This window comes from Thermobia domestica, chromosome 2 (assembly GCF_964235325.1).
Source record: "Thermobia domestica chromosome 2, izTheDome1.hap1.1, whole genome shotgun sequence".
Taxonomy (NCBI): Eukaryota; Metazoa; Arthropoda; class Insecta; order Zygentoma; family Lepismatidae; genus Thermobia; species Thermobia domestica.
Window position 1 is genome coordinate 357,919,915 of NC_137455.1, and position 60,948 is coordinate 357,980,862.

A 60,948-nucleotide genomic window follows, 5' to 3' on the forward strand; every position below is an offset into this window, starting at 1 on the left:
GTTCAAGGAACATGACTCTTTTTAGTCAAATTATACACAGTTGCCCAGCAACATGCATCTAAAGGATCTAAAATGTTGCTTTTACCTAGGTAGTTTCTTTATATTTTGTATGCTGGTCTTCGATATAATCTAACATTAAGTTATTTTACATAAACACAATATAACTATGAAATCAGTCGTTCGTATGTATTCCGAATAATTACACAGTACAACGTTTGATAGTTTTTTTTTTATTTTTATATACCTAGGTAATGGAACTTCCTTAAAACATTCTAATGGGTGAACAAAATAAAATTTGCACATGCAATAGATTGATGAATAGTTATCTATTAGGTTATTGCTTTTGTTATAACTTAATTCCTAAATATAAGAATGAATTACTAGTTGAGATATGTGATAAATCACTACACTCACAAATGTCTTCAATATCTTTCACGAGTGTTTTACTTCCTAAATTTTTAATGAAGGAAATGTGCAGCTTTCAATGTTTGACTTTGAGAACCCGAATTTGAAATTTTTCATTTTTAAAAAGTACAAAATTAAACTGTTAATACAAATGTAGTTACTTTTACGAAAACTTGTAAATCATTTCAAATACGTAGGCTAATTGGTTAAATGACCTTAGTGCCCCTACATGCGAAACAAACAATTTAGGCATTCCTGGTAGTAAGGGTTAAGTCAAGAAAAGGTTATAAGTGCAATCTGAACTCTCGAAAATAGTGGACAAATCAAGCATATTATTTCCGGTAGTACTGCTGGAATAGTTTGTTTTTGATGTGTTCCAAAGACGCAAGCTGCATATGGAACTTAAAATAGTAATTTTTTGCAGACTTTAAATATTATAATGAAAGAGAATTGTAGTTTGTTTGTTAGAGGGAACTTTAAACAGCAAATACATTAAAGATAAGAAAGGAAGGGAAACTTTTATTTACATGAAAATATACCTTCGCTTGCTTTACCTAGCAGACGAATTGTTTGGAACCGAAAATGTGAGTTTAAGATCCTTACACTGTGAAAGTTGAACTGGCGAAATAACTTTTCATCCATTGTAATTATCCATTTAATGTTCCGAGTAGTGATATCGGATCTTCACGTTCCTACAAGGTAAGATTGTAGTTGGGTTTTCCCCTTAAAACTAGTTTCAAAGTTTATTTCGAGCGTCCAGAGTGCACTATTAAGAGGGATTTTCAGGAAACAAGATTTTTAGTCTGCCCCTATAATTTGAGACGTTTCGAGTAGTAACGCTTAATTCCGAATTGCAATATTTGTTGATCCTTGATGGGCCTCCTGTTTGTAGAAACACATCTTACTGCCAATATTTGTTACTCTGACGAAGCAGTACGAAGCGAAAGTACATTCTTACTGAAATTTTAGAGCTAGCATAATTTAAGTTGAACTTAACCTAACATCTAGGTACTGACATTTTACCAAGATATACATACTTAACTTTTAATAATTTGTAGGTTTTCCTTGGTGGTGTACCTTGGGACATAACAGAATCAGCTTTGGTAAATGCATTCAAACAATTTGGAACCATTCGCGTCGAATGGCCAGGAAAGGAACATGCTGCTAGTCAACCAAAGGGTTACGTGTATATAATTTTCGAATCAGAAAAACAGGTAAGAATAAGTGTGTAATATAAATATATTATACAAATATTTATTTTTGAAGCTAGTGGAAATAATACTGAGATTGAAAACTTAAACAATATAGATGTTAAGTTTCTACTAGCAGTAAGCTTCTAAACAATAAAATTTCCTGCTTGGAAATGAATTGAAATAATTAAGTATATGTTATGCTTGAAAGTACTATTACTGTTGTAATGCATGGGGTGTTCAGAGTACAAGGGAATAACGTCCAACTATCCAAACTAAGACTGTTTGTAAGGTGCGCTGAAGTACATGGAAAAAGCTAACATTGGTTTTTAACTTAGGAGTTACAATATCTGATTGTGAATCTCTTAAGCTCTAAAAACACTTTTGAAGTGATCTTAGACAAATTATATTCACTTAGCAAAAAGATAGATTTGATTCCCTTATGCACTGAACGCATATTTGGCGCAGACTGACATGATAAAGCTGTCAAAGGCGATTGCAAGATTTCACTGCCTTGGATTCGAATCTCTTAGAGCATTAAGTGTTCTAATTTTTATCATCGTGACTTTTAGCCTAAATCATAGAATCATAAGTAAAAATGTTTAAATCAATTTTCATAGCACGTAACACTAAATAACTTGCAACAGCAAGATGAAGAAATATATAACTTGTCCATTATGAGGCTTTCAATAATCATTATTAGTTTTTTCTTTAATATATATTTTTGGTATTTTATTACTTTTTTTTAGCATTTTATTACATTTTTAGTGTTACTTTTTATATTGTGGATTTTAATGTTTGTTTTAAAAAAATTAAATAAAAAGCTGACCAAAGCAAATACTGTTAATTTTGGCAGTTTCATTCTTAAACACAGTATCTTCAATTGTTTAAAAAATGTCCATAATATAATCAATTTTTAGATTCGAAACTGTAACAAGTGTTTACTCTGACTTCACTTATTCTTGGTTCTAAAGCTAGAACCATTATCATAATCATTTATATAAACATGTGTATTTGAGGGAACACTTTGACATAAATTCATAATTCCTCAGTTTTTTTTTTTTTTTTTTTTTTTTAATCTGGAAACTTACTCCTATACTAAATATAATTTTAATATAAATAATTACATAGCAAGCTACCAAATATTTGGTATAAAATCATTGAATACTAAACGGATACACGATGGAATTGAGCAGTCATTTCTTCAAATCATAATGTATAATTTAGTCGTAAATGACCAACACATCGTTAAAATAGTTCATGTGCAACACTGCAATTAAAATCTTAAACTCGAAAAGAAACTTCTGTTCTAGTATTGTCTATTTTTATATAGAAACCTACAAAAATAAATTTACAGTAATGTATAACAATTCTCTTATTTCCAACAGGTGAAAGCACTACTTCAGTCATGCACACATGACTTCAGTAATGGTGGTAACTGGTATTTTAAAATTTCTTCTAGAAGGATGAAATCAAAGGAAGTAAGTTTCTTGAAATTTTGTACTTTTTAATGTATATTCATTCGAAGTAGGACTTTCAGAATGTTAAATTACCATATTTAATTTTTCTCATGCTCAAGTCGTACCGAATGGTGTTCCACGTGATCTCTTGGCCTTGATGCATTGTGTAACGAATCTTTTGTGCTGATAGTAATATTTTGATCTTTTGAGAAAGTCAGTAAGGTGGTTGAAAAGTCTTTCTCACAACTAAACTTGAACTACATATTCAGGACCTGCCATTTTTTTCCTTTTAAATCACATGTTCCCGTATGCACTCGCATTTGCGAAACATTCCTATACATTGAACATTTTGCATATGCAATGTTCTTACCTTGTATCTTCCAGTTAGGTAATTTAATTGAACTATCTTACAAAAATTGGAGAAATTATTCGAAAATTTTTTGAGGACAAAATTCTAGAAGACTGATCACTTGATGAATTTCAGCCGTACTTTATCTTAATGATTTACTGCTTGAATATTAAAACTTGAGTTCGGAAATTTCCTATGAGTGAAGGAAGTACCAAAAATCAGCAAATCTTCCAATACTTTCACACTGCATCACAACGTCCTCTTCACAAAATAACCTTTAAGTATTAACTAACTTCTAAATTTCGTCAGTCTGTGATTAGCAAAATATTGAACCCTTGAGCTTCTTTAGATTCAATTTTATGTATAGGATATAGACATATTTTTATTCCATACATATGAAGAAAAACAATTCTGCAATCTACAATAATTCATTACAATTTCCACGCAGAAATTGTTCCGAAATTTAGTACTATTTAAGTTAAAATTTACTTTTTAAGGAGGATGTTGTAGTGCAATGTTGGAAGTAAGTTCCCTAATTTTCGGTACTTTCTTCACTTACAGGAAGTTTTATGAACTCTGTTAAAAGCAGTGATGTATCACGGGAATGTTAAGAGAAAATACGGCTGGAGTTTATAAAGTATTTAGTTTTCTGGAATTTGTCTGTCTTAATAAAAACTAAATTATCTAAAGTTTCATCAATTTTTCTAAATCCACAGCGGATGCAGTGCAGCAATTTTGGGAAGTTACTAATTAAAATGGTAGACCACTCAAATTATTTAATTTATCTTAATTGGAAATAGAGGTTAAAACATGTATCTTGTAGCAAGCATCTTTAAGTACGAGCATCAATCATACATTTCCAGATTTTAGTAACATTTTGAGTCGGTAAAACGACGTAATTAAAATTTTTGCAAAGAAAAAAAAAGTTATGATGAACTATTCCATGAAAATAGTTGTCACTTCATGTTGAAATCACGCAATTCTCACATTGACATGTCAGAAATGTACTGTCAAATTTCCGTTCGTCAAATCTCCTGATGCCAGTGGCGGCTTTAGCGGGTAGGTACGGGCTTACCCAAAAATTTTGAGCAATATATGAATGCTAAAAGATACAATAAAGAGTAAATATATTTTCTATTTATACTAACTAGCAAACCCGCACGTCCTGCGCAAGCGCAGGACACTATTGTTTGAGTGATTGAATATGATAAAAAAATTAAATATTTATAGCTAGCAAAGTAATTTTAATAACACGTTAATATCTTTAATAAAGAATTTCTCTATAATTATTCGAATCTAACTCACCCCGATTTTGCTGGGTTAAATTAAGGAAAAATAGTAATATTTTCCGTTTTTACTAGTACTAAAGCGCTCTTTGATATTGGTCATTTTCGGTGATTTCTCTTTTTCTCTCTCTCTCTCTCTCTCTCTCTCTCTCTCTCTCTCTCTCTCTCTCTCTCTCTCTCTGCTCTTCTCCCCTTCCCCCGTTGCGGGGCACGGCATGATAAAAATTATCCCAGGCCCGAATGTCATGTATATTGAAAATTTCAGAGATCGGTTGGGTGGTTCAAGAGTTGAGTTCTATTTATTTTTATATATTAATTTTCCCTTCTCTCCTAGGTTCTACTGTCAAAGTGAAAATATTAGAAAAAAACTTTCCAGGCTCGAACGTAATCTACGTTGAAAATTTGAGATTGGTAGTTTGTTTCAAGAGTTTTTTTTTTTTTTTTTAAACTCTTCCCCTAAGTTCTACCATCAAAGTGAGTAGCTAAAAACACTTCCAGACCAGAACTGCATCTACGTCAATGTAACCTTGCCTCAAAAGCATATAATTATAAATTAAATAATAATAATAATAATAATAATAATAATAATAATAATCGTGTCGGTCTTCGGAGACTGATTCATTGCTCAGGCAGAAAGGTATTCCATCTATCAATCTATTTTGTTTTTGAAGTGTGGTATACCTCGGCATGCATTTATACCAATTCTCATAAATTTTCACCATTTTAAGAATAGCTATACATACGTTCGCAGAATTAGCAAGTATTGTACACCATAGTCATTCAGGGTATACGTGTCAAGAAACTCTCTTCACACATTGGAACATTTTTTCCCCACTTATTCCATAAATTTGACCGAAATTGCAATTGATGTACACAAATATATGCTATATTACTCCACAAAATCGTCCCAACAGACCACAATTTCGGAAAATATTATCCTTTGTCAGTCTTCCTCGAACAGTTGAACATGATAGACTTCGAAATCGAAAATATAGGTCATTGGCAGAATAGTGTGAAGTGAAAATATATTTTCTAAAACAGCTGTCTTGCCAATTCAGTGGGATTTTGAAGCATGGTTCATACAATATTCACATTGTTTGATGTGGATGTCCAAAAATTTTCCAGATAATTTTAATTTGCTACGCTATCTTTCTTTCTTTCTACATTAATAATTCCATGGGCAGTGGGAAAAATTATACGGTTGAGTATTTTTCATTAGTGGAATGGTAATTGCACTCGAACAATATTTTCGTTTTGACTTTGTTCTGTGAGAATCAATCTAAGTGCTGGTTGATCACGATTTTCCAACTTTTTCTAATTTGAAACTTTTTTTGCATTTCTTCTTCCAGTACTGCCTCAAATACTTCATATTGACATTGAACAAAACACGAATGTAGAATATAGAAGAAACAACCATAATTACATTGGTTTTATGGACCATTTAATTCTATTGTGCATTCTGAAATAATTTTAGGTGAATTGACAAGTGATACACGATTAGACTTGCATTACTAAGTGAATTTAACCCTCACTGGTCCCAGCAATGCAGCTGTTTACAGTGAAATTGTTATAGTAAACCATGGGCACAAATTTCAGAATAACTTTCGGGCTGAGTTTTGTTGTCGAATATCCAAACAAAACTATCCGGATCTTGGAAGGGGCAAGCAAACTTTGGGGTGGACTCCCTCGGCCCTCAGAAACTGCGCCCATACTATAAACTAACTTTAAATCCAATAACCTAGACTACCCATAAACGTAAACTAGAAACAGCATCGTCCTACCCTTCACATTTTTAGAAAAAGTGGCCCACGAAAGGGTGATGCGTTCCATTCCTAACTAGTTGTAATCTTGAGCTTGCATTCCAAACTTCATTCCAGGTGGCAATTTTCAACTAGTTCACAGCGGTAGTCAGTACCAGTCTTACTCTGTTTTCACCGAACTTTTTTTCTCTAAGTTGTATCATTCACATCAGGCTTGCTTCCTTTGTTAATTAACGTATGAAGACACAACCCTTAAATCATGAATTCTTAAATTAAATAACTTTGGCTTAGAGAGCAAACATCTAATTTCAAATATTAGAAATATTAAATGTAAACTTTTTTTCTCATGGGTAATGGCTAACACTTATTTTGTAACGCAATTTACTTCACTTAATCTTTAGACAGTTTCGGTACCAGTTCTTGAAGATTTGCTTGAGTTCTGAAGATTGAAAGATTTCTGTAAAGGAATTGTTGATATAAATTAGTTTCCTCAATTCATAAAATATAAATTCCTGATTAGCAGGCTAAGTTTGCATATATTATCATTGGATAAATATGACTTCTTAGAAAAGATATTAAAGATAAATATACGCAATTATACTCATTTTGACAAATTCTAAGCACTCATTATTTGTGTTCAATTTTTAAGTAATAAGTCTCTACGCAACAGGGCATTAATAGTTGACTGCTTTCTGATTCATTAAATAATTCTTGTTAGACAAGATATATAATTTTAGTTAGGTAACACATCAAGTTAAGTAGGGTACTTAGTTTCTTTAAATAAATTTAACGAGTGTGTCGTTCGCAATTGGTATGCTTATAAATACAAAATATAAATTAATATACAGTTTCACACTGTCGAAAACCTGAACGAAGGTTCATCTAGTTTCTGCAGATGAATTTTAATGTAACATTTTGTTTTTCTTAGGTCCAGGTGATTCCTTGGATGATTAGTGATAGCAACTACGTACGATCAAGTTCCCAGAAGCTTGATCCTCAGAAGACTGTGTTTGTTGGTGCCCTCCATGGAATGCTAAACGCAGAGGGACTCGCTCACATTATGAACGACTTATTTGGCGGAGTTGTGTACGCTGGTAAGAATTGGGATATACACTCCCTCTCGTTGCTATTCAAATTAATTGCAGATTTTACTTAATTTTGAAGTCATAAGAGTATTCACGTACGGAACCTTAATTGGTTCAGAAACTGGGCTTGAAATATTCACAATCTTTTCACAGAAGTCATGATTCGCATTTTAAATATCTAGAAATTTCAGAATAAACTGCACCACACATTTGTTAAAAACTAAATTTAAGTAATTCAATCACGCAAGTTGGTCTATACCATGAAATTTGTTTCCGAATTAATTCGTTAATATAAACGTTCTTGAAAATGGGCTTCAATGAAAGTATCTTGCATATCAGGGATTGCTTTTCTATAAGTGAAAAAGTTTGTAAACAGAACGCTGCAGCCTAGTTGTTGCGCACCTAATCCTACATTTCCCCACTCCCTTCTCCGCGACGATGATGTTTTGCAGTGTTGCAATCTGGAGGGAGCGGAATGGTCTGAGGATTTTCTACGACATTTGAGTGTAAATGCTGTATATTGATTGCACTAAATTTTTAATGCATTTTAATATTTTCTCTTTGAATATTAAATGAATTAAGTATGATTAGGGGTATTCCTTACCAACGTAATATATGAATTAAAAGGTGGAAAAGTTCGCAATGAATCTTAATGAAAAATAAATAAATAAATAACAGAAATCACTTAAATGTTTTCCATTTCACCTTCAGTTTCACTCTCCCACTCATCTGAGTCTGTATCGGCCGATGAATCTCAGTTCATCTACACGCTCACCCATAAGCCCGTCTCTTTCAAAGTAAGAATCTTCAATTTTTTTCACGTGTTCACAACATTTTACCCATTTCTGTGGTGAATATTCATTAAATAACTTTCTTTTCATCCAGTGAATCGGAAATGCATTGCCTTGCTTTGCTCTTGATCCCCACCACCACCACAAGTTCAATAGGATTTAAGTCTGCGTGGTAAGGTGGAAGTCTTATTATAGTGTGCCTCGTGTTTATAAATTTCTTGTCAATCGCGTATTGTTTCACATAAGGTACATTTTGAATTCTTAAGAAAAATTGTCTTTTGTTCATTCTCCACAATGTATTTACTCTATTCTCCGCTTCAATTTCAGTTTCGTTTATAGGTTTGTCTGTCGCTGATAGCCACTGTATCATGTCGCTTTTAAGTGAAGACAGATAGTCTTTTATTGATTTGAACATTGTGATAACTGGCATTATCAACAACAACGCTGTTTTCGGGAAGATTAGGAAGTAGTTTTTCACCGATCCATTTTGAAAAATTTCTACTGTTCATGTCATCATGATAATCTCCACTTTTTTGCTTAGATTTGAAGAATAATAGAGCATTATCAACAAACCCAAATTCCCCTCCTGCATGGACAATAATAAGACGTGGCCCTTTTCCAACAGTGTCTGTTGCACCTATTTCACTCTTACTTTGCCAACACGCCGGTACTGAATGTGATGCGTGAATGTAGGTTTCATCTCAGGCCGGGCCCGTGAATTAATAATGTGAGGCCCGACTCGAGTTAGCATTTAGGCCCGACCCAAGGGCGCCGATTTCTCTGTAAAGTTGGGGGGGGGGTGGCATTCAGATGCAGAAGGTATATACACATGAGGATTTTAAGACAAATTGCATTCAAATTATGCCAAATAATGTATATTCATAAATACAATAGGGGGCCCACATGACCTTTGGGACCTCGAACGTATAACTAGGGTGATAATTAAATCAAATATTTTAATTGCAACTATGCCAAATATTTTGATCCGCACTTCTGGAAGAGGAACTAGCTGAAATAAAAGAAATCGTTGAACAAAGTTTTCTCTACTAGTTATCAGTTGTTATAGTTTTTTTTTTTTTTTTTTTTTTTAACACAAGATGTATCTTCGGCCTTGGAAGTTGAATAATTATTCATTCTTACTCAGAAGGATGGGGGGCGCAAAATGTTAAACATTATAACACTTGAGACATAGTTTGTACTAACAATAGACTGAAAGCAGCTTATTTGTTGTCTTATATTGACAAAAATACTTTTGTCAACTCGTCTCATTGAAGTAAGACAGAAATATTTCCCTTTCAGAAAGATGCGCCCCCCGTTCTGTATTTGCCCCTGGTTCAGTATCGTAATGTTCTAGTAGGCTCGGCTGTCAGTTCAGTCTTTACTGTGGAATCCAGAAAATTAAGTCATTCGCCTTTTGGTTTCTCTTCGTTATAAAGCTTAATAACGAACATACGCAGAATATACTACCGTAGAATACGAAGAGCTACCACCGCAACGCATTTTCAAAAGCGGGATTAAATGAAATGGACCACTGATATGAGAATTACGAGTCGATACTGTAGGTATAAGGCTACACGGTAATATTTGTCATTTATTTTAGCAGGTGATATTTGTTGAAGCATAAGTTTGCTGAGTTAGTATCATTGGTACTTTCAAGGCCAGATCAGTGGATGGAAGAGTAGTGGGGAGGGTGGTGGAATACGAAGTGCTCCGCAGCGATCTGCGCATCTTGGTTTGAAAATTGTCGAGTTATAATAGCTACACACTTTTTAAATCTGTAATATTACTTTTTAAAACCTCCCAAAAGGTATGTGGCATAATCTCAGTAATATATGGAATAAGCAGAACGTCGCTTATTTTGTTTTAAACCAGTGATGAATCATTTTTATAAGCAGTTTCGTGCAGGAACAGGATTCCCAATAAGGATATATTTTCCTGTACTTTATACGCATTGCTCACGGGAGGAACTGTTGTTCAATGTGGGCGCGGCGGAGCAACTAGAATGCACTTTTTTTTAAAAAAAAAAAAAAAAAAAAAAAAATTTATCAATAGGAGGCTGCAGTGGCTGTGGTAGAGCCTCATTTCAGGCGTGTGGGCTCCCACCAAGTGAGTTTTTGGTGGACAATGTGTGGGGTTCTTGAGGTTCTTTAGTTTCCTCTAATCTCCTTCATTCTACCATTATCCATATCACCAGCCTCCCTTAGCCTCGGTGCATAATCGTAGGATTTAAACTAAATTTCTTACGGAAAATATTTTAATATCTTAAGTTCTTCTGCGCCTACTAGGAGCTGCTTCTGGTACATTTTATTTAGCAATGCGTTCAACTCGCAGTATCTCAAAACGAGTTAAAATTTTTCTGAAATCAGACTAGACCTATGGTTTCCTAACTTTGAAAGTGCTGTAGTTGTAACGCATAGGCCGAGTAGTGTTCTCTTCGTATTCAGTCTCGAGTTCGAGTCCTGCGGTGGTTGACAAATGTTTCGTCTAACGAGACCAATAGTGAGACGTGAATAGTTTAAATATGGTCTCTGGCAGACTACCTTTCTTTCAGTGCCAAATTGTCTATATACGAGGTTGGACAATATAGTAGACTGGTTACAAAGAAAACCTTTATTTAAATTTTTAATGACAGTGGTATCACCTTCAAAGTAATTCCCTTGTGTCTACACACACGCTTACTTCATCGGAGTTTCCATTGTTGGTAACACCTCTGGAGCTCATCTTCTGGTATACCAGAGCCCCCGCCAAGTGAACTTTGTGGTGGACAAACACAGTGTGCGTGGGTTTTCTCGGGTTTCTCCCGTTTCCTCCCACTGTCTTCATTCCACCATTTCATTCATTACTCATCATCAGTCTCCTTTAGCCTAACCGGCATAATTGTGGGACGTAAAACTCACATTTCATTTCATTTTTTCGGGTATACCAGCAAAAGCCCTTGTTACAGCTGTTTAAATGTACTGTGCTGTTACAAAATGGTGTCCTTTAACGAAAGTTTAATTTTGATAATAATAATAATAATAATAATAATAATAATAATAATAATAATAATAATAATAATAATAATAATAATAATAATAATAATAATAATAATAATAATAATAATATAATAATAATAATAATAATATAATAATAATAATAATATAATAATAATAATAATATAATAATAATAATAATAATAATATAATAATAATAATAATAAAATAATATAATAATAATAATAATAATAATAATAATAATAATAAAATAATAATAATAAAATAATAATAATAAAATAATAATAATAATAATAATAAAATAATAATGATAATAAAATAATAATAATAATAATGATAATAATAATAATGATAATAATAATAAAAATAAAAATAATAAAAATAAAAATAATAAAAATAAAAATAAATAAATAAATAAATAAAATACACGGGTCATGTCGAATGAGTGAGGTTCTGGTAGCACTGCAATGGACTTTGCGTCAAAAACTGATCAACAGACAATGTGGTATGGGATGATGCGTTATCGTGATGCAGGATCCAATTGTCAGCAATGTTCGAACGAACATGACATTCGGTTTTAAGTCTCTTTCGATTTTGATGCTGATTTACTGTACGGCCTGGAGGTAACCACTCTTTGTACACAGTGTCTATGGAGTCAAAGCAGCACATACATGCATTTCACCTTTTCGACTTGCGCTCGTTCTTTGGTCCTGGCGATTCAACATTATTACGAACTTTGTTTCGTCTCTGAATCTTACTGAAAAAGCGAACATTCATTACCAGTGGTAACTCTGTTCAGTAGTTGTTCAGTTCCACTTGTTCCAACAGATCAGCAGCCAATCTGTTATTGATCCTTTTGTTACTGAGAGATTTTTTGGCAACCATGTTGACACAAATTTTCAGTCTATATCAGGTGAACAATTTCCTGATTAAATTCGTAATTCGTTCGTAATAGTTTTCACTGTTAATCTTGGATCAGCTCACAAAAGTTAACTCACCCTGGCTGTGTTGATGTTCGTCCACTGCGGTGTTCATCTTCGAAATCAGTTCTACCTTTAGAAAACATTTGGTGCCAACGTAATACTTGTGCCCTTGATAAAACCTAGTTTCCAAAAGGCTGCTGAAGCTTCCCGTACATTATCGCGGAATTTTCATAGTTTCACGCAAAAAGATAGCATACCGCTGCGCAATATTTCGTGATTCTATCCTCGTGATTTTTGTAACTAGGGGCAAACACACTACTTCCTCTTAAAGCTGCTTCTCCTGATTGAAACATTGCAGGTGCGCGCCCGTTGCGGTTGTGGTGCGGAAAGACAAGATCACACATTACCTGCGGTAGCATGATTGCAATCATAAGCAAGAAAACACCTCTAATTACTTTATCGATCCTAGCAATGCAACTACTGGTGCGAGTGTTTCCACAAGGTTAATTACTAGCATGCGCTTCAGAATCTGTGATGGACTGATACTAGTAGTCAGTTAAAACAAAAAAGTATGATTTCACTGCTTTTCTAGCTACTAAGCTTTCGCATTTGACCAGACTTGGCTTTAATAGACAAAATTAACCTTCAGGGTGTGACAATACAAATATAGAGCTAGTTTCCAGTACCTTTTTATTTTCTTTTTTTCTTTTCTTTTCTTTTTTTTTTTTTTTTTTGTTTTTTTCTTTCTTCAAACTTGATAAATCTCGCGACGAAAGTAGTGTACAAATTCAGGAGGTGCAAGTATACACTCGAGACTTACAAAAACTAGATATAGCCATTTCGTTCCTGATTTTGTGAGTGGCGTAGTGATGTTGAAAGAATGAAATGTACAAAATGAAATGTTGTATGCAGTACTAACCATAAACTAAATTCTTCCAGGTATCGACACAGATAAATACAAGTATCCAATAGGCTCTGGTCGTGTCACTTTTAATAACCATAGATCTTACATGAAGGCTGTAGCTGCAGCTTTCATCGAAATTAAGACTCCAAAGTTTACCAAAAAGGTAAGTTCAATTGTTTAATTGCGATTTTGCTATAAACTTATTATACGGCGTCTAAAATCATTAGTTTTTAAATATTTTTTAGATCTTCTGATTTTGAGATACATGGATTGTTTATAAATTTTTCCTAATTTCGCCTTTCGAAAATTCTGCACTCTTAAATGATAGCGTATTATCTGCTCAGTTATTTAATTGGGATAGTGCTTAGTTACAAACTAAATATCTTCGCTATGTAATACAGAACATTAATTCTTTTAAGACTGTACTAAATGCTACTGTGGCCCCGCGTAGCGTAGTCGCTAACATTCACCTTTAGTGCGAGGAGTCACAGGTTTGATTTCCGATGAGGACACGCATTCGAAAACTTAATAAAAATAAATGTCAGCCATCCTGCGTAAGGTTTTTCCTGAAGTTTCTTCACACCAGGCAAATGTATCGAGCCTTTCTATTTGAACTGTGCTCCTTCTGACGCTGCTGTCGATGGTTTTTTTTTTTTTTTCCTGTACCGTCCTCGCAAGAGAATGGACAAGTTGCTGTGATCGAGATCTTTCAATTGTTGGATGCGAAAGCGGTGCCACAATGAATTATTTCACAGACTTTACTGTACTATCTTGTTACTCATTCTAAGTAGCCTACGATCTTCACACGTCAACACTGAATGACAAATTGGTAACACATTCACTTCTTAAGCAAAGCGAGAGTTTCCTCCGTCAGAGAATGGCGGAGATGGAGCCGAAGTATGTTTCGCGTATTTTCCGAGGGCACACCTGAAATAGACATGCTCTAATTCGGAGGCGTATGATCCTCATTCTTATGTGTTTCTACATGGTTCCTTCTTTCATACTTCACGATGACTAGGACGTGTCTAAGGGCTGTGAAGAGAATCAAAATGAATTAACTGTCGTAAGAACAGAAAAGTCGATAGATTGGTGAAGTTCATCTTTAAAAGAGGCGAATAGAATTAGTCAAATATTCTTAGGAAATATTTTTGAAAATTTAAATTTGTAGGAGATAAAAAGCCAGAAAAATTGCAAGAAAAGCACGGTACTAATTCCAGACAGGTGTAGATTGCTTATGGTGACTCCCAATCATTTAATATGGGATATACATCAGGGTTTACACACTACTGGAGATTCACATGTCATAGTCTAAGCTAGAAACACTCAACTTATTCGAATTTTGTATTTAAGTAACACTGAATAGTTCACGATTTTCACTGGAATGTCCTAAGGATCTGTGTTTCTTAAATCTGTGTGTTTCCATGGGTTTCATAAATATGTTAAAACTGAAAATGTAAGCAAAGGATGGATGAGAATACGCTAAACCCGAAGCTAATCACAATGAATAAAGACTACGTTCTGCTTTCTTTTGTCATTTTTCTCCAGTTATTAAATATATGAATTTAAATGTTAATTACCAGTTTAAATTATTTCAGATAATTTGGGGGATGCAAAACTAGCTAACAGAATAGCTTTATTGGTATTGGCCAATCCTTGATCTCCTCTCATACCAACTTCCGTCTCTTTCGCTTATTTTTCTTCTAACAATCTTTTCCCTGATTCAGTGGCGAATCCAGCCCGGGGCTTAGTACCTCCCAGTTTTTGTGATGAAAATAATTTAAGCTATTATTTATATAGATATTTGAAAGTTTATAGTAAACTCGTGATAGGCCTATCATAATCTGAGTTCTGGCTGTCCTCCCCCTCTCCATATTTTACCTTCTAGATCCCGCACTAATAATATTAGTTATGTGAAGTTCGACTGTTTTTCATTATAGTGTAAAACTAAATGCAAATAGTGTATTTCTAATAATCTATCCAGAACATCAATATTTTCATTCATCAGGCTCAGTGGAGAACTAAGTGGTACTGTAGAAGTTCATTTTAGAAGTATACGTTGTGTGCTTATTTCTGTTTCCATGCATACAAATATATTTGTACAACTACACACTGTAACGAATTAATTAATAAAGCAAAATAATTTTGGCATTAAACTGAAATGTTACTTCTTTTAGGTTCAAGTGGACCCATACTTGGAAGACTCGCTCTGTTCCGCTTGTGGAGTTCAGCAGGCACCGTACTTCTGCAGGGACTTGATATGCTTTCGATACTTCTGTCGCACTTGCTGGCAATGGCAACACGCTCTGGATGCCATGAAAAGTCACAAACCCTTAATGAGGAATTCCAAATCTGCGAACCAGGGCGCTAGCAGAGTCAACTAAGAAGACTGAGTTCCGTCTCAAGTAGTTTAACCGAAATGTGATATAAACCAGTGAGGAAGTCCGATTAAATATAAGAAATAAATATATATATATCTAATTATATAAAATGAAATTAATATTAATGGACATTGCACAGAGGACTTTAGTGCATTTTGTTTTTAAACAAGTGAAACAGAATATATTTAACCATTGTTATATTTACAATGATTCTTAAGTGTAAGAGTTATAACATGTTGGAAGATTTAAGAATTGTTAGAGAAAAGTTCCTTGAATTTATTGAGCCGAATAACGGTTCAGTCGTTATTTTTTCGTAGTGGTTTTAATATGTTTTTCCTTTATAATTTTGTTAGCGAGCAAACAAGCTAGCTTAGCCATTAAATCTTTTTTATAAGAAAATAATTTAGGAGCAGTATGTCTCTGGCGCACATACACACTGCTGTAGTAACTCGCACCAGTTTTCAATTGAAAAAAAAAATCCTGTATTCATAAAAAGTATTTTATAGTGACATTATTTTTTAGATGTTCATGTAATGTGCGATTTAATAACTGATCACGTACTGTAATATTACTTGTGCAGTGTTCCTATTTTCACTTTTTATACTATGTTGGAAAGAAAGCACACTACTATTGTTGCGTTTTTAGCACAAGTTGGTTCCTCCTGCACTGTCAAGGGATGTTTTAGGGATTAATTTTTTTTATAAATGAAAAAGGGAGCTGGTGGTTGATCTTTGTAGCTGCGACACGGATGGTTTATGACGACGATTAGGATAAGGAAATAGGTCTACGATTCAGGTTCGGATTGTAGTTGCTTTATTTAGATTTGGTTTCAAAATTTATTTATGTATAAATTAATTTCCTAGTTAAATTACGTTAAAGTTACTTTTCTTTTTTATATTATCTTTTTGTTGAAATAAAGAATTTTTTGCATAGAATTGATGTTTCTAGTCATTCTGTAGATTTACCATTACTTTAATACTTGCAAAGGTCAGTTAATATAGAATCTGCAGGGTAATACAAACAACACACATCGTGTACGGGGTATAATATATGTGATAATGTATATAAAAGCCTGAATCTATGTAGGTTTAAGGCTTTATTCTGCAAGGCTTAGGCCATGGAAGTGTTTTTCTCCAGATGTTTAAGGTGTGCTTGAAACTTCATATATGTAGATTCAGAGGCGGAAGTAGAGAATTCTATCGATGAAATACAGTAGTACGGAGATAATGTATTCTGGCTAAGAAAATTGAGTAATGCATGATTTTGTTTCCTATTCCACATTCTGCTTGAAAACTAAGTTCCTGAAGTAATCCAGGGAAGGTACTATTTCGGTACGTGGATTCGCTTTGCAAATCCACTGTAGGAAAAGGACAGTGTATTGGCTTTGCAAATCGTATGATTTTTATACCGTAATCAGAAACTGATTGTTAGAAAATTTCGTGAAAATAAAGTGAAAACCAATAAAAATAAAGAATTTGTCAAGTATAGAATTTATAGATACTAGATTAGACTAGTTTTTAAATACTTAAGTGAAATTGACATGAGAAACATGATGAAAAAGCTTCAGAAAATATGAAAAGAACAACTTTTATAGTAGTCGTACAGTGTCGTCATACACACCAAGGAACAATTTGCCTCACGTGAAAAGTATTTGGATGAAACTGCTGTTAGTCTTTGCCAGAAGGTGAAATATAGAAAGAAGTCTTGCTATGAGTCTTACCAGAAGGTTAAATTTAGGAAGTCCGGACCCCTAAATACATTCTAATTCCTTGAAAAAATTTGATGTGCAATTGCAGTAATTGTAAAACCAGATAAGAAGTTCGAATCGATCGTAGAAAAATACTTCATAAGTGAAATTATGAAATAAGGGGAAAAACAGACTGGAACTCTAACGTATTTAATAGATAATATCTTAGCGTATTAATAGAAGCATCTTACTTTTTTTTTCCCTAAAGTACATTGTAATTATTTGGAATTTATCATGAGATTTAAGGAACTTGAAGGATTATCGCCGCAAAAACAAAAGCTGAGTGAATTTTATTCTATATAAATACAACCTCCGTAATTCTGTCTGTCCTGTGATATTTATCTACGTCCCCTCGACCTATTTCTCCCTAAACCAATGTCGCATCGCTGAGTTACTCGCATGAAAGAGAAGTTTTATTAGAAATCTCGGTCCAGAAACTGTTATTTATAATTAGGTAATTAAATTATTTCACATGGAGCTAGATATAACAATTTCGAAAAATATCATTAGCACTTGTAGGGATGCACATGAAACGAAATTAGAATTAAGGCTTTCTAGTCTTAATTTTTTATTATACATTTTAATTAAAAAAAATGTCTGGAAGTTCAAAATTAGTGTTGGAAATTGCAACATTCTGATTAACATGCAGGAAATGTCATTCATGACGGAAGCAATGGACAATCTAACAAAATGGACAATGAATACAGAAGTTGCCTTTTTGAGCTGCCCAACTGTCACAATTTTTTTTTTTTTTTTAAATGCCCTGTTAACTATGTTTAGGTCCTCATCAATTGCGCCCCCACTTTTCCGCTTTTCAAAATATTTCGAAGGTAAAAAATTTATCTTATAATTTCTCTATGTAGTTACTTGTGTTTAATACTTGGAAACTACCACTGAGCGGAATAGTTTGTGCTGTCAATATGTTCTCCAGCAAATTAAGGAAATTGTATTCTTTCATTTCTGAACTACTTTTGAGAAAACGAGAAAAAAAGTGGGAATAGGGCTCATAAGCTCCTCAGGCCATATCAGATGTGGGCCCACAGCTTTAACAGGGTGTCCACACATTTTGGCGAAAAAAAATCATACTTTCCATGACGAAAGTTTGGTTTCCCTCACCACTGAATTTAAAAATATAGAAAAAAGAAACCCCAGCCTCTACCCTCCTCATAGTTGGCCTTGTTCTCTCTCCGCTTGTTTTTCTTCAGTTTTCTTTAATCCAAAAGAATGTAAATTTACAAATATTTGCATTAAGCCGATATTGATTACATATTACACAAATTGTAAAGTTACAAGCGAAAGTGTGCAGTATACAGAGTACTTGAGATATAAAAGAAAAAAATTACACATTATATGCTTACACACAGTACCAATTACACAGTATTATAATATTGCTTAAAGTAATAGTTCATACATGATTTTACTGATCATAAAGAAAAACATATAACACATAACTTTGCCGGTGCAGTTGTTTAAATACAACCCATTTAACTTTTCATCCTTTCTCGCATGGTTTGCTTCTCATTGATCTGAATATTCTTGTCTCTGCAGTTTTTTCTTCCTCCAGCTCCTTTTAGTTGTTGCTGAATCTTCAGTTTCTCTTCTCTTCTCTCCAGCATTCATTTTTCTTTTCTGAATACACCTGACATTCTCATTGAACTTTTAAATTTATCATACCTCTTGGAATTTTAATCCTGACGATCCACCCACTTTCATCACAATCATATGATTCGTTGAGTCACTAGAGATTATTCTTGTAAGTTCCAACAATGAGATTTTTGTTTATTCAAAAACAGTTTTCAACGAATGCGTTTTTGTGAGGAGAAAAAAAAAAAAGCTTCACAAGACCATAAGTCAACGAAGTAATTGAAAAAAATCAATACAATTCCCGTCCTTGGCTATGGAATCACCGAAGTGCTCCTTAAATCTTTGAGCTTTCACTGTGAGATGCAGATACTTTTTCTTCGCGTTCTCAGCCACTTGTCCAGATATCCCCTTGGCACTATGCAATTTTTAGAACCGTGTCTACTCTTTTGAGCAAATATGCCAGGATGCAGTTAGATGTGTTTCTCGCAGAAAATTAGTTTCAACAACTATTTCAGAGAACAGTCTCCCTCAATATCATCATTGGGAATACCACATTTTGCATCCAGTAATTCAATAACAGTAAAGAAATTCACACACAAATTCAATAATTAAACAATGGATATATATCTAGTTTTCCCTGACCAATCTGCCATTTCCCAGACTTTCACTGATTTTCCGGAATGTGGACACCTTGTTTAACGTGCAATCTGAATCACGTAAGCGGGTCGTATGCTAGCGATATGGTCCTGAGGAAGCTAAGTATCCACATCAAGTGAATAATACGAGGCGCATTTCAAAAGGACCGATATTTTATTATAACAGACTGGCAATAGTGATCGGATCACGCTTGCGCAGTGACATCACTTGGTCCATTGGCTATCAAACACCCATAGTTTCGCCAGTCATCTGTTTGTTTTCGTGTGTGTGCTGGAGCGTGTTAAAATGGCTGCGCGCATACACAATCCCGCCAGGCGCGAGGTCCGCTCTGTGATTAGATTTCTTCATGCCAAAGGACAAAGTGCTGCTGAAATTCATAGAGAATTGTGTGCAGTGTACGGCGATAGTGTAATGAGTGAAGGAAAGGTACGGCAATGGTGTCATGCATTCAAAGAAAGCCGTACAAATATCCACGACGAAGAGAAGAGTGGAGGACAAAGCCTTCAGACTGACGACTTGGTGCAGCGAGTGAATGAAAAAGAAAAGTCTCTTCACCATTACCGCTCTACACACAGAATTTCCAGAAGTTTCACCAACAACATTGTTTCAAATTGTTACAGAAACATTAGGATATCGGAAATTGTGCCAGATGGGTCCACAAACAGAACCGACTGACTGTAGCACGTGCATTTCTGGATCGCTACGACAGAGAGGGTGATGGCTTTTTTTTTTTTTACCCACATTGTTACAGGTGACGAAACCAAGTTACTATCACCTCTTTCTGCACCTAGATAAGTGGCTTTCATCTCAACGATTTGAAGAACCTGATGAATTGAAAACGACAGTGTTGAAGTGGCTGAACTCCCAGCTGGCGAACTTCTATGCAGAGGGTATTTAAAAAAAAAAAAAAAAAAAAGTCACGGTATAAAAAGTGCTTGGAAAATAATGACTATGTTGAAAAATAAAGTGGACATGTACTTGTTTTTACCCAATAAAACAATGTTGTTAAACTTACCTGTTTCCAATTAAATATCGGCCCTTTCTTTTGAAATGCGCCTCGTACACTAAATGTACTAAACATATGGTAGTGCAAAAGCTGGAGATACCTACTTGCAGCACAAATCTAATCGCACCGAACTTATTTACATAAAATAATCTGACAGTAGTTTTTGTGGCAACTTGGGTATTCGAGCGTAGGCGCTTATTAGCCTCTTTCCAATTTTTCTTTTTCAAAATAGTTCAGAAATGAAAGAACAATATACAAGTAATTTTCTAGAGAACACAAAATACTAGAAACTATTTCTAAGGTAGTCTTTGTCTTTGGTTGCTTTGCTTCCTAAGCAATAAAATCATAATTGAAGACTCACTTTCAGAATGGAAAACATAACTCAAACCATTCCACTAAGTGGAATTTTCTAAATACTAAATTTGCTCGAGAGATTTTAGGTACAATTTTTGATAGATTTTCAAAAATGTAGAAAAGTTGAATTATTACTGATGAGCAACCAAAATTTCACAAAACCTACAAATTATTAATCCCAAAATTAAGCAGCTCAGGGAGAGAGAAATATTGCCTCGTCAAATGTCCGTTTTGTCCGATTGTTAGTCTTTCACCGTAACTTGAGATTTGCTACATATTAACCTTATGACGCCAATCTGGGATCCGTGCGGACCCCAGGCTACATTATATTAATCTCTTTTCTCTGTTTCATATTCTTATCCATGACTCAGGACATCTCTTTTTAAAATGTTTCCAATTCACTTATAACAATTTACTTGTACGCTTTTGTATTTAGAAAGTATAAGAATATTTAAGAACCAAAACGTATTTAGCACACCTGGGGTCAGTACACACCCCATGGTTTTCCATGCTCCTATATGTGAAAATAGATAAATGAAGCTTGCTAATTGGTAGTTCCTAACAATGACAACCTGAATAAAAGTAAATATTGATTCCTCTGACGAGAAAGTTGTGTTTTAAAAATTGTCAGAAGATGGCAGCACGATCTTTGTTATATTCTATTACAATTTGAATACCTTACTGGATGTTGTTACATTGTTGTTATACTGGATTTTTGAAACAAGTAAATTCTCTTTAACAAAAAGTGTACTTCCTATATAATATTTGAGGAAATTGTTTAATTTTATTTGTATTTCAAAATTGCCGGAGTATATTACTACTAAAATATAAAGAAAACTACTCGTTTCACGTAAAAATTGCATTGAGAAAGCTCTGTAATTTAGTTGCAGTGTCTCGTCTAGGACTGCCTAAAGAAAGCTATCTGCGGGTGTTACAAGTAACTGATTGCGAGGCAATTGAGGTTGAACGACTGCCATTACGAGTATGAACGTGAATTGTTTGAGGAAGGGAAAGGAGACCAAACTACCGGTAGCTCCAATGAACGTGACCTGGACTTGTTTTCTGATTATGACACTCCGCAGCGTTCTAGCGGAATTTTAGACATGTCAACAGAGCACGGAACAAAGACTACAGGATTTAAAGCTCCACGTGGAAGAAACTCAAATGCACAGGACTCGTCAGAACAACACACGTTGGCAGCAAATGTCATCAAGGAATCAAGGGGCTTCAAACCAGCAGAATTAAATATTCAGGATGAACGACGTGTCTTCAAAGTTTTCAAACTCCAGAATTAGCAAATCTATTTGTGCAGGAAACAGAAGCTCGAATCTATGTTCAGAAAATAAAGGAGTAAAACCCAGAAAGCGACGAAACTGAAATATATGCGTTCATATACTTCATTATTTTGACCCTAGTGCCAAAATTGACAGGGGAAGGCTTGAATGAATTGTGGCCAAGTGAAAATGGACGTCCAATATTCCAAGCAACGACGTCGCTGAATCGTTTCAAATGTCCCGTTAGCTTTTTTGATTTCATAACATTCAAACTCGTCACGAGAAACTGGAAACAAAAGATATAAGAACTCTGGGAAATGTTCGTTCTGAATTTCCATGACTTGTTGCACGGGCCAAACCGCTCATCAGGGACCATAACGCTTTCGTACGCCGCAAATGCTGCCGCGACCATGCAACTTGGACCGTTGAGGACTGGAAACGTGTGATATGGTCGGATGAGTCATCCTTCACCCTATTTCCAACCACGGGCCGTGTTTATGTGTGGAGAACGCCCAAAGAAGCTTATGATCTGCAGTGTCTCCGCCCAACTGTGACACATGGCGGCGGCTCGGTGATGCTGTGGGCCGCCATATCATGGTTTTCATTGGGTCCTGTAGTCACACTTAGCGGACGAATTACTGCCAACGATTATGTCGCAATTTTAGGAGACCACTTGCATCCTATGGTCCGGATGTTGTTCCCGGACAATGACGCCATCTTCCAGGATGATAATGCACCCATTCACACAGCTGGCGTTGTTGCAGCGTGGTTTGAGGAACATCGGGATGAAGTTCAACACCTCCACTGGCCCGCCCAATCTCCAGATCTCAACTAATTGAACATCTGTGGTCCATCTTGGAAACACGACTCCGGCGACGATTTCCACCTCCATCCTCTCTCACAGAACTGGCCGATGCCCTGCACGAGGAATGGTGTAAAATTCCACTTGCTACCATTCACGACCTCTATCCCTCCATCCCACGTCGCATCAAGGCTGTTCTGAAGGCGAAAGGTGGCCCGACACCATATTAATCTGGTAAGTTGCAATTTCGTTCGGGTGTTTCCATTTTTCTGATCGCCATCTGTATATATATATATATATATATATATATATATATATATATATATATATATATATATATATATATATATATATATATAATATGGAAGCTTATGATTGGGATTCCACTATGCTTTTCTCACACCGTTAATGCACATGGGGAATTAGCACTGTGGGAGTAATATCGGAATGATTCCACGAAGTAATATGGTTGCTACTCCAAAAAATCCTTAGAGGTCGACGTTAGTCTTCAACAAAAGTATGTAGACAGTCACCAAAATGGAATGAGAATGTTAGAGAGCGCGTTCATAACAAATACGCACTATGTATGTGAACCTGGGATTTCACTTATTGGGGCTAGCCATAACTAGGTCCTTGACTAGCTAATAACGTATGCCCCTTAGCACAACATTGTGCTTGATGCCTACGTACGTGGTTGCTGCCTCAAAATACTCAGAGGTTCGAGATACGAGCTGCACTGATTGCCTGGTCAATGTTGGCAGTTCATTCTCAAAAGCACTTAGGTTAAATCACCTGTATGTACATGCAAATAGAATATACGAGGGCTATCCAGAAAGTAGATTACGTTTTCGTCTGTGTCCGCTAGGGGCGGGGCTAGCGCGGCCATCTTGGGGTCAGAGCGTTGCGCAGCTCAGTCGGCATCTAGCCGTGCTAGTGAGAGGTTCGTGCTGTGCTCCGTTAAGATACTGTGACGGTTTGAAATGTCTGCGTTAATTGAAAATCCCGCGAGCTGCGAGGTGCGTGCAGTAATAAGGTTTCTGACAGCAAAAAAATGTAAACCGATAGAAATCTATCGGCAGCTGTGTGAAGTGTATGGGGACAACATTATCACTGAAGGTGGAGTGCGACAGTGGGTTATAAGATTTAAAAATGGCCGAACCAATGTTCACGACGAAGATTGAAGTGGGAGACCCAGCAAAGTGACTGCAGAACTTGTCGAAAAAGTCGATGTTAAAGTCCGTGAAAATCGAAAGTTCACAATAACGGAACTTTCTTTGAGTTTTCCACAAATTTCGCGAAGTTTGTTGCACGAAATCATCAGCGAAAAGCTTGGTTACCACAAGTTTTGTGCAAGATGGATTCCAAAATTCTTGACAGAGGACCACAAAAATCAGCGAATGGCTGCAGCGTTGCACTTTTTGGACGCCTACAATAAGGATGGTGACTCTTTACTCGATCGCATCGTTACTGGTGACGAAACATGGGTGAAACACGTGAACTGTGAAACGAAATTGCAATCAATGCAGTGGGGGCACACAGGTTCTCCCCAAAAACCCAAGAAATGCATGCAAACAATGTCGGCAAGGAAGATGATGGCGACTGTTTTTTGGGACAGAAAAGGTGTGATTTTGGTGGACTTCCTGGAAAGAGGCACTACAATAAACGCTCAAAGGTATTGCCAAACTCTGCAAAACCTCAGAAGAGCAATTCAAAACAAGCGCAGAGGAATGTTGAGCTCTAAGATCTTGTTGATTCACGACAACGCCCGGCCCCACACGGCAAATGTCACGCGTGAAGTTCTTGAATCTTTTCAGTGGGAGTTGTTTCCTCATCCGCCGTACAGTCCCGACCTGGCACCGAGCGACTTCCACCTATTCCCAGCAATGAAGAAGTGGCTGGCTATGCAGCGTTTTGATGACGACGAACAGCTGCAAGAAGAGGTAACGAAGTGGTTGAAGTCGCAGGCGGCCGAATTTTTCGACGAAGGAATTTCCAAGCTCGTACATCGCTACGATAAATGCCTTAATTTGAATGGTGACTATGTCGAAAAGTAGTATTTGTGTGTGGCTTTCATCTGTATATAATAAAATTTGTTTCCTATACTTTGTTGATTTTTTATTCCAAAACGTAATCTACTTTCTGGATAGCCCTCGTATACAAGAATTAACGCTAATTTAGTCCACTGGCGACGACGCACAAGACATTGCGATAACTTGATTGTGGGAACATTTAGATAACGAACTGGGAAAGCGATGTGGCTGTCGTCGTTCTGGCGCTCAGACACCTGGTGTGCTCTGGATCGCAGTATTTCTATAAGTGATTGGAAGATACACTTATTCAGTTGCAAATAACCATAGAACATACTCTTTACATATCAATAAGTCAAGGGAAACACTGAGAACCTTCATCGCTCACTAAAATGTTCTCACCATAAAGCAACGTTTTATATATATATATATATATATATATATATATATATACGAATAAACGATGAAAGACTTCTGTTGCGTGGGAAGTAAAACAGTTCCCATCGAAGAAAGAAGTTATTGCGTCGCAGAATACAAGTATAAATCGAAAAATAATTACTGTCCCTACGAAATATACAGAGCGTCCACAAATATACTCCTATAATATGATTGTGAAATGTTAAGTTTTATTGAGAAAGTAAGAAACAAAGGGAAACGTCGGGTTTTCGAGCTGAGATTTTTCACAATATGATGTGAAATCAAAAGAGAACCTTTCTATCTCAGTTAACGGAATACTACGTTGCTTTTTCGCGCAGAGTAGCTTCCTTCGGTAATTTATGATCAAAGATGCATCGCAATTTTAATAATTTTGTGTAGCAAAGTGCGATGCGATACCGCTTAACAAGACGCTGGTACGTACATATATTGAAGTAAATGTTCTGCAGCAGTGATGGCCAATTTATAATATACGGCGGGCTAGGACAAAACAAAAAACATACTTGAAGGGATCATTTTCTTTGTCCTTCCACCCTGAGGCGACGGTGCATATTCTAATTTATAATTTCTCTCTATACCCGTTATTCCCCCCTCCCCCCGGTAGTATACCGGGCGCCCTTCTCCGTGAACTTCAAGCAACCTCCTTGTTGCTCGTTGGTCTGACTCCTTCACGTGCAGTATTGAATTCTGAAATCTTTAAGAATAGTAATCAATCCTCCCCAACTTACTTTTATTTCCAGGAAAATTTCTGCATATCATTTTAGTGCAGTATTATTTTTTTAGCAACTAAATGGAACTACAGTTCTTGCTCCATGGCTATTTCGTGTTTGAGTGATACTTACTTTTAACGCCTCTTTGTTACAATATTCGTAAATTTTGTAATTGAAATGTAATCTATTTGTCAGAAGCTTGCGCTGCCTCTGTTCGCTCTTCATGTTCCCCAGGGTTCGGAACCAATAGTTTAGCCAGTTAGAGCCTGACTATGAAATTTTTCCTGAAAATCTGCCTGATACCAATAACTTTATTTATACCTTGCAGAATCGACTGCGTAACCAGAAGGTTAAAGAAATGATTTTCGCAGTTAACAGAGAATTATTGACAGGTATATTATGATGACCAGCAAAACACACTTCCTGTTAAGGATAGAGTTTTGGCCATCACTGTACTACAGTATTATTTTTTTCTGTATTAATTACTGAAATGAGGAATTATGCCACTGACTATTAGAGATTTACTATCAAATAGCTATCACTTACCTTATCGATTTCTGTGGAACCAGCAATGACTAACGAACAGGTTTTACTGTATCAAATTTAGATAAGAGAAACGAAACTACATGTATGGTAACAAAAATAGTTTAATATATATATATTTTATATTCCCAAAAATAAAACATTGCTTTCTAAAATATAATAAAATATACAATGGTTTTGGAAGAAAGGTAGTTAGTTGCTTGATATAACATGGAATATTCGACTTGGAGTCAGTCTCATTATTTTCTTGAACTAGGAAAACAAAATCATTGAAGAAAGCAACGTTTATTTTAAAATAACTGCGTGACAGTTTCGTCAATTAACTGAACATATTGGCATTATCAGAGACTCAGACTGTCAATATGTCACAGTTATTTTATAATAAATGTTGCTTTGTTTTTCTAGTTCAAATTATTTTAGATAGCAAAGCTCATATGATCCAGTTCATTATTTCCGTTTAGAATATCAACTTTCAACTGTCTTTCACTTTGAAACGCACAAGAGACTGATACAGACTAATGATCGACGAGAATGTTCCTAATGCTCCAACTTGCCACACCCTTAATTTCCCTGACCAGAACATTCCGTTTGGTAACCAATGAATAGCATTCACAAAATCAGCCGCACAACGAAGAGCTGTTAGTAATTCGTTTGCTTGCTGTGACTGCAGTTGCTTCAATGGCACTCTACATAAAAGAGAGAGAAAAAAAATTAATGAGTTGATACAATGCCCGAAATTATCGTTTAATTAGACACATTAAAAAAATAGTTTTTAAAAAATCCGCATAGAAGCTATGTAAAAGTACAGCTATCTGGGTGTTTTGAGGCATTAGTCGAGAGCATGTTAGCCGAAAAAAAAAAAAAGCCACATTTGAAGAAAAACATTTCTTAGAAGTTTGCTCTTCAATAATCCTTGTACGGGAATTTCTGATCAAATAAAAATACTCAGCAAATGTCATTGACCAAGCACAGTATTCGCCAGACGTGGCCCCGTGAGACTTAAACTACCACTTCATAGAGGATTTTTTTTTTTTTTATTGAAACGATAAAACTATTTGCAGAATAAAGCAAAAGCCCTAATAGAAAATGCTTATAAGAAGTATTTTGGCGAATAGATTATTCGTTAGCGTAAATGTATCGAATCTTTTTTGAAAATGAAAAAAATAAATGTGCATAATTAAATCACATTTTGTTTTATTGAATAAATTCCCGGTATTGATTTACAAAATGTATACTAAATTTCATGATGGAGAAAAATATATCTACATTAATTCTTCAAAAGACTCCTTTCGGAGAGAATGGAAGTGATAGCACGTTCACTCTGGTGCAAAATATTACTGATTTGATCCTTGGCTATTAGTACCTCGGGTGATCATAATCTCCGAAGTTTTGTTTTCGCACAATTCTTTCTCGTTTCCACAAATTTTATCCCACAATTTTAACCATAACTTTTTTTTTTTTTTTTTTTTTATCGTTGGCTGTAGGGAAAACGTGAATGTTAAAAGTAAAAATCTAAAAATTATTATATAATGTCGTCTGTAAATTCACTTTATATGCTGAAGGCAGCTTAACTTATATAATGAACTTCCTTATTATGTAAATCATGCATTAACAGATTTCATCGTCTACACCAAATTCCGAATTTCTGGGTCAGTCTTTCGAGCGCGTGGCTTTACGTCATAACCACGGGCACTTTGAAAATGAAATCTTTAAGTTTTACGTCCCACGTTTATGCCGGCTAGGCTAAAGGAGACGGTGATGATGAGAAATGAATGAAATGGTAGAATGAAGAAAGTAGGAGGAAACGAGAGAATTCCTAGAAAACCGACGCACACGGTGTTTGTCTACCACAAAGCTCACTTGGCACAAGCTGAGATCAAACCAAGAACCCCATGTACCAGAGGTGAACGCTCTTCCACTGAGCCACAGCGGCCCCACGGGCACGTTGGGTAACAATCTCAGCAAAAGTAATAGTATACACTTCAAGATACTTTCGGGGTGGTATGTTGTGTAGCCGGAATTTACATCGTACGTTGTCTCTATGTCGCTATGGAACTAAAATTGTATCACGACTTCAAACATCGTCAGTATCTGTAAAACTTCGAAAGAATGACAGTTACTATCAAATAGCAGCCATCTCTGTAAACTTTTACTAGATCAAGTATTTGTGCTGAAACTATGTTCTAAGTGACCAAATTATCAGACAATCACTTCAATTGCAAATAAGCAGGTATGTGCTTAGTTGAGATCTGTCAACTGCCATGCAAGTCATACCACATAAATGCTTCAGAGATACCGCATAAAAACAAAGAATCAATATTATTAAATTAATTATACATTAAAACTTTTATCTTTTTATTTACGCTTAAAATTAACTTTTGATTCATGTCTAAAACTTTACTATCAAAAATATAGTCGAGTTTGATTATGTCTAGGTTACTAAAAAACCTCTCGCAACGCACCCCTCATGGGTAAATCGAAAACGTAACCTATACTCAATAATTGTCCTATACTCAAAAGATGCACATGTGCGATTTACGCTGAATCTTTGAAAATCTTGATACAATCGTCCCTTTAAAAGCAACAATAGTACGTCAACAAATTTTCGAGTTGTTTATACACCATACATATCATGAAACAGGATCTACTCTGCTGAAAAAAAAAAAAAAAAAAAAGAAAAAGAAAAAAGAAAAAAAAAAGATCTTATTCCACCACAGAACAATTTGGGTCATCTTTTAGGTAAAACATTCTCGAAGATTCAGGGTCAACTTACATGATTTATACCTTATATCAATTTACACTCAGAACATATAATACTCAGATAAAAATAATAAAACTGCCTGGCTTAAAAGTTTGTGGCCATATTGGTTAAACATGATACAATATAAGAATTATACGTAACAGTACTCTCATTTAATGCGTCTAATGTTCAATATACGTCTAATGCTAGTTTTACGTTTAATATACGTAAAATGCATGTAATGTTTAATACGTCTAATGCTAGTTTTACGTTTAATATACGTAAAATGCCTCTAATGTTTAACACGTCTAATGCTAGTTTTACGTTTAACATACGTAAAATGCCTCTAATGTTTAATATTTCTAAGTTCCTTACAACCTTCTCAGCAAATCAGAGAACACCGAAACAGTACAGTTATAGTCCTCGTTGCATTTCTTATCGCTGATTGAAAGGAGCACTTATCACAGATAACATCTGTGTTTTTCACCATTTATTTTCTATCTTCTGTGTCTCCACCTCACTTTGTTTTAGCAAATAGAAGCGTCGCGTTGTAATAACTGCACTCCAAATAAAAACTAAAGGAAATGATGCGTGGAAGCAAACACCTTTCTTTTCTTCTTGTTGTTCTTTAATTAGATGATATGATCTCAGATGTAAACTTATTATTCAGTTAAGAAGTATGTGGCATGATATACGAGGCACATTCGGAAAGTAACCTCCGATCGGTCAGTGTGAAGTAATGGGGACAGCACTACATCTTTGCACACACGTCCGAGGTAGATCAATCTGCATCTAACCGTGGTACAGTGAAGGTGGTTTGATCACTAGTTCCAGTTTTGTAGCGTCTGAAATGTGTGCTGCAATAGGAAACCCCACCAAGTGCGAGCTGCGAGTTGTTATATGTTTTGGTAAGGCAATGGACTAAATGTGATAAATCAAGCAGTTGTACGTGAATGGGTTCGTTCATTTAAAAGTGGAAGAACAAACACTTATGATGAAGAGAGGAGTGGCAGGCATCAGTGGTCACTGATAAACTCGTTCAGAAAATTGATGGAAAAGTTCGTCAAAATCGTGATTATTATCTCTTCATGCATATGAAGAAGTGGTTTGGATTTCAAAGCTTTAGTAATGATGAGAAGCTGAAACATGTGGTTGCAGGCTCGCTCAAGGCACTATGCTGACGGAATTTCTAAGCTAGTGTACAGATACGATAAGTACTTGAATGCTCATGGAAACTACGTTGAAAAATACGGCAAAGAAGTAGTTTTCAGATGTATATAATAAATTCTTCTTATTTACTTTGACGTTTCATTTTAACCAATCAGAGGTTACTTTCCGAACATCCCTGATATAGATGGATATGTATGTATGTTATCCTGTAATTCTGGAACGCTTGAAGCAATTTAAACTAAACTTGGTACACACATAACTTGCAATCTGGAAACGATTACTGTCGGAGCAAGACCCTCCTAGCACACATAGAGGGGGAGACATACAAAAAATGTCAAAACGATTGATATTAGTGTCAAATCCACAGTTCTTGGAATACGTGAGCTGACTGGTGACAGTTTCGATTGGCCGTAAGTCCAAATTCAGCATCTCTCAGTGAGGGTAAGCTTCCCCCTTGCACACTGAGGGAGATAAATATAAGAATGACTGAAAACGGTCGATTTATTGTCGAATTCATAGCTTTCGGGGTTGCTGAAATGACTAGTGATATTCTCAATGCCGTTTAAGTTCAAGCTCATCCCTATTTACAAAGGGTAGGGTGGGAGAGGCAAACAAAAATAAAATGTCAAAAATGACTGAGATTTGTGTCGAATTCATAGTTTTTGGGGTCAGGAAAACGACTGTCCCTTTGAAATGACTTTTGAAAGACAGATCATACACACTTGAAGCTGGGCTTTTTATTCATATCAATTTGATTAAAGGCGTATTATGTGGGGTACGGTGTTTCAATAAATTATGTCAAAAATAGAGTATCTTCTGAACTTTTTTCATTAAACTTTCATTGAAATAAATGTTCTAAAGGGAAGGAGATTCAAATATTTCTCATAAACTTATTTTCCCCGTGCGAAGAATGGGCATTTTAGATAGAAGTATATTAAATACTAGACGCAATTAATAAAAGAGTATATTTACAAAGATGGATTGATTCATATCATTATCTATTTTTACATTAGATAATCGGAATAATCTATATTGTATCATAATTATTTGAGATACTACGAGGGCTATCCAGAAAGTAGATTACGTTTTCGTCTGTGTCCGCTAGGGGCGGGGCTAGCGCGGCCATCTTGGGGTCAGAGCGTTGCGCAGCTCAGTCGGCATCTAGCCGTGCTAGTGAGAGGTTCGTGCTGTGCTCCGTTAAGATACTGTGACGGTTTGAAATGTCTGCGTTAATTGAAAATCCCGCGAGCTGCGAGGTGCGTGCAGTAATAAGGTTTCTGACAGCAAAAAACTGTAAACCGATAGAAATCTATCGGCAGCTGTGTGAAGTGTATGGGGACAACATTATCACTGAAGGTGGAGTGCGACAGTGGGTCATAAGATTTAAAAATGGCCGACCCAATGTTCACGACGAAGGTCGAAGTGGGAGACCCAGCAAAGTGACTGCCGAACTTGTCGAAAAAGTCGATGTTAAAGTCCGTGAAAATCGAAAGTTCACAATAACGGAACTTTCTTTGAGTTTTCCACAAATTTCGCGAAGTTTGTTGCACGAAATCATCAGCGAAAAGCTTGGTTACCACAAGTTTTGTGCAAGATGGATTCCAAAAATCTTGACAGAGGACCACAAAAATCAGCGAATGACTGCAGCGTTGCACTTTTTGGACGCCTACAATAAGGATGGTGACTCTTTACTCGATCGCATCGTTACTGGTGACGAAACATGGGTGAAACACGTGAACTGTGAAACGAAATTGCAATCAATGCAGTGGGGGCACACAGGTTCTCCCCAAAAACCCAAGAAATGCATGCAAACAATGTCGGCAAGGAAGATGATGGCGACTGTTTTTTGGGACAGAAAAGGTGTGATTTTGGTGGACTTCCTGGAAAGAGGCACTACAATAAACGCTCAAAGGTATTGCCAAACTCTGCAAAACCTCAGAAGAGCAATTCAAAACAAGCGCAAAGGAATGTTGAGCTCTAAGATCTTGTTGATTCACGACAACGCCCGGCCCCACACGGCAAATGTCACGCGTGAAGTTCTTGAATCTTTTCAGTGGGAGTTGTTTCCCCATCCGCCGTACAGTCCCGACCTGGCACCGAGCGACTTCCACCTATTCCCAGCAATGAAGAAGTGGCTGGCTATGCAGCGTTTTGATGACGACGAACAGCTGCAAGAAGAGGTAACGAAGTGGTTGAAGTCGCAGGCGGCCGAATTTTTCGACGAAGGAATTTCCAAGCTCGTACATCGCTACGATAAATGCCTTAATTTGAATGGTGACTATGTCGAAAAGTAGTATTTGTGTGTGGCTTTCATCTGTATATAATAAAATTTGTTTCCTATACTTTGTTGATTTTTTATTCCAAAACGTAATCTACTTTCTGGATAGCCCTCGTATCTAAAGTATACATTCAAAATTGCTCAAGAGAACTCTATGTAATATTTCTAATGACGGTATATAATTAATTTAGCTAGTCATGTCAGTGCAATATGTCTTATCAAATTTCTCAATGTATTGCTATAAAATAAAAAGTCTTACCTAACGTCATATTCCACTTTGGTTAAATAACACTTTTGTACTTGTAATAATGCAATACACCTTAGGGACCTGAAATAAGAAATACATTTTAATATATAATATGCAGTCATACCGCCTAACACATTATTTCGATTTTCAATTCCTTCACATTTTGTTGATTCTATAATTTTTCTTCCACTTTTGAAAATATTTTAAGAACATAAAAAGTTAATATGTATTAAGGTGTTGAAATAATGGCGACCATGGAGGGATCTCGAAAGAAGCAAAAAACATATACAAAAAGTACTAAACTCAGGATGGAAAATGCGTTCTTTCAAAGTTATATGCGCCGAAAATGACTGAAAACAAAATTTAAAGCTCTATAGCTCAAGAGGTGTGGAACATACCGTAATCAGGTCTTTGAATTATACAGGAACAAATATATGCTATAGTTAAATATTCATGTTTCAGAATTCTGCTGTAAAGTCGTAACGAATTATGTAGAGGAAGTTAGGGAACGGAATATGTACAACGATAATGTATATTTTGTATGTACTTCTAAGTATTGTTTCTATTTACGGGCAAAAGTGCTATTTAAAAGGCACAAGCTATTAAGAAGAAGAAGAAGAAAGTATATAAAGAAATAATTTAAATATTTTGTATTACACAGAGATTTTCTTGTTGTTGTTGCTATGACAACTTGTTTATCTGGTTGATATGGTAATGTAGAAATATATAGAACGAAGAATCATATTGTTAGAATTGAATGTATATTAGAATTTTAATGTGGCAAGTACGATATATGTTGAAAAATATACATATCCAAAAGTGCATAATTGTGGTGTAATTCATTGTAATCTCGTGGACTTTATAAATATTCAAAGTATATTTGAATCACGGAATGTAACGAAAGTAAATAACGTTACATATGGGCACTTTAAGTACTACAGTTATAAAAAAAATAATAAAATATTGAACGGACTAATATTTTCATTAACTATCAGGCCTTGTTTCCATATTGTTACACTAATACACAACAACACACTATGCAAGGCTGTATGGTAAAAAATATATAAAAACACAAGCACGTAACAGTTTCAACAAACTAACTGTGTCTTCATCAGACCTCCACTCTTTCTAAAGCAGATTTCAGATGAGAAGCGGCATGGCCTTGAGTTGGCTTTACGCGGCGTCCAATTGGCTTTGAGCGGTGTTGACAATTCGCGACAAGCAGTTCTGAACGCTGACTTCTCGCGCTACTGCGAATCTTGACAATAGCAGAGGCGCTTATTAGAAATATTGATTTAGCACATTAACTGCTCACTTTACGAAGTAGAGGAAAGAATTACGAACACATACGTGAAAACTACATCTTTTTATGACAACTGGTTGTCATGATACACGCTTTGAAAGGTTTCCATATAAAACAATTAGTAAAACGAGCGTTGGGTCCCGTCTAATTTCCAGTGGATTTTTCTTCGATTTGGAAATGGAACTCAACTTTTATTAAAGGATAATCAGGGGTGTAACCAACAGGTTGTTCTAGGGGAACATTACTTTCAGGGGGAGGAAAGCTTTTCACACATTAAAAACAGAACAAATGACCTATTTCAGAATATGAAAGCATTTTAACTCACCATGTATACTATACACATATTATGTTTTCTCGATGCTACCTTAACAAAAGACGGATCTTGACAGTACTGAAGTTGAAAAGCGGATTGTAAGAGATAAACCAATAAGCTATTCATAAGAAAACAAATGCTGTTTCTAGCAGTCTGTTTATCCGACTTTGTGTTTATGTACTAAAGGGGGAAAAAAAAACTCGAAAAAATATCAACTCAGATATTATTATGCAATAATATAGTAGTGAGAGATCCTGGGGGGACTGAGGGAGCCAGAGCCCCTCATTTTATTTGTAAATGTGCAATATTAGGAATAATTTGAATGCAATTTGTCTTAAAATTATCATATATGCTTTCTGCATCTGAATGCACCCCCCCCCCCCAATTTACAGAGAAATCAGCGTCCTTGTAATTAGGTACAGAAACTGTATTGATGATGTTTTCTTTTTTAAAAAATCGTATTTTATTATAAACGTTCCTAATTTGCATTAACTATTAAATAAGTTTACTAAACATATACTAGATGAACCTCATTTCGGGCCTGGAAATAGTTTGGAAAGTCAAGGCCCTTTTTTCCCCCGTTTCTACACCCTTGAGAATAGTAAGCGATCGAATTAAATAACAAGCATCTGCAATTTGATTCATATATATATATATATATATTCGATTCCCGGCGGGAGCTCATGTGGAAGAACAGAAGGTATGGGACATTCTTAATATTGTTTTGAAATTGCCTTCATGCAAGATTCTTCCTTATTCGACAGAAGAAACGCAGTGTGATTTTTTTTTTCTTCGTTTCAATACCTTACGTATGTGTGGCCAATTACGTACTCCTTCTTTACTCCTCTAGCAGCGATGCAAAAGCACCAGACGTCTGAGTGGTGTCATAAATTATTGTAACCCAAAACAAACTCGACCATATCGTGTTGCTTACGAATCAGATGGATTGTTGTTGTGAGACCTACATCAAGTATAAGAGTATGTTATTATAGGAACAGACATGGAAGCAAAGGAGCTGATTGTGTGTGTAGGAACGCAACTTCTCTTCTAGCATAAACAGAATTCATCAGTGTCTAGGTTGCTTTCTTTCGTGGTAGTTCATTTGTTCTCCAAAATTATAGTTGACAATGTCTTTAAGGAAACCGAGTACAAGTGCGGAAAAGTTAAAAAAAAAAAAAAAAAAAAAAAAAAAAAGTGCTACGAAGTGAAGCTCGAAGAATTATTTTTTGTGTTTACAATTTTTGGAACTCATAATAAAAAATTTACAAGAGTCAGAGTCAGACAATGGCGAAATATTAATTGACATAGACGATAGTGAAAGTAGTGTTGAAGACGAACGTTTAGCAGTTCCACTGGAATAAGTTAATAGGTAGGTTATTCAGTTGCTATATATACTTCTAGGATACACAGCCAAAATCTTTGAGTTTGCTGGAATAGTATATTTACATTGTGAATAATGTTGCCAATGTATGTGTAATAATCTCAACTAGAGGAAGAGCGAGAAGGGAAAGGGGAGTCCGAAATCCGGCAACACCGCGCGGAATATCGTACAGCATTGGCTACTGCCCGTGATGCTTTACATCTGAAAAACACAATAGGTACTTGGGAGTTATATACCTTGCGAAGATCAACTTTTAATTAAGCTCCGCTCCTTCATTAAAAAGTAACATTTGTGTTACCTGTTCAGTTGCACACTTGTCCAATTAAAAATATACCTTTTTGCTGGATGCATTCTTGCTTCTTAATCCTTGGTTATGTACCTTTATTAATTTGTTCTCTTTCTTTCTTCTTCTCTAATTAAAATCCTCTCCCATTCTTTATCGCAAATCCTCCATTCCAATTCATCACCTTGTCTCCTGCCTTCATGATTTCCCTGGCTTCTTTCCGTTTTCTCACCAATGTTCTGTTCTTTGCTTCTATGACCTTTGCTCCTTCCAACCTTATTTTGTTGCTTGTCTTTCTGATGCTTATATATTGCGTTGTCAACCCCTTTCGCTCTTACGTCATCTTTGTGCTGCTTTATTTTTTCTTCCATCTTCTTTTTTTGTTTCTCCTACGTAAATTTTGTTACACTCCGCGCAACTCCCTTTGATCTTTTTCCACTATTTGCTTTTCTCTTGGTTTTTCTGACTACTTCAATTATTCTGCTTTCTCCTTTCTTGTATGTCCTAATTCCTGCTTTCCGAAGTATCCTCTTTATCTTCTCTGTTTCTTTGCCTAGGCTCTTTTTGTACCAAACCATCTTTTTGTTCTAGTCTTCTTCCTCTTCCTTCCTTCCTCTTGCTACGTTCCTCCTTATTCTATTTTCTTCATCGTGTCTATTATAACGTCATCGTTATATACTCTTTAAACAACCCTCACACATACAGAACGATTTCTTGGAATCAGCGCCTAGCGAGACATAATTCTTCGAAGAGCAGAACTGCGAAATTCCTCTCTTACAAGTACTTGTATGAGTGTGTATGTGTTTGTCACCCACATCCCTCTTCGCGCAGCCTAATTCGGGAAAAGAATTCAGAACAGTGTGACGCTTTCACCCATCTCTGTACAAGCTAAAATGCGAAGCAACGAACTATATCTTATAATTTGCATTTTTGCTAATAGTTATCCATTTTAATGTTTGTGCAAGTGTAATCATTATACTGTTAACAACGCGAGAATCAATCTATTAGTTTCTATGAGAGGAGCAACTGCTTAAAAACTAAATGTTTTACAAGAAATATTTTCTCATCAAGAAGTATATTCCTACGCACCCACTGTTTGAAAAGAAAAGACAGTCTCGCGCGCAGCGAGCGGTGGGAATTGGGGAATCGCACAACCTGGACTGATATGTTATTTATCCCACTTAAATTAATAATTATAAGTAGGACTTCTACGCGATGTTTATTACAAACTTTAGTATCTTCTATAAAGTGATAGTGTTCATCAAGTAGTACAGAATGTATTATTTTCAAAAGTGCTACGTTAATTCAGCAACCTGAAAACTACGTTAAATATTATACTTACGTTAAATTACCAATCCATTACTTCAGAAAACCTGCTCCGCCAATTGCAAAGTTATGGTGTAAAAGAAGATTTTCACTATTGAATGGTTAAGAGTCATCATTATCAACAAAACTGAAGCCAAGACATTCTGATTGCCACGGCGAGCCGCCGACATTCTGAACCACTGAAATACATCCACACAAAAATCTTCAATATCCTAGGAGAATGATTTTACTCAATCATGAAACACTTTAGAAACTGCATGCAAAGTACAAGAACCAATATCCAGACGCTTTGGTAACCCTTTATCTTGGCACCAATCATTTAACATTCGCCAAAGAGACAAGTTCACATTAGGTCCATCACTTTCCAGCATGAGGAACTTGTCGTTAAGCAGTTTAGATGTGTTAATAGTTTTCGCAATAGCTTGAAAAAGATCTGAAGATGTAGCGTGTCCCAAAAATGCACTGTCCTGGTAATGAGTAACAACACAATTGGTTGAAGAAAAAAAATATCGAATGTGAATATCAAACTGTTTATCAGTTGCTGCGTTTGTTGTTTCATCTACAACAAGACTGGAGAAGTCACCAGAAGTTTTAGCATTGTACAATAATTTTTCATGTAAATAGGGGCCAAGACCATACGATACTGAGTATGACAACTTAGTCTTATGAAGCTGAAAATCTTTATTTTTACAAGTGGAAGTAGCAATGCCACAAAATTATAGGTGGTTTCGTTAAAATGTAGAAAATATAGGTTTATAGGAAGAAACGCAAATATATAGGAAAAATAGGAAATATAGGAACATTGGAAAGCCTGAAATAACCATACAGAATATCTTACTTCCTCATTTTCCCGCTTTAGCATTTTGTTTTAAATTTAACCTTATGTACTATCTAAGGCAGATCTTGCTTACCTAATAATGGAAAGATATAAGGATGCTGCCCAACACAATGTCGAAGCGTACCACCAAAAACTGCTCCGTATATTTATAAGTCGATTGTCTGCAGCCCAAGCGACATGTTCCAACGGGTAGTATAGCTGATCCACTATATTGGTTAGAACGTCGAGAACTCGCACTATTTTATCTGTATCCTAGAAATATTATAATCATAATTTAAAATGAGCTATCACTACCACTAGTTACATTCATAGAAATTTGACTGTTATTCTTAACGAAATAAAAGGTAAATGGTAGTATTAAAATTTCAACATCTTATCATTTCCGTCCTTAATTTTTCTTTAAAAAATTCGTACGATAAGGTCTTCAACCAGTCAGACAGTGCGGGCAACCAAGATATATTACGTTCAGGATTGCCCAGGAAACGAGAGAGAATTTTTGTGATGAGATAGAAACGAGACAGCCATATAAAAGCTATTTTTTCTCAGATGAGATATAACTTAACATCTTTTCGAAACGAGACAGCCTTAACTCTTGTTTTGTGGTATCTCTAACTGAGGTATCTACATTTATGTTTAATCTTAACTATCTAAGGTGTTAAGAATCTAAAGTTACATTACCACGTTAGAAGAACTTGTAGCTGTCATTAAAAACCTTGAAACCTATTATATTTCACCGTGTACACATAGTCTTGAAAGGGTCATAAAACATTTTTTTCCATCTTGCAAGGAGTTAAACGATGCGCAACTTTCTGGGTTGTCTTGCTTGCTACCTGCTATCGCCCTCCCGCTGACATAAAAGAAAAAACAGTTTCGACGCATCCGAAACAACGGATTCTTTTGGACAGGGAGGGGAAGTGCGCCAAAATACACGTTTTTAATGAGGAGGGTTCACTGTTTGTCCACTAGAGTGCAGTGCTGCATGTGTGGAGAAACCTTTCTTGCTTTCAAGAAGTTGTAACATGTAAAGGGTAAATAGAAAGATCGGGTTGCAAGTTTTTTTTTTTAAATTAATGACAGCTACAAGATTCATTTAACGTGTCAATGTGGCTTAAGTTTCAAATTTGCCACGGCAAATGTCTCTGCGGGCCGTGCGTTGAAGACCCTTGTCGTACGCGATCGACGAAACTTACTTGATTTTGATTAAATTTAGGTGGTAGACCTCTCCGAGCTTCTTAAGCACATAAAATATTATGGCGTGCAGACTTTTGTTATGGGCCCCCATCTATTATGGGCCGATCATCAAAGAGGGAATTTGGATATCTTTCTTTCTTTTTCTTCTTTTTAAATTAAGTTTAAACGTCAATAGTTCAATAGTTACCACTCCACCACACAATAGTTCATATGCCTACTGGGTTCGTCAAGGTCTATTATTTCAAGTATCGTCGATAAAGACATTTGGTTCCCGGATTACTGTCTATCAAAGTTGAGGATTTTGCTTAGTCCAATTTTCGAACAAATACATAAATAGGCCTAATTACTATATACATGCAAAAGATGGAACTCATCCAATCTTCAGCAAATAAAAAAATGGTGATAGATATTGATGGCGTAGTAGGCATCTGAAATATTATATTCTACACTCTTTTAATTCTCAATGTTATCAGCTACCAAACTCAGAATTTTTATTATTTTGACTAAGTCAAAATCTCAAATATGGTACATAGTAACTCGGGAACCAAACCACATTATCTACCACCGTTTCATCAATGTCTACCATCATTTTAAATTTGGTCAAGTGGAAACCATTGGTTTCTGACTTATTGACCATCAAACTTTGCACCTGAACTTAATAAGTCTATTAAATCTTAAATAAATGCAGTCCATATTTATAATAACGATTTACTAAAAATCAGTGAAAGACGAACATTTCCCCTATTAGAAAAATTAGGAGAAGCACTTACAAAATGCTATTATCTTGAATAACCAGTATTTTCAAATACTCATTGTTGAATGATATGTGTGTAAGCTATTTGTTATGTCACCTGAACCCAGATACTCTGCTGAAAGGAAAAGCCAATCGCTTAACTACGGTAATTACAACGGGGAAAAGAAATGGCAAATGTTTTATTTCAAACTACTTTCCAGTAATGTTCTTAGTCAATTTTTCTTTCTCAAACACATGTGCATGGGTTTTCTCGGGGTTTTCCCGTTTCCTCCCACTTTCATCATTCTACAACCACCAATTAAGTTTCAATCCGAGACATAGTCTTTGCTTTCCTTCTCCTACTGGTCGTCTCATATTATGGGATTTGGTGATTGCTAGACTGCATCTTGATGAATTTAAATTATTCCATCCATTTAAACATGTGCACCAATGTTATTATTCACCCCAAGTATAGACTTGCTGTCTACACGTTAAGCGACATACTTATCTTTTGCACTTCGAAGATCTATTAGCACTCACAATAACCAAGTTCATTTTTCACTTGGATTAAATAATAACATATATATAAAAAAATAAATAGAAAATTGATTATTGTAAAGGGTAAAGTATACCACAATAATGGAACGGGTAGTATAGTGGGATTAGAGTTATAATGTATTGCCTGTTATATGGAGACCCCCGCCTGTCACGCGGGAGACCGGGGTTCGATTCCCCGCCGGGGAGCCATAACATATATATAAAAAAATAAATAGAAAATTGATTTTTGTAAAAGGGTCAACTATACCACAATGATGGAACGGGTAGTATAGTGGGATTAAAGTTATAGTGTATTGCCTGTTACATGGAGACCATTACCCAAATGATTTATGATATTTTATTTAGATGTGACAGATAGTAGAATAAATGAGATTAAATAAAAATAACAATAAGAATGCATAATGTAATTAATTAATATTTAGAATAAAAGAAACAATTACAAATAAGTTTAATGCACAAATATATTACGGTACTAAAAAAAGAAGCATATAATAACTACAAAAATATGTAAATTACTAATAAATAATTTTGACTTGTCATACTATACCATACTTTAGTTATACTTTCTTTTTGAGTTTATACTTAATGTCCTGACGACAGCTACTCAGAGACTTCATGTTGAAGCTCTGAACGGAACGAAGTGAATCCGAAATGGTGATTCCAAATGAAAGATTTTAAAAGAATGATTCTTGGTTTATAAAATTTGTTTTCCATTCTGTTCCATGTTAATAAAAAACTTTATGCACTATTAAGTGATAATTCACTTATTATATGATAATAATAATAATAATAAATCTTGAATAACGCATAAAGTAGACACTTCTGAACGTAAGACGATAAACAAACGATGTTAACTCCTATTCAAAACTCAAGTAAACCCCTATGCAAAACGACATGACGAACTAATTAGCACGACATGCTGACATATATGAACCACATACAAAAACTAATGATAATTCCTTTTATGTGTGTGGTGTCGAGAGATTGCTCTCGGTTCTGTACCTGGTAAAATCTGCAAAGGAACTGTCGATCGATGTCTTTCTTGGTGACACGCGTACCTATCTTTTAAACAAAAAGTTCTTTCTCCACTTCCAAAAATTTTTAAATTTGCAACCAGCTTTGTTTTGGTAACGGTTTTCGTTGTTTTCTTAAGGTCCATTTTATGACTCATATCTACGATGGTATAGGCTTTTCTGAATACTTTGAATACAAAAGGATGTTTAAACCCCCCCCCCAAAAAAAAAAAAAAAACGGATGAGAAGATGTGTCGAAAAGAGTTCCACAAGTGAAGAGTATACTTTTGGAAGGAACGAAGTTGTCAGTGTATAACATATTGAGTTTCATTATATACAGCTGTATGCTCAAAAAGGACATAAAACGTAATTCAATATGAGCTCAAGTGCTCTAAGAGTAAACGAATAGAGTACTTATTATTACTGGGAAGTTTATATCTCATGAACCATATCGAACTCCAAACGATGGGATTGTTATACCAGTGCATACTCAATCGATTGAATCGATGTGAAGAACAGTTCGTAATTACATCCCGCACAGTGCAAGAAAATGGAACAATACGATGGATACGTTAAAAAAAAAAAAAAAAAAAAAACGTCCAGGAGCATCGTTCAGGAGTTTCGAAGCTACCTATATCCTTCTTCACAGTGGTAAAGATTGTTTTCTTTATTTCTGAATATTACAGAGTTTGCAACACTTAACAGTTTGAAAGTTCTAGACTTACTTTCGCGCTGTAATACAAGAGACAGATACATGCATACTTATTGTTAGTGAAAAACAAAGAAAGCATTAAAATATGAAATATTTCTGAACGGGAATTACGAGTGAAGGAGAAATAAAACAGAAGTAATTATGGACAAGGAAAAATAACAATTAATTAGTAGCCGAATGTTGAAAACAGATTCATGTGGTTGTCATTCGAGACCGCTATCAGCACGATCCCACCATGAAGAAATCTTTATGTACACCCTCCATTCCAAAAGAAACCGAACGTTTTAAAAAAACAAAAAAGCAATGTACATTTTGGAACAAATCATTTTTATTAATCAATGTATTCCCCTTCTGCATCGATACACATATTTGCACGCTCCAACAAGTTGTCAAACGACTTCTCCATGTCCTTTATTGGAATGGTCTTTAGGACGGCGGTCGTCGCCTTCTCAATGGCATCAATCGATGCGTGCCACTTTCCTTTCATCGCCAAATGCGATTTCGGGAACAGATAGAAATCGCACGGAGCGAGATCTGGTGAATAGGGCGGATGATGCAACCGAATAATGTGATTTTTGACCAAAAATTCAGTTACAAGTCGCGAACGATGTGATGGTGCATTATCGTCCAAAAGAATCCAACTGCCGATTTCGCGATATTCGGGCCGAATACGACGAATTCTTGCCAGCAAACGCTTCATGACGCCCAAGTAAAACTCTCCAGTGACTGTCTGGCCGGGCTGAACAAATTCTTTGTGGATAATTCCTTTTGAATCGTAAAAACAAATCAGCATCACCTTAACTTTTGACTTCACCAAGCGACTTTTTTTGGGTGTTCCTTCATCCGGCGCTCTCCATTCAGCACTTTGCCGCTTTGTTTCGGGCTCATATTCAAAACACCACGTCTCGTCACCAGTTACAATCGATTTCAAGAAGTTTCGATCCTGCCGAGCACTTTTAACGATGTCTTTGCAATGCGCAATTCGATCAACTTTTTGGTCTTCGGTGAGTTTGTATGGTACAAACCGCGAATTAACCTTCTTAAGGCCCAAAACTTCGGTCAAAATGCGGTATGCGGTTGTTTGAGGAATGCCTAATTCCATTTCAATAACTTTCACCGACGATTTTTTGTTATGTTTGATGAATTCACGCACTTTTTCGATGTTTTCTTCCGATAATCCGGTTCTGGGACGGCCTGATCTTTCGTCATCATCCAGCGTCTCTCTACCCGATTTGAATCGCCTGAACCACTCGTAAACTTGCGTACGGGATAGACACTCATCACCATATGCATTTTGTAGCATTTGGTGCGTTTCACTAAAAGTTTTACCCAGTTTAACACAAAAAACTCAATTGCAGCTCGTTGTTTGAAACTCATTTTCCGACCGATGTACACAACACACTGACAGTTGAAACGCAACAACTTTGTTGCCGTGCATCCAAATGTCATGACATTTATACCAGTTGTCAATGAGGGACTACGCCATCTACCGGTAAAATATTACAACAGATGGCACTAGTGGTACTATTTGTTTTCAAAAGTTCGGTTTCTTTCGGAATGGAGGGTGTATGTTTAGTATTACCTTCGAAAACGTTCACGCCTCACATGGGCCATCGTGCTTCGCCCTGCAACTGAGGATCAGATGCAATGGCCAACTAGCATATACTGATGATATTGGTCGGCAAGTCTTTACTTTAGGCAAGGTAGTGACAATAACCAATTCATCTGAACCGGTTCTCGCACTTACAGTTACAGTTCCCAACAACCAAAGACAGCGTGCCCTGCGGGGCTCTAACCCGCCTTCACTCACTAATGCTCGCTCGGTAATACTATGTGAATCAGGAACAGCAATGACATTAATGAGGAAATATATATGGTGCCTTCCATTTCAATTTAGGCAGAGCATGTACCATCATCAACTAGACGTTTTTACGAGACCCAATATCTTTTCTTTGTCGCAAAAATTTTTTTCGGCCAAGTAATGGGCCGTCAAAAACAGGGAGTACAATTTATGAATTGTGGAAGACATAGAAAGGATAGAAGTCAGTGGAGAGCTTTTGTGAACGCGGCATTGAACCTCCGGGTTCCATAGGCCATAGAGTGAGTGAGTTAGTTAGTTAGGAAGACATAGAAAATGGTCAACTTCGGAGCTCCACCATTCAGCTAAGGAAACGGATAGTTATAATTCTTGTTGTGGTATGTACATAGGGATATAAATATACTATTATCACGGACAAGTGATAATAAAATGTGTTAAATTACTAGTTACAATGGTAACTAATAGTAAAGCTAACATGCCCAATTGTTACCTTAGTAGTATAGTAATAAACATTGCAATTTTATTATGTGTTACTTAATTTAATGCAGGAGAAAAGGGGTTAAAAGAGTTACCTTGATTACACAATGATTACATGGTAATTAACCTAAGCTATTTTATTTTATTGTATTGAATATTAATAACATAAAGTGGATGAGCACCTTACAGGGCTATTTTAAATTAAATATAATCATTTAGGAATGACTGGGTTATTTCCAGTTAGAATATGACACTCGTGTGTCATAGAGTTTAGAATACACTAAGTAAGGTTTATGAGCAGTAAATGTTACACTGAGACATAATATTTTGGCAAATTACATTTATACATTGTGAACTCATAAGTTGTGTGCTTGTAAACAAACATCGAAACGGTTTATGAGGTTTTTATTTATTTATTTTTTTTTTTAGCAAGCAAATTACAAGAGTAATTGTTTTGGGTTTATCTAATCCTATGGTTACGTGGATGTAATTGACTTGTACTGCCCTGCCATAATTATGCATAAGAGTAGAAAAAACGTCCATGAATGATACTTAGCAACGGCAACAAAATATTTGCGTAATTACGGTGGTTAATTACAACTGCACCACCTGCTCGGTAGTCTCCGACTTAACAACATGAGACGAATCAAAACAAAAATTCCATCGACTGAACGCGATTGAATGACTGGAAAACTGAATACCCTGCTTTAGAAACGAGCGCTGCATTTTTTTTCATGTCCTTTAGAACCAGTGCATTTTAAACTAGGAAATAATAGTTTTAGTGACGTATGCGGGAAAACACTTGCTTTCACATTCTTTACAAAACAAAGATGTTTTTGTTATATAATTGTTTTTTGGTTCCTGGTGTCCTTCTCCAAGTGTAATATTATTTTAATAATAACTTATTTGTGTTACTAGCTTTTTTCAAGGTCTGCGTCTTCATATACTGAAATAATATTGGAGTCCAATTCTCGAAATTATAAACATTTCGATCAAGTTTTTTACGTTTCCGTAAAATCATATTTTATTATAGTTTGGTTTGCGCATGCGTATCGTTTTGTACACCCCATGCTAAAAAAAAAAAAAAGTGCGTATACTGTAACTCATGAATTTTCGCATTTATTCCATTTTCATTACATTTATGGATAAAGTTCTGTTATTAGTAAGTGGAAATAATAGAAAGCAATCCATCTAAGGAGATATTTCCAAATAATGTAATAAAATAATAAAAATATAAGCAAAAAACAAAATTATGCTCGGTTTTGCGTATACTGGCAATCATGCTTTCGAGGGATTTTTGCAGTAGCACAGCACGATTGCGCAGGGAATTTCAAATTAGCAGTCGGAGAGTTGAATGAAGGAACTGGGAAGTGGAGTAAAATATTGCATTTATTGGTTTAAACCTAGTGTCTAGATTGTCTGCCAAATATAAACGTTGGAAGTGATACGCACTATGGCTATGACCATTTATTTGTTAAGAAAAAGAAAACAAAGGAAACGTAGTCTCCGTGGTTAGGTGTGTAGCGTGGCGGACTAGTAGATCTTATACTGTTTTGACACCAGATCGAATCCTATCCCATGACATCTTTTATTATTATTACTATTATTATTATTATTATTTTATTTTATTTTTTTAACAAAATATTATAGGAAGTGTATAACTGTCATGGTAATAAGGACCGAAACAATATAACAAGGAAAAAACTTATTGATATTTTCCTTTAATGACGTATTTATTCAGCATTAGAGTACTATTGGTAACAGCGATTGTTTTCAGCTTATGTATGCTTATTCCTCCTCTCCTGGTCTGCACAGCAGACCAAATTCAACTCACTTCGAATGTATGTGTGTGTCAGGGACAGAAAAAAAAGGACTACATGCAGCCTTAGTTCCAGCGAATGAAGTAGAATAGCTTGTCATAAAAAAAAAAAGCTTGTTAAATTATGTTCTAGTGTTTGTGTGTGTGTGTTTCTTTTTAGAATATTAACTTTCTCCTTTTTAATATCCACAAGAGCAAGAAATGCAATAAGTTTGTGTAAGGAACAAAGAATGCTTTCTTTGAACAAAACTAAATTATACAAATCTGTGTGCGCGGAACACGAATGCTTCCAAAAGATAATATGAACGATAATTATACCATTCTTCTAAATTATACAGTAGCATGAAAAACTGATATTAAAATGATATCAGGCATAAGTTTTTTTTTTTTCTAGCATGACAATACATTAAACGTAACTCATTAAATTTTTGGGATTACAAATTATCACCTTACTTGGTGTAGGCCTATTCGTTTTCACATTCGAGCGACGAAAGAAGAAATTATGGTGATAGTGGTAAAAATAGAATTCGAGATTTCAATGAATTCAAGTTTTATGGCCCCTACATATCGAAAAAAATATTTTTCGATGTCTCATCTGTTCGTCTGTGCTCAGATGGTTCTATTAAAAAAAGTTTCAAACACGTTTCATAGTTGTAACTTAGCAATGACATACCTTGTAACAAAACTTAAAACTGTATATTTCCGTACATGTAATATATATTTGGTCTAGGAATTAATTCGTGCGGTTTTTAATAAAAATTGAAGCTTTATTTCAAAAACAAAGTAAATGAATACGTTAACAAAAATATTGTCCATCGCTAGCCTCTACTTTCTCCCATCTTTCAGGCAATTTACGGATTCCGTGTCGAAAGAATTCCTCATCTTTTGACGCAATCTAATCAAAGATCCATTTTTCGATATTTTCTGAAGAAGTGAACCGCTGTCCAATCAAATCATTATTCATGCAATCGATCAAGTAGTAGTCAGACGGAGCAGTGTCTGGTGAATATGGCGGGTGGAGTAACACTTTCCATCCGACATTTTCCAAATAGGTTTTGACCGGTTTTGCGACATGTGGTCGAGCGTTATCATCTTGATAAATAAGTTTATTATGCCTGTTATTCCATTCTGGTCGTTTTTAGGCCAGAGCTTGCTTCAAACGCATTAATTGTTGTCGATAGCGGTGTCCATTAATAGTTTCACCAAGTTTCAGAAGTTCATAGTACACCACACGTTTCAAATCCCACCATATATACAGCATAACCTTTGCACAATGAATATCTCGTTTCGGTTGTGAAGAACCTGGTTCACCTTGCTTCACTCAGGCCTTTTTTCGTTTAGGATTCTCGTAATGAATCCACTTCTCATCACCAGTTACAATTCGATGCAAAAATCCCTTCCTTTTCTGTCTTTGAAGCAGCAATTCGCAAACGGTTTTTCTTCTTTCAACGTCTTTCTTTTCAATTCATGTGAAACCCAATAAGACATCTTTTGAATCATTCCTATGGCTTTGAGACGTTTGGAAACTGTTGTTTGCTCAACTCCAAATGCTTCTGCAAGTTCGTCCTGCGTTTGACGCGAATCCTGATCAAGCAATGCTCTCAATTCTTCATCTTCAAATTCTTTTGGCTGTCCAAATTGCTTTTGGTCTTCCAAGCTGAAATCACCACCTTTAAACCGTGCAAACCACTTCTGACACGTTCGCTCAGCTAGAGCATGGTCACCAAACACTTCCACTAAAATATGATGACTTGCGGTAGCACTTTTCTTCATGTTAAAGCAATGAAGAATAACTCCCCGCAAAAACACTTTATCAGGCACAAAATGCGCCATTTTCAGTTGAAGAAAAAATGTTGTTGTTTCCGCTTCAAGTAACTGACATATACTAAACAAGATGCTCAATGACAGTAGTTTTCAACGCATGTTTGGATCAACGAAACTATGGGACAATAAGCTAGTTACGCCATCTTTTGTAAAACCGCACGAATTAATTCCTAGACCAAATATATATATATATAATTACAAAAATACAAAAAACACCCTCTTTATTTTTTAACCATGCCATGTACGTGTTAAGATGAATGTACAAAAAAAGTTTCAAAAGTTTCATAGTTGTAACTTTTGAGCAATGGTACAGTTTGTAAAAAAAAAAAAAAACCCTAAAATTTTCTTTGTATGCCCATTAATGTTTGAGAGTGTAACCTTTTGCAAAGTTTCTTATAATCTACTGAAAGAGCAAAACTTAAGCAAACCAAACTATAATAAAATATGGTTTATTTCTATACATATGCACATACCACAACAAGAATTATAACTCTGTCTGTCTCCATAGCTGAAGGGTAGAGCTCCGAATTTGACCAGTTTCCATGTTTTCTACAATTCATAAATTGTACTCCCAGTCTTCCGATTACTTGGCGGAAAATTTTTTTTCGACGAAACAAAAAAATATGGGACTCCTAAAAACATGTCTAGTTGCGATAAAAAGAAGTTTCAACAATATCTGAGATGGTGATGGTACAATTTTATTCTTTTTTGCCTGAGTTGAAATGGAAGACACCATAAACTCGGGGCCATGGATAAACGACTATTTTTCCTGGAAGAGGAAAAACTTTCGTCTACCCCCTGTGGTTTAGCAACCGCAAACTTTACTGGGGTTCGCAAAGGCGTCAATGCTGCCAGATTTCTAAAATGAACTAACGAAGGTTTCATTTTTTAAAAGGATCCTCTTTCCTTCAGAATGACTAAAAAAAGCGAAGAGCGTAAATGCCTCTGAAGGGTAAATATTCATTCTCAATTCCTGCAAGAGTCTTTGGTGCTACAATATACAACTTAAGGCAGGTAGTAGGGTTATTTTCCTTTTTTCCTCTTGAGTTTTATAGTTTTCCGGATTTTGCAAACCATAATAAAATGAATCACATTCTTGTAAATTTAAACATGATTTTTTTTTTTTAAATTTATATATACAGGAGAAAAAAGCAGTTTGTCTTAGGTCTTCTTTATCCATGAATGAGCAGTAACACATGTAAACAAGTTAAAGTTAAAACAGTTTTTTTCTACTGTTTTGACAATTAAAGAAACTAATAGAAAGAAGGAAAAAATCTTAGCTTAAAATGCTTTCTCAATAAATTTCGTTCCTTATAGAAAGATTCAATTTATTGTTTATAGCCAACAATAGTTCAAATCCCGGAGGTATGAGGGGGACATGTCCTCCAATCTTGGAACTGGGTGGACTGTCCCTTACAATAATCTTTTTTTTTTTTTTTTTTTTTTTTTGAGAAACGTGATGATTTGTGAAGACATTCGAAACTAACTATGAATTTCCTTATTCCATCAGAACATTACGTCGTCTGTTACATAGTATGGGGTTTTCGTATAAATCAGTGCCAAGAAAAAGCGCGAAATGTGAGTCCAATGAAGTTATTACTTAGAGATATCGTTATCTCGAAGAAATTAAACCTTACCGTTCCGCGGGATACTGTGACGTATACCTAGACGAAACTTGGTACGATAGCAACACGTGCCAAATCAAAAATTGGTCCGACGACTCTTGACAATTGCACAGTTGCAACTTCGGACAAAAAGAGGATAGGATCGTTACTATGCACTTTGGTGGCCGATTTGCTTTTGTGGATAGTTCTTTATTTATAACTCACAATGTCTGATGCTCCTCCTGTCGATTATCATGGGACAATAATCGCAGAAATTTTCGAGCATTGGTTTGAAAATTCCATACTAAAACGCCTAGAGGAGGTATCTTCTATATATTTGTATAATGCCCCTCCCCATAGTCGTGTAATTAATCCGAAGCCTAATACTTCGTGGAGAAAAGAAACTATTCTTAATTATACGCGAATCTATGATACAATAGTGCTATATCTAGTCCGGTCCCGACAATATCTGTTCTCCAAATTATTGATGAACAACTGCCTGCGACCGGAAAAAGAAAAAGGTACGCAATTATACGAACTGGCAGCATCATATGGGCATGTTGTTTTAAGATTACCTCCATATCATTGCGTACTTAACCCAATTGAAATGGTGTGGTCACAATTAAAACGGACGGTAACATCTCAAAAGATGAAAGGCGAACCCCTACCAAAACTGGTGTCTTTATTAAATAGCGCATTCAACAGAATTAGAGTTGACAATTGGAGAAATTACATAAGACGTGTGGAAGATATTGAAGACAGTTACAGAAATCTTCAGTCAACTCAAGTAGAGTGTTAGTGTAAATAACAGATTCGTCAACAGACGATTCTGACTTAGATCAGGAGTAGGACTTTTCCAGGGAAGACAGTACTCCATAGTTTTTAATATTCTCTTATCTTCGTAGATCATGCACCTTATAAAATTTGTGTTTGGTTACTGTTCAATTAAATTTTTTTCTTGTTCAAAATATTTGTATTCACGAATGGGCGAACATACAATTGCATGTTTTTACAGAATTTCTTATTTAAAAATAATTTCCCTATTTATTTTTGCGTTAATTAAAATATTGATATTTTTTATTGCAAGTTTTTATTTTGTAATATAATAACGCTTGCTCTTGTAGAAGAATCACACACAGTTAAAGTAATATGTGGCAGTTTCATTTTATTGCCACTGGTAATACAATATATTTCTTTTTTCCTTTATGATTCATTACCTGAGGACCGAAAATAACATAGAAGCAATGTTATCTGATATACAACCAACAAAGAACTGAAAATTTCAGGAGGGCTGAAAGTAGTCGAAGACGAACTAACCCTAGCTACAGATCTGATTTCGATATAAACGTTGGTTAAGAAACCTGGGCGATATGTATCTTTAATTAATGCGAATTAGTAACACCTATTCCAATAAAGCATTTAAATTTCTTATTGCTAAATGTAAAAAAATTACCAAGATTACTTTTGCGAATTATTAACACCTATTCCAATAAAGCATTTAAATTTTTTATTGCTAAATGTAAAAAATTACCAAGATTACTTTTGCGAATTATTAGCACCTATTCCAATAAAGCATTTAAATTTCTTATTACTAAATGTAAAAAATTACCAAGATTACTTTTGCGAATTATTAACACCTATTCCAATAAAGCATTTAAATTTCTTATTCCTAAATGTAAAAAATTACCAAGATTACTTTTAAAAGTCAAGAGTATAAAATTACTGAACAATTTTTTTTTTTTTTTTTTGAGATGAGGTGAAAAAGAATATATTGAGAATCGAGACAAGACTTCTTCAAACTTAACAAGACGTCTCTTCTCGTGGGCAACACTAGTCAAGATCCAATTATATTGGTTTCAATACAATAGTAAAATATTTACATACAAAGTCATCATTTTCACAATATCATCATTGCCTGTTTTAAATTTTATTTAAAGTTTAGTTTACTAACGCCTTTATCAACCAAGTGCTAATCAAATTGCAATTTTCTGATATTTTGCACTAATGTTTGTTTTTAATTACCTGGGACTTTTTCTTCAATAAAACTAATATTATATGTATAATATTATAGAAAATTACTCTCCTTCCCCTTCTCAGCAACGGAATTTTTAAATTAAATAACTTCAAGGATTTGTGAGATACTCTATTCTTAGCAAAAGCTACACTGCTCCACAAAACTTAAGCCACTCAAAGAAAGTGGCAGAAAATAAAACGACACGATCACTGCACCAAGCATAATGAACAAACAGACGGTCCAGATGCACAATGCAACACAAGTGAAGACGAACAATATAGTTAGGATGTACAGGGTGACCAAAAAGTTCAGCACAACGATATCTAAACAGGTGAAGCTGGAATATGCAAGGGCATAGGCAGTCAATATGGCGTGTGACCTCCACGAACAGCTATACAGGCACGATATCTGGCCTCCATGCTGCAAATCAGAGAGTTGATCAAGTCTTGCGGCAGATGGCACCACTCCTCGAGGAGAGCTGTTTGCAGGTCAGGGAGAGTGCATGCTGGTAGACTGCGCTGCGCTATTCGCCGCCCAAGAGCATCCCACACATGCTTGATGGGATTCAAGTGCGGCGAATATGCAGGCCATGCAATACGCGTAATGTCTTCGCTCTCCAGATACTCGGACACAAGATGTGCACGGTGTGGGCGGGCATTGTCATCCATGAACAGGAAGTCTGGGCCAAATGCTCCGCGGAAATTGCGCACATGTGTATTGAGAATTTCATCCCGGTACCGTTGTGCTGTCAAAGTGCCATGTTGCATAATATGGGTTTCCCATTCAGCATAGTTCTATCCCACACCATAATAGAACCACCGCCATAAGACGGCCGTTCAGCAATGAAGTTTGGATGATAGCGTGTTTCTGGCTCTCTCCACACTAAAGTCCGACCAGAATCAGACGACAGGCTGAATCTCGACTCATAGGAGAACATGACACGCGACTACTGGTGTTCCCCCCATGCAACATGTTCCTGACACCATGTGTAACGCGCACGTTTGTGCTCCAGTTTCAATGGCAGACACAGCACAGGCCTTCTTGCATACAGTCCTGCTCTATTGAGCCGCAGACGAACAGTTTCACGACTCACGCGTTGTCCTGTAGCCTGAAACAACTCATTGGCCAGTTGAAAACATGAAGCTTGACGGTTACGTTTGGCAGAAATTGTGAGAAATCGGTCCTCGACGGCCGACGTCTTCTTCGGACGGCCTCCTCCATGACGTCTACTGACTTCTCCTCCATTTTGGAAGCGACTCCATAGCCTCGACATAACACTTTTGTTCACGTTGAATTCCTGCGCCACTTCCACTTGCGATCGGCCCAATTCCAAACGCCCAATTATTCGCCCACGGTCAAAGTCACTCAAATGTCGTCTACCAGCCATTGCAAGGTGTGTACAGCACACAAGAACCATTAACTCAATGCTTGGAGCCTCGAACACTACTGGGCTATGGTGTACGCCTCATGGCATAAGTTGTTCACCGCGCTTGCAACGGTGCTGCTTATGCGATAGACTGGGTTCTCGCCTTACCTTCGTGTCTCTGTGTATGTGCATGCCACTAACCAGTGTTGAATGGGCCCCAAACGACACTTATACCACGTTCTCTCGGGTTGCTTAAGTTTTGTGGAGCAGTGTATTTGAACCCTCTTTTACTCCCCTATAACACGTACTTCTAAACAATCCATTCTTAGTCCTTGAGTTTGTGACAAAGGATCATACTTACAAATTCAGAGTGTATATGTCTTTTTTTTATTACGAAAAAAAGAATGATTCGTGTTGAGTTTTGATATTTTCGCCCGATTTGAATTATGTTGTAGGCAATGGATCACATAACATTTTTCTTAGATCATTTTTTATTACACAATTCACGAGTCAATACGTAGCTACTACGACTTTCTCTAGAAGAGAACATAAGGTGTCCAGACATTTTCAAGAAAAAAAAAAAAAAAAAGTGACAACCTTGTCCTCCAGCACGTGCGGAAAAAACTTTTGCAATCACTTGTGGTTATGCTTGAGGAAGGGGCTCTTTCTTACGAAGGGTATGGGTAAGGACCGTTTATCGGTGGCCACGACTGTATGTGAATAAGGAACAGTAAGGAATTAGTGACAACCAGTGAATAATACTAACAGTGACAGGATATCACTGATTTGCCCAAAGTAAAGAGTTACCTACTGGTCTTTGTGCCGCTGAGGAGGTCCAATATTTTAAGGCTTAGGTTAGCTTAGAGTATGGTAGTTTAATTTCGGTTAGGTTCAATAATCCTGGGCCAACTCTGCAGCACATAACCCATGGTACTAATCACACAATTGCATACAACATGCTTTATTTTTAAAAACGCCACAACGCCATTTCTCTCAAATCAATTCTAAAACCAGTACTATCTTTCATGTCTACGTATGGATACCAGTTGGAGCGTGTAATGTTAAGAGTACATTTGCACATTGTTGTTTAACATTCACAACTTGAGTAAACATTACAATACATACTCCAGCTGAGCATAGATAAGAAAGACAGTTTTATAAGGTATAGTAAAGTGAGATAAGGATAAGTAGGGTAGGGGGTAAGAACGGGTCAGCTTAAGTTTAGGGAAGTTTTGAACCATTTTCATAAAATTAATAGAGTGTAATTTCTAATCTCGGGTTAACTGCTGTATCGTCGGACCAGTTTTAGGAAATTTACCGAGCCAATTGGGGAATTTATTTAAGTTTGTGAGGAAGAATGAAAGTCAGGTAAGGGGAATAGTAAAAGTTAAAAAAGTGATTGTATTTGCTGATTGTTTTTGATGTTGCAAGCAGCACTGTATGTGGAGGCGGGTGGACTACTTCGCGGAGAGGTACATTTGTTTTATTATAAGGATACATAAACTGTAAAATGCACACACACACACACACACACACACACACAAAAAGGGCTTTAATTTCCCATTTCATGTCGAGAACAGAACCCAACCAACCCCTGCGGGGCTTCTAACCCGTTCCTACTACTACTACTAGTCCTACTCCTACTCCTACTTATATTATGGATCCGTATAGTAAAACTACATGCCTATCAGGGTTGGCAAAAACCATGGTTTTTATTGAAAAACCAAAGAAACCGTTTTTTTTTTGTTTAAACCTGGTTTTTTGGGTTTAAATAATTTGCTCTATGTATTTATATCACATATGTACAGAAATAAGTTTGTTTCACCTTGGTGCTATTACGCAACAGCCGGGTTATGCTGGAAGGGAAAATGAAATCTTTGAGTTTTACGTCCCACGGTTATGCCGGTTAGGCTAAAGGAGACGGTGATGATGAGTAATGAATGAAATGGTGGAATGAAGAAAGTGGGAGGAAACGGGAGAACCCCGAGAAAACCCACGCACACGGTGTTTGTCCACCACAAAGTTCACTTGGCGGGGGCTGGGATCGAACCCGGGACCCCTAGCACCAGAGGTGAACGCTCTACCACTGAGCCACCGCGGCCCCTATGCTGGAAGGGGTCACGTAAGCTTAAAGCGGAGTCCAAACCGTTTCTTGAATTACATCCGAAACAAATTGTCCTCCATTTGAACTCGAAACCGCGACTAATTGCCCACAGATGCGATATGTCTACCGACTCACTCTCAAAGGACTTCTGATACGTTGTATTGATCTTTACATACTTATAATACAGGGTGTTTCAAAACAACATCGACAACGTTTGAGAGGTGATTCCTGACACGACGATAAGACAAAAAGTACAGACCAATCTGGGTGTACAAATGCTTCCTTTCGGAGTTATAGGCTGCCGAAAACATGAAAAACTAAATTTTAGAGGTCCATAGCTCCAATACTATGGGACCTACAGTAGTCGGTTCAAGACTTCACTTAGGAACTAGTGTATGCCCTATCCACATATCCGACTTTCAGAATCCTGCGGTACTTCCGCAACTATTTTTCTAGAGGTAGTTGGTGAGTACTACAGATCATATGCCAGTAACAAAACTCCCTCCATAAAAATTGTTGCGTGAGTACCTTAGGATTCTGAAAGTTGGATATTTGGATAGAACTAATACTAGTTCCTAAGTGAAGTCTTGAACCGACTACTGTACGTTCCATAGTTTTGAAGCTATGGATCTCTAAAGTTTATTTTTTCATGTTTTCGGCAGCCTATCCGAAAGGAAGCATTTGTGTACCCAAGTTGGTCTGTACTTTTTACCTTGGTGTCAGGAACTACTTCCCAAACGTTGTCGGTGTTGTTTTGAAACACCCTGTCTGATTGTCTAATTGTCAAGAGTCAGTTGAGAAGGACAAAAAGATAAACAGTTGCACAAGTGAAACCATTATACATAATTACAGATGGACAATTTCAAAACACTTCAGAGTATAGAAGAACTAATTAAGTCCAAGTTAGTTCACTACGACTTTTGCTAGTCCAAGTTAAAGCAATACGACGACTTAATTTGCACATCACTAAGAAAAGTGAATAAAGATAAGAATCATTTGAGTCCACTTTGGCTCTGACCCATTTATACATAAATAGATACCAAAGATACTTCTGATTTCAGTAAATGACCCCCGCCCAAAAAAATAGGTATTTCGATGAATTCTATCAATAGTAAATATTATTAACACAAAACAATATTAAGAATTTTTCTTTGATTGCAATTGCATAACAATCATAATAAACTATAAAAAAATCACAAAAGAAACATTCATAAACTTATAAAAAAAAAGTTGCTTATGTAGTATATTCTCTGAGTATTGAATGGGGAATTTAGGTCTGAATATAATACGAATAATATGAGGAAGTGACACGCGATAACCCACAAATGTCTGTTCATCAAGATTTTACGAACACTCACGCACTTTTACGAACATGTTTCGTTTTTTGGTTTAAACCTGGTTAAAAAAAAAAAAAAAAAAAAAAAAAACCAGCTGGTTTAAACCAAGGTTTGAACCACCTTGGTTTAAAGCAGCCAACCCTGATGCCTATTACCGTAATCTAATATGTTAGGTTAGGTTAGTTTGGGCTCCCTTAACGGAACATGGATTTGTAATCCAACCAAATATAACCGAATGCAGTACATTTTGGCACTTTTTTTATGTTTTCAAATTGATCCGGAGATACAGCAGTAATGCTCTCATCTCTGAGTGAGTATACCAGCTGGAGCGGCCATTGTAAAAATGAAATCTAAGAGTTTTACGTCCCACGTTTATGCCGGTTAGGCTAAAGGAGACGGACTGGCATTGTAAAGTCAAACTCACAACTTTATGCAGAACATTGGAAATAAGTAAGATAAGACCTGTATAATGTTATGCACAAGTATCTTCGAACATACCTTGTTCCCAAATTTATATGACAATGTGTAACTCAGCATTGGTATGTCATCAAATAACCTAAGAACTGTCCTACAAGTACTTAGATTATTACTTATTGTTTCCAGTTTAACTGACGTTGTTTTTGAGGGAACTAAATCGGAAGCACACATTGTACAGTACCCTAGAGTTCTTAATATTTTATCTCTACCGGTGTACGTGTTCATGAACTGTGCGATATTTACAAGATTCAACATTATGTTATTTGTGTTAGTAATAGAGCAGATACACATTTAAAAATTCTATATAAATATTCCTTATCAGCTTTGCTGTGTTATTTTGCACTGTCACTTTCAGAAATCACACCCACTTTTATATGCAAATTATTAATGAAAGCATCGAAAACAAACAACGAAGGTGACTTCACACTTTCTTCTTCCTTCTTTTCTTCGAATCTCGCAATATCTACAAAACCGGTAACAATTATAAAAGAAATGCCTCAGAAACATATTCATATTGACTAAAAATTTATCAAACTGTCTATACATCACAAGGGAGATTTTTGAAATGAAAACAAAATTATCCACGTGTTAGGAGTTCCAATGTCAGGTCGTCATGGCAGCGAACACGAAACTCCTTCAGCGCTGCTAATTTATTTACTTACTTTATCTAGTTGTATTTGGCAACAATATAACGGTTTGTGTCAACTCAACACAAAGTTTGCGATTTTGTTTGCAACAATTGGCCTGATTCTCATTCCGTAAGAACCCACAGCAAAATTTGCGCAACGCAACGAACATAAAGTGTGGATAAGAACATTTTATATGTAAATATGGATTATTTTATACCACAAGTTATCAAGGATTCCATAACAGGGCCGCGTTGGGCCAGTGACAGAGCATTCATCTCTGGTGTGCGTAGGAGTAGATTAAGGGCGAAGATCCATGGAGCCCAGGCTACGGGGTTCCCACGCTCAAGGGGCACCCAAAAATCTCTCTCTTTAATACTAAAATATAGCAATCAACTTATTATATTTATAGGCTTGAGACCCATGATAATTTTTTTCCGCTCGGGTATTGCTAGAGTTGTCTTCTTCCACCAGCGTCTTCACGATACTTATTTTGTGAGGTTGATCATTTGGCTTGTATTTGGAATTTGTTCGCAGTATATGAGCATTTAATTGTTAATAATGAATGTAATTAAACTAATTATTGTAAACTTGGAGCACATTAAAATATTACAGCATAGTTCTCGGTGTTTTGATAAACCTATAAGGCTGTAGAAGGCAGCAAATAAAATTTATGCGCCGGAATTATATTTAATATAGGCACAATTGAAATAATCGACTCCAGGGTCCCAAAAGTCTTAATCCGCCCCTGAGTGTGTTGGGTACCTGGTTCGATCCCAGCTCGCGCCAAGTGGACTTTGTGGTTTACAAACAATGTATTTTCAAGAGGTTCTCCTGTTTCATCCCACTTTATTCATTCCATCATTGGATTCATTTCTCATCATCACTATCTCCTTTAGCCTGGCCAGCATACCTGTGGGGCGTAAAACTGAAAGATTTCATTTCATTTCAAGGATTCCATACCGAAATGCTTCCATCGGAAATTCTACATTTTAGTTTATGATAATATGAATAGCAGTTATTCAAATATAAATATCCGTTGCTAAGTGGTTAGCGTACGCACTTTTTTTTTCATTAAAGTAGAATTGAAAATAATACTCAAAGTAGTGATTTACTGATTATTTTTTTAAATTTTCATAACACTTTTTTCATTAAAATAACCTAGCAGTTTTACTATACCGATCCATAGTAATAATAATAATAATAATAATAATAATAATAATAATAATAATAATAATAATAATAATAATAATAATAATAATAATAAATAGTTTCAATAGTAGTAGTAGTAGTAGGAACGGGTTAGAAGCCCCGCAAGGATTGGTTAGCTTCTCTTCTCTTGCCCATTTTTTTCTATACATTTTACATGACCAACTTCAAACAGCTGGCTAGGGTAGCGCGCGAATACTGAAACTCTTGGGATCGACGTAAATGCGTGGGAATATTGCTGCCGAAATGAATATCAGTGTCGGGAGTTTTGAGACAATCATTCACAACCACTTACGCTTCCGCAAAATCCGTGCAAGGTGGGTTCCCAGCCAACTGAAATTTGATCAGAAATGAACAAGCATGACGGTCTGTGAACAGCTTCTGAATCGGTTTCGAGCCGAAGGTGATGAGTTGTTGCAATCCATCATCACGTTGCACCCCTTAAAGACCATCTGGGGGGGGGAATTCACGAAATCAAGCACTGCAGAACGATGTCCTCCAGTTGCTACGACAACAACCAAGTTCTTTGTACTACAAAGGAATCAGAGAGATGGCACAATGATGGCAACAGTGCCTCGACGCGCACAGAGAATACTTTGAAAAGCTGACATGGTTTGGCCACAGATCAACATTTAGTGCTTCTTGTGCTATCTGTTTCATCTGAAGAAATAAAAGTCCCGGTCAACTTTGAACGACATTGTAAATAGCACAGAAATTTCATTAATATGCCTATAAATTAGTTGTTCAATAATGTTTTACTAATTCTTAAGATTTCTACTGAAATTTTAGAGAGTTTGCTACTGATATTTTGGATCCTTGGGTTGGCAACGTTGATCATAGTCATTTCTTTAACAGGCGGTCATAGTGATCAGAGTTGAAACGTGGTGGTATTTTTAATCTTGCAATTAGACATGGGATATTTGGATTAATTTTCTTAATAATGGAGAATGATTCGAAGTTTCTCTATAGAATATGTAATTGTTTTTAAAACGAGGCCGAGAAGGAAACTGCAGATTTCCAACATGGTAATCGCAGCGTATCATATCTAAAACGAAAACTGCAGCTACCTGTGCAGCAGGTTTGTGAACTGTCCAGAGAATTCTGAGCGACGGGAGTAATCGGGAACAAGTGTTTTTCAACCCCCATGGGCCCAATCCTGTTTATGCGCAAATATAAGATACAGTAGGAACGCTACGAACTACGAACACTCAAGATATAGCTTGGAGGAGAGACTTATTTTAATTTCATTTTTAAATTATTATCGTAATTAAAAATAGCATTAAAATACCAAAGTTGTTTCTTGAGTTATATAGGGCACTTGAACCCCTTTAACCCCCCTTTTGCACTGTTTAAGACATTTCAAAACATACGTGTAATGAAATTTATGCGTATTAAAAATAGTATTTCTTTTATGTAAATGCATAAACAGTACATAATAAAGAGGGCAACACACGAGAATGTGCTTGACCTGTTCATTAGAAACATTTTTGTCTTGATATCAATATTTTCATTACAGCATGGGA

General features: G+C 35.9%; 2 protein-coding genes across 2 annotated transcripts in view; one reads left to right on the forward strand and one right to left on the reverse strand.

The window, feature by feature from the left end:
* Positions 1 to 16,459, forward strand: part of orb (polyadenylation element binding protein orb) — a 156,435-nt gene extending 139,976 nt beyond the window's left edge. The window contains exons 8-12 of the mRNA XM_081749344.1: positions 1,464 to 1,619; positions 2,984 to 3,076; positions 7,379 to 7,544; positions 13,182 to 13,309; positions 15,321 to 16,459. Coding sequence (XP_081605470.1) covers positions 1,464 to 1,619; positions 2,984 to 3,076; positions 7,379 to 7,544; positions 13,182 to 13,309; positions 15,321 to 15,527 — 750 coding nt within the window. The 3' untranslated portion in view covers positions 15,528 to 16,459. The remainder of the gene's footprint in view (positions 1 to 1,463; positions 1,620 to 2,983; positions 3,077 to 7,378; positions 7,545 to 13,181; positions 13,310 to 15,320) is intronic.
* Positions 16,460 to 26,749: 10,290 nt separating this feature from the next.
* On the reverse strand, positions 26,750 to 58,214 carry Pex11c (peroxisomal biogenesis factor 11c). The gene is made up of 4 exons (XM_081749345.1): positions 57,612 to 58,214; positions 38,616 to 38,794; positions 33,111 to 33,179; positions 26,750 to 27,349 (listed from the first exon to the last, which is right to left on the reverse strand). Exons 1-4 carry the CDS (start codon positions 57,879 to 57,881, stop codon positions 27,136 to 27,138), a joined length of 732 nt encoding a protein of 243 aa, XP_081605471.1. The 5' UTR covers positions 57,882 to 58,214; the 3' UTR covers positions 26,750 to 27,135.
* Between the last annotated feature and the right edge of the window lie 2,734 nt (positions 58,215 to 60,948).

Bases quoted from the DNA above. Each gene is read 5' to 3' on its own strand.
- Pex11c (XM_081749345.1), bottom strand. From the start codon at position 57,881: ATGTGTATCTGCTCTATTACTAACACAAATAACATAATGTTGAATCTT. The intron at 38,795-57,611 runs GTATGTTCGAAG...TAATATTTCTAG, and splicing joins CATATAAATTTGGGAACAAG to GATACAGATAAAATAGTGCG. The intron at 27,350-33,110 runs GTAAGACTTTTT...TCTTTTATGTAG, and splicing joins AAAGTGGAATATGACGTTAG to AGTGCCATTGAAGCAACTGC.